The sequence below is a fragment of the Acanthopagrus latus genome, chromosome 14 (genome assembly GCF_904848185.1).
Source record: "Acanthopagrus latus isolate v.2019 chromosome 14, fAcaLat1.1, whole genome shotgun sequence".
Taxonomy (NCBI): domain Eukaryota; kingdom Metazoa; phylum Chordata; class Actinopteri; order Spariformes; family Sparidae; genus Acanthopagrus; species Acanthopagrus latus.
The window spans coordinates 911190-972137 of NC_051052.1; the positions used below are offsets into that span (position 1 = coordinate 911190).

Here is a 60948-nt window from a genome sequence, read left to right on the forward strand (position 1 = left end):
TTAAATCGAGATCCAGAAATGCCAAGATGAAAACTAAAAGATCAGTAGCCTACATTTGAAAATATCAAAAACAAAATATCAACTTAAATATGCAATCAAAAAGAAAATAAATAGCTTAAACAATACAAAAACAAATATAAAAATCAAGAAACTAAACAAACAAACACACCAAAAGTGTCAAACAAATGAGTGATTGTCCTTGCACATTATGCTCTCTCCCAAGGTATTTTGATCAAAAGATCAACTCCAGATCTACTCCAGATTTGCATTTACAAGCTGGCTGACTTTGGATGAGCTGAGCCGATTTCGTCTCTCTGATATTATCTGCCCCATCTTGCTAAAAATCCTCTCCGATGGGACAGATGTGGGCACAATACAGAGTCTCCTCCTCATGATCTCAGAGAGTCTTGGATAGACCACGCCTCTGCTTTGCTAACATGTGAGGGGGTTTGAAGATCTCAGTATAAGCGGCTCCTCCACAAACGCACGGACCTCCAGTACAGAATCTGCCACAGGATTTCCACTGCAGAGACCTGCTGATCAATTTCCTGCCAAATTGCACTGTCCTGACTGGAACTTTGTGGTTGTGGTGCTGCTACAGCTTCTCCTTCAGCCTGCTGGTGGGGGAGGTTCACCCTTGCAGCAGCATTGCTGAGACGCTGATAGGCCCTGTCTGCAGCCTCATCCCTGCCAAAGGCCTTCCTTTTGATCCTGGGGTCCAGTGCAGCTGCTTCGGAGAGCAAAACATGCAATTTTGTGGAACCTATGCAACATCCGTGTAAACATGGTGTCCACCATGAGTCTCACAGGATCCATCAGGTTTTTATCTCCTCGAATGTTTGCGGCTATCTTCTGTAACCCTCTTGCCAGAAGAATCACCTTTGACGCAGTGACATATCTGAGAGAAAGAAAAACAAGGTTAGGGCCTGATAACAACAACAATGATAATAATGTATACTGTCATTGTAAATCTATATTTAATAATATTATTACCAGTTGTAATAATACTTGTGCAATTCATAAGCATTTGTTTGAAAACTAACTAAGCTATAGGCTACAGTTAGTTCTAGTTAAGTTTCTTCTTTTTGATAGAAGTGACACTGATCTCACACCCTCACTGAGTGTGAAAGCCTTAACTGAAGCACCTCTGAAGTCAAGTGCTAGTTAAAAAAAGAGGCCTTCAAAATCACAGTATTATCACAACAATAATAAAATGATTTACATGCCCCTCACTGCTTATCTCTACGGTGACTTCCTCAAAGGGCTCAGTATGTCACAGGCCTGCTTTATTTCCTCCCACTCTTCTGGTGTTAGGGTGGGTAGTTTTGGATTGGTGAGTGCTAGAGTTGTGATGACTGCATCTTTGTTGTGAAGGATACGCCGGACCATGTAAAATGTGGAGTTCCATCTTGTTGGGCAGTATTTTTTCAGCTGAGCTACTGGCAAACCTTATTGCTTTTGGGTGGCTCGCAGTTTGTCTGTGGCAACTGTGCTTTTGTGCAGATATTCCACAATTGCCTTCACTTTATCCACCGTTTTTTTTTTTATTGCATTAATGCCGCTATGTACTATCAAGTTTAAGGTGTGGACAAAGCAGAAAAGGTGAGGCCAACCTGTGTTCTGAATTGCTTTCACCACATTGGAAGCATTGTCAGATACACAGGCAACCACCTTATCCACGATGCCCCACTCTCTTGCAACTCTAACAAGCTGCTCTGACAGGTTGCCTGCTGTGTGTCTCTCACTCATTTCAAAGCAGTCCAGCAGAACAGAGACCATCTTATAGTCATCAATAAAATGGCATGTTACTGACATAAATGAAGTGGTTGTCCTTGATGTCCAGCAGTCCGTGGTCAGACACACAGCCTGGGCTCTTCTCACCTTTTGTTCTATTTTCTCATGTGTTCAGGCATGATTGTATTGTTTTCCTGCTTGGCAAAATGTAGTGTGGGTTCAGTTCCTTTGTGAACTGGCGAAATCCAGGGTCTTCCACTATGGAATACGGTTGTAAATCCCATGCAGTCATCTTGGCCAGCACCTCATCCAAGGTCTTTTGCCTGAGTGGGTCAATTGGCCTTGACACAAAATGGGTGAGTCTGGCTTGTGTTCCTCTAGCTCTAGGCCTAGTTGCCCCTGCTGTGGCAACACTAGCTGGACCTGGACAGGTGCTACTGGCTGGAGTTGTGAAGGTTGCACTGACTGGTGCAGTGGTGGTGTCACTGGCTTGAACAGTGCTGGCTGGAGCAGTGCTGGGGTCTGTAGGAACAGGGTCTTGTCTCACCTCTTGCAGCTGAACAGTTGGATGTTTTGTTCTTAAATGCCAGAGAAGATTTGCTGTGGACCCACCTTTGGTTGACAGCTTTGCTTTGCAAATCTTGCATACTGCAGCTGTATCAGTCATGTAATTAAATTGTGTCCACACAACACTTTTCCTTCTTGACTCACTCATCTTATCATTACCTTACTCACTCTCTTTCTGACAACTGTGGGGGGTTGGGTGTGGGTACAGTGTGATGAGGGGAATATATCAATTAACAGGAGGGGAAGGGTGAAGGGTGACTCTGAAAGGGGATGGTAGGGAAATGGTGTGTGTGTGTGTGTGTGTGTGTGTGTGTGTGTGTGTGTGTGTGTGTGTGTGTGTGTGTGTGTGTGTAAGCATTGTGTTGTCACTCCTTCCTGATAATGGCTGAGTCCTATCCAGGTGACATCTAGTCTTAGAGGAAAACAACACTCAAAACAAACAAGTTTTGATATAAAAGTACAGTTTCATTGTAAAACAACACTATAATAATGATAATAATGATGATGACAATCCATAATAATACTAACAATGATAACATTATTGTTATTATTATTATTATTATTATTATTATGATTATTATTATTGTTATTATATTTGCAGTAGAGGCACAAATGGGGTGATAATAATATGTAAGTGTACATATACATTTGTTATTATTTTTATTTATAATTTATTTTAAATCTTGCATCTTGCCCTGCACTGGTGACTGGTGAGTCTCACTCGCTCTTCTGTCTCCTCAGCAGGTCGTTCGCGAACGTGAATGACAGTGTGAACGTGATTCGTGTCGCTGACTTTTACTGTGCAGTAAAATCACTTAACATGATGCTACACGGATGTTAGCAACACAGTGCTAATTTTAGCAGTACGGTTACTGGACGTGGATCCACTCCTCTGCCCTGAGTGAGTGAGTGACACAGCGCCACTTTCAGCACAGTGTGTGAACGAGAATCACGTCCTCAGTGTCAGTTCTCTGTGTGCAGTAGGTTCGCGAATCATGAACGAATCAGCGCGAACGTGAATCACATACGCACAGATCTCTGTGTGAGTCGCGGCAGTTCCACTCCCGGCCGGCATGCTCACAGCTGAGCTCAACTGAGCTGAGAAAGGAACGAATCAGTTCTTGAAGTGATTTCGTTCACTTCGTTCTCTTAAAAGATTTGTTCATTTGAACGACACATTCGTGAATGACACAACACTATTGCATTAGCAGTAGCATGCGCTAATGTTTATGGTGGATGTATCCACCTGTTTCCTCAGAAGCCTATGGGGGCTGCCATGACAGATAACTACCTCCGCCGGTGGTTTTCTGTTTCCGGTTGCCTTGCAACTGCATGATGGACCGCTGCCGCCAAGCCAGCCCTGAATAACTAGCTTGGGTCATAAGTGCTAAATTGTTTTTAAAATGAGCTCAGGTACAACATGTGCCGTTGTTGGTTGCCACAACAATTCATGAAAATTGAAGGTTTTTTTCAGAGACATCTCGTGTAGTACATTAACAACTTAGACAAACATGTCCGTGCCCTGTGTCCTAAACGCCATGCTGAGGAAGGAGGAACGGAGACTAGCGTTGCTCGCGGCTTTGACACTAAAATAAATATTTGGGTTTATGAATATCTTCCACAGAATGTCTGCTGCATGATTGCATGACTTCCCTAACCTGACAATGTCTGAGCAGCCACCTGTCTCCACGACTCCACTTTCCTTCAGCATTATCCGCGCTGTATGTTAAGCTTGACTGACGCTGCGGCTGGGCGCTAACCTTACTGCTGCCGTCTTTAACAGTACTTTCCCTATTTTGTATGTTGTATGTATGTATAGTTGTATGCCTCGGTGATGTTGTAACTCCATAATTCTCCGCCCTCAACACCTTCAGAAAATATAAGATAATTAACTGTCGATGTAGCTAACGTCAGGCTAATGCTTCATGTCATCTGCCCACTCCGTGAGAACTGACGTGTGAAGTACTGTTAGAACTGTCCTCACAACTTATTAAAACATCTGTACTGTGCATCCACCTCCAGTTTTTATCCATTCTGTCGCTTTCTTTGTCTTAAAAGCCGGTTTTTAGAGCGAGCATGACAGCTACGCTAGTGTAAACACCAAGGTCAGCTAGTTCAACCGGAAGAGCATAACTGAATACCGCTATGGACCATGGGTAAACTCACAAAGTCTGTAATAAGGTGGATATATATGTATCACTATGGCTCGCAGAGATTTGTTTGTTCAACCGAACCAGTTTGACCCAGAGTGGGACCCAGAAGGAGAGGCTCCTGAAGAAGTACAGAGTCTGTGGCTGCAGCAGGACGTTTCAGAATGGTTGGTTGTGTTTGTCTCCAACTCAGTCTACAAACTCTTGGACACTGTTAGCATCGTCTCTGTCTCCAGTCTGCACACGTTTCCAGACTTTTTACTGTTTAAACACCATTGCATAGCGGACCAATAGTTAGTCGATTTCCAGCTGACTTCACCAGACTCGTAGGCAGCTATAAATACTATTAAACCGCAGCGACACTTTTCGGTGGCTCGGGTGCAGTTGCTGGGTCCGGTATGGTTGGGACTGATCCTTTTATGAGGGTCAGTGTCGAGGCAAAGCTTTGTACTGACCCTCATTACTGAAACAGTCTGATGTGAAGTGGTTAGCACACACACACAAGCTAACACGAACCGCAGCCGGCACGTTGACTTAAAATATGACACGCAACCACTGTCTCTTCTGTTGTTCTGTAGCTGGGACAGAATATAGGCACTTATGTTGATTTTTACAACCAACAACAGAGCTTTTTTAGTTAGTTTTAGTCTAACTTTGAGCGACAACATTGTGAAACACTGCTGTCTCACTGCTGGACACACCGAACTTCACCTCAGGGATGAACGCCTCCCTCTCAGATATCTCCTATCACCGTGCAGAGGAGGCGGGCCTATGATAATGACTTTTTGTTACATAACGAAAGGAGCAGATTCTGAACAGCCTGTAGGAGCGCCATGTTACCAGTGGGTGGGCTGCAGAGACCATGCAGGAATCACTTGTTTTCCTCATTCTGGGAGTTGGCAGGCTCAGGGAGGATTAGCTTATATATGTAGAGACCATAGAAAAATGTGTTTTTTATGATATGGGACCTTTAATGCAGATGAGGATCTACCAAAAAAAATGCCCATTAACAGCACTTTCAACTTCCAACAAAAGACAGTTTTTAACTACGCTTATTTTCTGGAGCAATGTGTAAAAACATATAAAAACACCTTCTATATTTAACTTTAACATGAAACATGAATTGTGTTGAATGATCGTTCAGTAAGTTGAGCCACCACTCTAGTCCAGACTGAAATATCTGCACAACTTTTTGATACATTGTTGGTCATTGTCTCCTCAGGATGAACTGTAATAACTTTAGTCTTCAGAAACTCAGTTTATTCAGCTGCACTATCTGTAAGTGCTAATTGGCAAATTTTAGTGCGCAAATACTAAATTTACCTTAGATGATAAACACAAAAAAATCATACCAGCTAGCATTAGCATGCATAGCATTTAGCCTAAAGCAGGACTGTGTCTAGACCTGTTCACACCTGGCATTAACATGTGGACAGCACTTAGCCTACTACACTTTCACTGTCTGCAAAGTACAAACAAACATTCTGATGTTCATGTTGTCCACTGTAATGCAAATTAGGTGTTTGGGCTCTCCTAATCTATCAGTGTTCACCAGATAAGTGTGAGCACACTTTCCATTTTAATTGATACAACCATTGAACTAGTAACCAACATATCACCAGACTCCCTTAACAAGTCATGTGTTTTTAGAGTCACTTATTGAGGATACACTTAACCAGATGTCCAACATGGCTATGGCAAATTCTAAATTATTGGTGCCTTGTGAATTCATCATCAAATTCAACACATTAACTTTTTCTTTCCTTCTTAGAAACTTAGAAACTTCCTTCTGAAAATGCAACTTAGATTCCAACTTTTAGGAGCTGTCTAAAACAGTTTCATTCATATTTAGCCAAGTTAATGCCAAGTCTGGACTGTTGTGGGTGAGTTGCACTGAGAATAGTCACCCTTCCTTCACAGTGTCAGCCTGCTGCCAATCTGATGTGTTTATCATCAACAGCAAGCTCAATACAACAGATGTAGTCAATTATTATTATTCCTTTTTTGACATTGATCAAAGCAGGAATGTCAGTATATCAGTCTGCATGTGTGTATTCATGAGGGACTCTAACCACTCTGTTGTCCATAACTGCTCAGTGCTGAATGACATGTCTGTCCTTCACTTCATTATATCCCTACAGTCATCTAAAGGCAGCAAGAAACACATGTCTATGAACCTTTAGCTGCAGAGCTCAGTGCCATTATACATGTAGAAGTAGATGTTGTATTATCAGAGGTAAGTCATCCTGTGAATCACAGCTGACTTCCAAACTATAAAAACAGTATATACATAGATGTGATTCTTTATTTTATTCTTTATTTGTTTTCCTCAGTTTGTCTCGATTTATAATTAACATAGGTTACTATCAATAAAACGTTCTCAGTGTATTCATCAATGAGTAGACAGACTGCAGAGGGTTATTTGTCTACAATCATAGCCACATTGAGCCATCTAGATTTATTAACACAGCTGTCTCTCTCCCCACTTTGGACGCCAAGCCAGCAGTTTTTACACCCTGATGCAGAGTAACTTCAAAACATGCTCCAGAATGAGTAAATCATTTATATTGAAAATAACTCATCTTGTTGTGTTAAGGTTACCTGCTCAGGGACAGTCTGGGCTATGTAGTAATAAGGGTGGCTATGGCTCATGGGTAAAGTCAGCATCTTCTTATTGGAAAGTCAGAAGTTCTGCAAGATACAGAACCCACACTGCTCCTGATGTGCTGGTCGGCACCTTGCATGACAGCCACTGCCATTAGTGTATGAATGTATGTATGAATTACTGTAAATGGTCTGATAAATGCGAAATGTAGTGAAGTTAGCAGACATGCAGATGCTTTTTTCAATCGCTGTTTCCTTTTTGTGTGTGTGTGTGTGTGTGTGTGTGTGTGTGTGTGTGTGTGTGTGTGTGTGTGTCTGGGCAGAGGAGCTGTCACTTAAACAACCTAAATTTCCTGGCCCTGCTCTCCCAGCAACAGGTCAGAGAGCTAATTTTAGAACTGCATTTGTCAGTGCCACAACACACACACTCTCCATCTCTCTCATACACACACATAAACACACACAGACAGAGTAAGCTGATGATGCTGCAATGATGATGCTGTGTGTGTGTGTGCTTTCACCTCACTTGTGTCACCTCTGAGGTTCAGGTTTGACCCAGTTCCTTCACAGCTCTATGTCTGAGGTCACAGCTGCCTCTGAAGTGAAGGGGCAAGATCATCTAAAGAGAGAGATAACTTGCATCTCAATGTGTCTCTGTAGTGCTGTATGCCTGAGCTCTGAAACACAAAGGGAATATGAAATGGAAGGTTAGGATGGCAACACTGCGCTGGAATCCAGTCTGAATAGTTGTGATTTACTTTTATAAAGAAGTATTATTTTGAGTTATGCAGTCAATAAATAAGAGCACTTCTTTCAAATATACTAACTATATACTAACACTAACCTAGCTCCTCAGGGAATTAAGCTGTTATTTTTCTAGTTCTCTAACCCGTGACAACACATTAGTTAAGGCTGTATGGACTTTGGCTATTGGTAGCTGTTGTTGATTTTGTTCAAATACGCCAAATTGTATTGTTATGGGTTTTTGTTCTTCAGACGATAGGGCTAAACTAGCTATTGTGTGCTAATGGCAGTTGCCACTTGTTGCCATAGTAATGGTAAATATCATGTGGCGTTATGGGCTAATGGAATGTGAATACTGTAGAGTGCAGATTCAGGCTACATTGTAAATACAGATAATATTCCTTGTCCCCTGTCCAGTCTTAATAGTTGTGATTTATTTTTATAAAGAAGTATTATTTTGAGTTATGTACTCTGGTTCAAACTGCCTGAGTCCAAACGTCTACCTGCTTCCTCTGGTTTAGCATCTGTCATGAACTGCCCTTGAGTCAGATACGGCCACCAGCCACGCCTGTGATGGCAGCTCTCCTCTAAATGATCTGTACATTTGGTATGGTGCTAGGTTGGATTTTAGGGGCTTTTGGTAAACCCTAAGGGACTGTTTCAATTTGGTAGACTAGAGTAACCTTTAAAAACCTTTAAGATATTTTGAACACTTAACACCTAACTTTTTACTGGACATTGATTTTATGTCCACAACTTTTACTTGAACTATACTTTTACTTTAACAATATTATGTTAGTTTTATTGCATAGATTTTAGCAAGGGCAAAGCATACACCTCAGAGTTTATTTCATTTCAATGAATTTCATCAAAAGTCGTTATTGATAAAATCACAATACTGTAAATATCAAATTCATCTAAAAGGCCGGGTTAAATATACTTAAATGTAGGTGAGATGGAGAGGGTCAGGTCTTTTCATGGCTTGCCTTTCCCTTCCTGCTGAAAGTCCAAGTCCTTAAGGCAAATCACAACTCTGCCCAAGGTCTCTCAATTTCCCCAAAGTCCAAACCTCATGTCAGCAGAGTGTACTCCAATATCCGCTTCTCGGTTTATATTTTCTCTTGCTTTGGACAGTGGCTAACAATCCCTTGGTGTGACACTTCCTCTTATCCTCTTGTCAACCAAACAGTCTTGCAACACTTTCCTCTTGTTCTCGGCCCATCCCAGCTTCTCTACTGATATAACATTGTATACATTAAGCTTCTAAACTTCAGTACATCCTTTTCAGTCAAATATTACACAATGTTTTCACTCGGTGTCATTATTTTCAGCACAACCTGACATGTGTGACTGTACAGTTATTTTTTTATTTTGACACACTGTATTAACACAATGGACCTAAAATCACAAAAAAAAACAAAATCAGAGTAGAAAAAGTTAATTTTTTTACTGTGAAAACCACAAATATGTTTAACAAACCATTTTTTATTACTTAGAATGCAAATATAAATTGTTGTTTGCTAAATATGTGCATACATTTTACAAATTTACCAAGTTATATGTAACTATTTACATTTAAATGCAGGCAATGCTCAGGTCTGCCTGAGCTCCTGAATGAAGAGCTGCACTGCCTGCTCCACATTCAGCAACTCCTCATTGTTTTTACTCATTAAACAAAAAACTGACTCCACTACACACTAAACACACTACACCAAACACTACATAACACACTCCAAACAGGCTAAATGTCACAAATATCCCAACTCTCAATATCACTGGCTGTCTCTACAACGGAAGTCATTGCCTGTCATTCATCCACCTCCGTCCCTCCCATAACTTCCCATTCCTCATCAACCAAACTTGCTGCTTGGACACTTTCATGACAAAAGCCTGTTTTTGCCTGACTGAAGGGCCGGCAAAATCTTGGTCCAGCTCGCGCCGCTGCAGGTATAAATCTGCTTGTTTCTTAAGGTATGTCATGGGTTTGAGCTCTGCAGTGATTGGCTCTGGTGCGCACGTGACTGTGGTGGCTACGGTTAGCAATACTAGCGGATTTGGTAAAGCATTTATGAAATAAATTATTAACGGTATCATTGTAGTCTGAACAAATGCGACGTTGCACACCCTTGAACCAAGCAGAAGCCATGTCGGGTCAGTCTCGCAGAGATATTACAGGAACAGATGCACACACACAGACAGACAGACAGAGATTCCTTGCTTGAGAGATTTGTGTTTGGCAGGAGGAAATGGATCTCAACTTTTCTAACAATATATTAGAATGAATCATTCTTTGGGACACCATGATTTTGATACAATACTGTAATTGTTGCCATATATTATTGTCAATTTCTTTGTTTGTCAGTACAGTAATTAATTGATGAAACCAAACTTCTACATCTCAAACAGTGTGTCTGGTTCCAGAGGGAGGAGAGAGAAGCTCAAGGTCCTGATGTCTTCACTTTAGTCTGGACTGCATACGTGTCAACTAGTAGTTGTTGTTGTTCACTGCAGCTAATGCAAATGCAAGGCTAATGAAAGTGTCCTCTGAAAGAGGAAACATCTGTATCTGTGCTCTTTTTGATATACTACATTCCAAACCTGAATCGATATTCAAAAGTCTTGTTGAAAAAAACAAAACAACTGTCACTCATTAAAATTCTGTGTCTGGAAGACAATGCCCATCAACTTTGTCTACATCATCGAGTCAGTCTCCCCTCATCTGTCACTCTATCAGCATTGAACATGGTCCCCTTGTCGTCCTGGATGATGTGATGAAGTCTCTGTATAATCCCTGATTTCCTGTTGCTGAGTTAGCCTGAGTCTTTTATCACCCATTTTATGAACGACTTTGTTTTCAAGTTGCCCTCAAAGTTCTGCAAAAACTGCTCAGATATGTGATTAAAAATATGTGATCAGAGCTAGTCTGAGATATATGATGGGACCGGTTAAAATATTCAAAATGTGTTGTATTTAGCACATGATGTTTTTTAAATCATCATATTATATATTTATATTATTATGATAAGAAACGTTTAACAGGAACTATCAAGTTAAATGCCTGCAGCACTGAACAAAAACAATCAAGCTAGTATGATGCCAGGGGGTTGATTAGAGAAAGAAAAAAATATTACAATAACAAATTACAATAAACCTTACCTTCTATGATAGAATATGCATGCATATGCAGTGCCTACTAAAGATTTACAAAAACTCTCTCACTCTCTCTCTCTCGCTCTCTCTCTTTCTCTCTCACTCACTCACTCACACACACACACACACACACACACACGCATGCACGCACGCACACACACACACACTCATCACTATTCTTCAGTTTTAAAGAGGCAATTAAAGAGCCTCCCACTGTGAAGTTTAATTGTAATTGATGTGGAACAGAAAGAGAGTGTTAGCTTTCATGCCAGTCAGAAAAACACTTTGAAGTAATTACTGAATGGTACAACCCTTTTAGTGAATATCTAATTGGAGTAGTTTGTGTCTTTTAGAGGTAATAATGAAGCCTGCTATTTTAAGACATTTTATTATTTCATATGTCAGAGCGAAAGACCTTTCCTCACCACTGAGATATGTGCTACAAATCATCTCACACTTGCTGTACAGACACCAGGCAGTAATCCCAATCCACATTTACTCTATAATCTTAAAAGAACAGTAAGACGTCAAATGAATGAATTAATCATGTACAGTATATAGTGTGTAGTTAGCAGCTGAGTAAATCTTGTACTACGCTGAAAATATAAACTCTTGCTTCCACAAGCAGTACTCAGGGGAATACAAGCAGTGTGGGAATGATGTTTGTACAATTCAGCCTTTGAGTGGCATGAGAAAAAAGTAATGTTATCACCTCAGAGTTAGATTTAGTATTAGTGGCTTGGCTGGCGTGGTGAGACTCAGGCTCCGGCAGGTGGAAGCACTGGTGGCTCCATGGGTAAGGCAGTGGAGACTCACAGCGGTGTGGGTGGAGGTAGAAGTAAGGGCTCAGGTGGATATAACACAGTAGAGTGCAGGCAAGTCACAGAGGTGCTGTAGGGTTAGGGTAGGGCAGCCTGGAAGCTGGTAGCTATTTGATCACTAGAGAGACTGAGGAGAGACAAAGTTAATAAGCTAACAATCAATTTAACTCAAGGGACGAGTCAAACTGAGGAAAGCACCAAAGAGGAGGCTGTGTACCACATCTGAGAGACCGGCAGTGAGTAGAGCCAGGGTATTTAAACTGCCACTGATCAGATGAAAGCCAGGCTCAGCCTCTGAAGAGCACCTCTGAGGACAGAAAAGCACAAAAAACACACAAGACAGCCACACCAAAGTTCCATGACCCTGATCCATGAATTCTCTCTGTTATTAATTTGTGTTCCAGCTATGTCACAGTTCCTTGCTTGAATGATATTCAAACAAGAGGTTATTGCTCTAAAATGCAAAATTGCAGAAAATGGGAAAGTGGAGACTGATGGAGATGTAATATCATCATTTAGAGCGTTGCACTGATAATCATGAATCAAAATACTGAATGTCACATTTGCTATGACCAAAATGTTGGAATGAAAGTATTTCTTTCTTCTGACTAATCCATTATATGAAGATCAGGTAGATTAATGTCATATTACCCTAGTGTATGCAGAGTCTGTATTCCCCTGTGTAGCAGATGAAACCATCAAACTCCCTCTGTGCAGGGGAGGGCCGGGATAAAAGCTGGGTAAAATATCTGGAGCACATATACTGATTTCACTCCCTCCCTCTAATTTATAACATCTCCCTTGTGTGGCCAGCCTGCACCATCAACACACAAATCCATATTCCACACAACTCTTTCTCACGCCGCCTCTGAAAATCTATACTTCTGACCCTGATTGGGTTCTTTGTATTATATGATCCAATAAATCCTCAGGGATAACAAGTACATTGAAAAAACAAATAGTGGTGGTAGGGCTCTCGCCCTTTCGGTAGTTCACCATGCATATACATTTTGTGGTCCTAAAGCTAGTATGTGAAGGAGTTTGCTTTGATCTGTCTCATGTTGTTTCATATCTGATTTGATCTGTCTCTGACAGGGTTTCATCACTTTGAATACGTACTTATTTACACTACCAGTTTTCACCTTTTCATTTAATGTTTTTTTCATGATTAAATGAGAAGGTGATCATGATTATTTACATTGTAGATTCTCACTGAAGGCATCAAAACTATGAATAAACACATGGACTTATTTAGTAAACAAAAAACTGTGAAATAACTCTAAATATGTTTGACATTTTAGATTCTTCACAGTAGCCGTCCTTTGCTTTGTTGACAGCGCTGCAAACCCTCGGCCTTCTCTCAGTGAGCTTCATGATGTCACCTGAAATGGTTTTCACTTCACAGGTGTGCCTTGTCAAGATTTGTGGAATTTCTTGCCTTCTTGATGGGGTTGGGACCATCAGTTGTGTTGTGAAGTCAGGTTGGTACACAGCTGACAGCCCTATTTGACAGCTGTTAAAATTCATATTATGGCAAGAACCAATCAGCTAAGTAAAGAGAAACGACAGTCCATCATTACTTCAAGAAGTTAAAGTCAGTCAGTCCGGAAAATTGCAAAAACTTTGAATGTGTCCCCAAGTGCAGTCGCAAAAACCATTAAGCACTACGACGAAACTGGCTCACATGAGGACCGCCCCAGGAAAGGAAGACTGGGAGTCACCTCTTTGATTTTGAGTATCCTTGATTATTCATTTGATTTGTACTTGGCTTTTGAACTTTATTTTAACATTCGTTGAAATTTTGACCCTTTTGTCAGCATTTGGGTCCTCAACTAGTTTTCCCCTTCATCATAACAGAATGAACTGACCATAAGTATGGACCCAGCAGTTAACATCCTGGAGATGATAGACTGGTCTCAGGACATGTTGGTGAATCCACTAGAGTCCTGTCAGCTACAGGGGCTGTCAGCCCCTAGATGTCTCCTCTCTGAGGAACCATTTATGATCGCACTTTAGAAGCATGCAGACCACGGTAATAACAATTCCCTTACATTCCTTAGATAGAGTTTCTCTTCCAAATCAAACACAGTTACAGTAACTATCAAACCAGAAGCTAATCTCCTAAGAAATAAGTAAGGGATAATGCCCGACGAGACGTCCATAATCAGGAGTTAATGGATGACACGGAGGCCTAAGAACCGTCCGACATGCAGCGGAGTACGGTTGTCTCCACGAAGTCCATTAATTTTTTAAATCAAAATATAACGTTTTTCACAAGCCATAACTTAGTTTCCCTGGTAACGCCTGAGGGTTTGACTAATACCTGGAACAATCATTACCCTCCTGTAAGGTTCTTATGCAACGGAAATGTTGTTCACTCCTCCGGTAAATAGGACGGACCATAGATACGACTTGGCAACAGGAGATATTCTAGTCCACTCAGCGATGAGCCACAAAGCTAACGCCATGCTAGCAAGATTCAAAATCAATAACATTGCATACGGTTGACAAACAGTAAATGTAATTTGACAGTATGCTGGCTAACAAGATCAGCTAGCTAACCAGTCATGTCATTGTCCCCAAATCAATATCAAGATTTCACAAACAAATGATCAACCGTGTGTAACGTTACTGTGGCAGCATGAAGTAGAGAGGCGAACAGGATGTGAGAGGGGAAGTGTACTTTCTGCAGTTTGTGTGTTACAGTCGCCACCCTGTGGTGTTCAGAGGATAAGGCACTGAAGGACTGACGGACTGCACTCAGTTTTGGAAATAAAATATTCAGATTTGATATGCCAGCTAGTGCATTGATTTAGAATGGTGAACAGACAATTTGACTGGAACTACTTAGTAGGTGTCTATATATCAGGAGTTAATGGACACCCTGCAGCCAATCATGATCGAGACCATGGTATAACATATTATTAATCATTAGTAACATTCATAAAATTGATCCTAATCTCACTTCTCTGTGATGAAAAATAATGTATTAAATATGCAAAAATGCCCTGTATTCTAAGGATCCACAGTACTCTCCAGCAGTGAGTCCTGGTAAGATCTGGACCGATGTGAAGTCTTTCTCTAACTCATTTATGCATATTACCAGTCAATGTTTAAAGTGTATTCCCTGTTATAATAGTACTAGGCAAGAACTAAAGGAAAATGTCTACTTTATAATCAAGTGTGTTAAAGTGTTTAACCAAATGCTATTTTTGAACGATAATGATTTAATGATTCATGTGATTTGTGTTTGAAACGGTCCATATTAAGCCATGGAGACATTCTGGGAAAGGTGAAACACGATTTGAAACATTAAAATGTTAGTTTAGTTTTAGTGTGTGACACTGGCAGCCCTGCCCCTGGGGTATAACCTCAGACCATCAGAGCTGACAAAACAGAATGTCATCTCTTTTTGCTGTGTTTCTTCTCCTCTCTTCTCTTCACTGCACTTTAAGCTTTAAGCTCTTTGCTTCAATTCACTTCACCGGTTTTCTTTTCTACTCCACGTGTTACCTTCTTCAAGGCTCGGTTGCATTATTTCTTGTAACTATATTTTTCATCTTGTCAATCAATTCCTTTTGAGTCCTTCAACTATTGTTAAGTTTCTTCCAGAATGAAGTTCTGTTTTAAATTGTCTTACCAATTATCATGACTTGAATTAGGAAAAGTGAACTTTAATTTGAAATTCTCTTGTACGGTAGCACTCTTATACTATTGGCTGAGGAAGCATCCTTCATCCTTTTAGCAAAGAAGTGAAATTAGTTTATCAGTCAGAGCCTAAGAATGATTACCTGGAGAGACTGAAGGAGACCATCATCATCGTCATCCAGACCATCATCACTGACAAAGACGTTACAGGGATCAGCTGTTTAAGAAACTGTGTAAGCAGATTCCAACGAAGAAAAACTCTTTTGCAAGGTTGATCCGGTTCTGCCTTTACCGGGTACCCTCAGCGAACATGAGCAGTGCCACCCTCTGGGTATTGGATTGGAGCTGCCAGCTTGCAGTTGAGTAAGAGCCAAGGCCGCTGAGAATGTAATGGCAGAGGGGTGGGGTGGTCGTGGCCACCTCATGCTGAATCCTGGCCGCCCTATTCGCCCCCCTGGCCTGACCCCAACCACCCATGCAACCACCGTATCACAGCTGTCACTACTTGCCGCCGTGTGGATAATTTCCGCCACTGTGACGGCACTACCAGACATTTTAGATGCGTGCACATCCTGTCTGAACCCCCCCCCCCCCCCGCCTGGAGGAGAGTGCTACCCGTGGGCGCACAGTGCAGCGGGGTCAGACCGGCTACGGTGGGAGTTTACAGTCTCTGAAAGAGTGCAGCTCAGACGGTGTTTCCGCGGCACGTCACCCTCCGACCCGGGACGGGCGAGGTCGTAGGCGAAGCGCTTCCAGCTGCTGGAGTCGAGGACTAAGAGGTGTCCAGCGAGGGACAGCAGGTGGTCGGGGTTTACTGCTTGCCTGAATTGATTCAAAGCGGTGTTTCCCATACATTGACGAGACTGTGGCTGTCCGCCATAGTTGGCATAAATAAATCCAGTGTTCGAGAAAGGAAATATTTTACTGTCGTCTTCCACCGCAGTCCTTGATGTTAACTAGCATGTTGGATATTTAACTTGATAGTTAGCTAAAGGATTAAAATGGTCTCTTGGATAATTCCTCTCTTTAAAGACATAATAAAAATAGTATTTCTGTACAGCAGTAGATGAATCTTTTCATTCCAAGCCCATGTAGGGGAGTTCATGATGGCTGTGTCTGAGCTTTACAACCAGAGAAAAAGCCTATGACATAAGTATGAATATTACAGTATGACGACCCAAACTTTTTGACTGAGGGATAATGTTAGGGCTCTTTTTCAGTGCCAGCTGAAATAGCCTGGCCAGAGTGTTTTGATTGAACAGAGTTCAAATGTTTCTCTATGTAATTTAAGTGGAGAACCAATTATTATTCGTTGTTTTTCTAACAGCATTCCAGACCATCAACAAAATGCAACAACATATACAACTGTTTTGTGCATTTGTACAATAGCCCTTAAGCCTTGCATGCCTTTTACTGCAAACAAAGCTCAGTTTGTTCCTTGTTAGATCCTTATGTTGGCCCATTTTGCTGGCCATTATTCACATGCGTGTTGATGTGCCGGCGCTGCCAGGATGCCGATCTCCATCTCGGAAAAGTTTCTCTTGCCAGTGTTTCTTCTCTCCATGTCTGACCTCAGTGGGCGAGGCCTCCGAACCAGGAATATTTAAGGGCGTAACATGTTAATAACGATTGAATTCAGCCAACCGTTTATCAAGACCCGATCATTCATACGCTGGAATTGGTCAGATATGAATGTTTCTTAAATCATATGTGTGTCCTGTCGTATGACCAATTCTACGCTCAGATCTGCACCCGTTTTCATGTAAGATTGATAAATGAGGCCATAGTGATCACCGGTAGGTGATTTGTTAATTTTTTACGGGTGGGTGGCCCAATGGCAGCACCACCCTGCCCAGACACACCCATGTACACCTCCCAAAGGACATTGTTGCAGGACCCCTGAGCCATAACTATAACTGTGACAATTCTACAATTCCATTTTATCCAGTTATCTTCCTTCTCTCCCTACTACACTTGTCTTTTAATAACTGTAAATACAGAATGGAGAAAGTCGCTCCAGCAGATTGCGTTTCAACGGGGGATAAAACAGCTGGGCAACATGGGCAATACAGGGCAATACAGGGGCAACATGTGTAGTTTGCTCTGTTTTATGTACAAATACATTAAACCCCACATAGTGTCAATCATATCCTGATGGTGCACTGGAATATTGATAACTTTGGCCCACTTTGGTTAAAGAACAAGGCTGATGTTTAATTTCCTGTTCAAATTTTTTACAGGACTGCTGTTTTCCCCTGATTTAAATCGTTTTGCCAAGCTAGCCTAACCTCATGATGTCTCCAGCTCTGGACTTAACAGATAGACGTGAGACTTTACTCAATTTTACTTCACTCTGTTTTGTCTGTGTTACAACTATGCTACAACATGCTAAGGTACATCATCACATATGTGGAATGCATCCACCAATCAGATTCCAGAAATAGTACAACCTAAATACTACAGGACAGTGATGTCCATAGCTGTTCATGTACATGTCCGACTGGGAGTGTATACAACGGAAGGTTTTAAGTAAATTTCTGTTGTTATTTTATTACAATCTATTTTGCTATCTCTATATACTGTCTAGTACTATATAGGGAGGGAGTCGTGCTTTGCGGGGTCGAGGTGAAGTCTGAACAAATGAGTCTTGAGTCTTTTACGGAAGATGGCGAGGGGGCGTGTGGTCTGACCTGTGTTTGGAGGTAGACAGGTGAAAATAAATTCCTACTTCTTTTGCCTCACCTTGTCATTTGAGCACTGTCACTCAGTGCACTCAGTGTGGTTCCTGCCTACAGCTGGAATTATTGTGTGAAGAGGATGAAATTGAATAAGAATGAAGGAGAGAATGATGCTGAGAAAAAAAAGGAAACGGACTGAGATTCAACAGAATGCTAAGAGACAACTTTTGGTTCAGTTGATTGGCCATGGAGTTTGTGAAATGAAAAACAATGTGAATAATGGCATCAGACTGTTATCCAAACAGTTTTTTCTTCTTCCCCTCAAAAAAAGACATTCACTCTTTCCACTGTTTATTCGGCAAAAAAAGAATACTGTTGTGTCTCTGTTATGTCTCTCTCTCACAGACAAGCCTCAAAGAAGTTCCCTTCAGTCTGTGAGGAATAACGGGGCTTCCAACTATCAGACAGAAAGGGCATCTGTGAGAGTAAGATATAGAAATGCAGGCACAATGAAATGTAAGACAATTAAGAATACAGAGGAGGTGCAGATAGATACTGATACAGATACAGAATTACAAGTGGAGGAATAGGCTCCAAGTTTCGGCGACAGAGAAGGCGAGTAATGGACGAAGGCGAGCGATGTTCTTGAGGTGAAATAAAGCAGTTTGGGTGAGGCAGCTGATGTGATGTTCAAAAAAGAGGTTATTGTCGAAGTTGAGACATAGCCAGAGGTGAGGGAGGAGTTGATGATGATAACGATGAGTGGGGAGATTGCTGGGAGACAGAGTTTGATGATGGAGGATGGTATGGGGTCCAGGACGGATGTGGAGCTTTTCATGTTAGTGATGATGGGGAGGAGTTCCAGGGGGGAAACAAGAGCGAACTGTGAAAGGGTTGGAGTGGTTGGGGCGGCAGGAGGTTGAGAGTCGGAGGTGGCGGGGGGATTGCTAAGTTGACTGTAGAGGGTGTCGATTTTGGACTGAAAGAATGACAGGAAGGAGTTGTATTTATCAACTGTGATGGAGGAGAGGGTGTTATCGCAGGGTTTGAGGAGTTAGTTGACGGTGGAAAATAGAGTCTTGGGGTTGCTGGAGCCAGAACGGATGAGCTGTGAGTCGTAGGTGGACCGTGCAGAATTGAGGGCATTTTTGTAGTCTGAAAGCTGGTCTGTGTAGGCATGGAGATGAACTGTGAGAGTGGTTTTCTTGTATTGTCGATCAAGCTGACCGTTTTCATTTGACGGAGTTTGGGAGTATACCAGGGACCTATGTGAGTGATTGAGACAGTTTTAGTTTTTAGAGGAGCCAGTTTATCAAGACAGAGGAACAATGTGTTGTTGTAGTATGAGACCAGGTCAGGGGGGCATATAGCTGGAGGGGGGGTGGATGCGGACAGATTATTCGCCAGCAAGTCAGAGAAAGCTGAGGGGTTGATGGACTTGATGTTATGGAAGGTTATGTTGCGTTTGAGCTTTGTGGGAGGGAAGGGGGTGATAAAGTACATGGTGATGGCCAGATGGTCCGAGATGTGGAAGTTGAGACTGGAGAGTTGGTGGAGAGTGAGACCGGCTGAGCAGACTAGGTCCAGAATGTAGGCAAGTGGTGAAGTGAAGGCAGTGAAGCAGTTACAGGAGGTCTATTGCACTTTTGCAGTTTGGATCATCAATGTGGATGTTAAAGTCGCCGAGCAGGAGAATTGAGGGAGATATGGCGGATAGCTGGGTGAGGAAGACGGCAAGGTCAGAAAGGAAGGAGTGGTTTGGTTTGGGAGGACGGTAGATGATGGTGATGACCAGGGAAATGGGACCAGGCAGTTTGAGGGCAACATGTTCGAAGGACTGAGCAGGATGGAGATTGTGGAAATTTTCAAGTTTATCCTGAAAATGGCAGCAAGTAATGGGCGGGGTTTGGCGATGTAGGTGTAGCCAGTGGGTGTGGTTTGTTTCAGGGAGAAATAGTCCAGAGATCTCCCAGGTTTCAGTGAGGCAGAGGAAGTGCAGTTTATTGTCAGTGATGAGTTCATGTAGAATGGCACGTTTGTTAGTTAGTGAGCGGGTGTTGAATAGGGCAAATTTCAGGTGTTTAGGGTTTGGAGTGGAGTGGGGAGTGGCATGAGTGCAGAAAACGGGGCACAGGTTTTTGATATCTACAGCCTTGGATGTACAGCGTGGGTGAGGTGGTCTGTGTGATGTGATGGACTGTTTGGGGAAAGTCTCAGGTGGGAGGGTTAATAACTGATTGGGTCAGATGGGGGCGCTAATGAGCAGAGGTGTGCTCTGTGGTGCTGTTTGCACGGGATGAAGAAGAGTGGCTGCAGAGGGGGTGTGTGGTGTAAATAGTCACGTGGAGCAGAATGTACAGTGTACTGAATATTGGCTGCGAGCATGGGACTTCCAGTGGTGTTTTGGTGAATGCCATTGGACTTGAAGAAAGAGGGGCGATTCCAAAAGAGATTAAAATTGTCCACGAAGTTAAAACCCAGAGCGCTGCAGGCAGGTTTGAAGCAGGTGTTCAACAGGAACAGCCTGGAGCGCACATCTCCGCGACCATGTGTGGGAATGGGACCAGAAATAAAAACAGACTTTATACAAGTGCGTAGGAAGTCAAAGAGGGTGTTAAAAGCACGTTTGTTCAGTTCGATGGACCCTATACACACCACTATGCGGGGTTATGGACGAGGGGAGTGACTGCAGCAGCCCAGGGAGTTTTCCCAGGTTTACCGGGACTGTGGCTCCGGGGAAACACCAGGTATTGGCTTTGAAAAAAACAGATATTCCTTGTGATGGAGTCCCCAAAAGTGGCCGAGGTTGAGGTGGTGGACCAGGGTCCAGGCCGCGTGCTGACCGCAGGAACGATGACTGGGGCCGGGGCTGGCTGGACAGGTGTTGCAGTGGATTGGCTGTTTTGGCCCCAGGAGGAGGGGAGTCCTTCAACGGCCTAGGATGGTGGATGCCTCCAGAGTATAGGAGAATGGCTTCCTTAAGGAACTTGCGGCGTGAGGCAGAGGTAGTTGATTGGGAAAACAGCCAGCGATCCAGGCCCGAAACAGAGTGGCTCTGGGCGGCGAGCAATGGCGGGAAGGAGGGCTCCACACCATCCCTGGGCACCAGGCAGCTAGGGCAGTGAGCCGTGGGGATCACCACGATGATCCCAGACACAGAGCAGCCTGAGCGGGGAGAGGACGAACCCTAACCGGCCGCAGAGGCACCCGGGACCGCGGGGGCATCTGACCTGGAAGCCGCGGGGTAGTCATCAGCTGCAGGAGTGGGATCAGCTGCCCCAGACGTGGAGCCGCCCGAGCCCATGGCTGGAGCACCAGCAGTCACAGGCGGTGTGGGGCCAGAAGCCTTGCCAGGTGTGGAGGTACCAGAGCCAGGAGCCGCACGATTGCCAGCAGCAGTGTGCAGAGAGCTGGCAGCGGCACCTCCAGTCACCGAGGAAAGAACTGGGTTGTCGGCCTGGGCCTCAAAGCGGTTGGAAAGGCTCAGGCAGGGAGGAGAGGCAGTCGCACTCTGGACTCTCTTTCTGTTACGGATAACAACTTCAGTCCAGGATGACTGGGGGCTGGGTGTTGAGGAGGTGAACGGACGTGGGCAGATGGAGGTGTCCCATGGAGCAGTATCCTGGAGGGCCGCTTTGAGTTAGATTATATGCATGGCTTGTTTGTGGGTGATGTCCAGACAGGAGGTCAGCAGGGCATGTTAATTCTGCAGCTCCTGGGAAAGTCGACTGATGTCTTCTTTGAGGTCAGTGATCTGTTTGTTTGCCTTAGTGAGAAAGGTGTTTTTGCAGGCCATGGTTGTTGTGAGTGTGGGCTCCAGCTAACAGTGGGGAGCTAACAGCTAACAGCATGGTCTAGACCTGCTCCAGTTGGAAAATGTCATGAGATTACTTTTATTGTGAATAGGTGCTGTACAAATAAAGATTGACTGACTGATTGATATGTTCTCCCTGACTTTTAGGATGAGCCAGTTGTACAGGTACACAGGCCTGTTAGGCCCACTCCCAATACGATATGATATGTTGCTTAGAAAGTCACCAACAATTAACATAATTAGTCATTTAGGCAGGAGAATGTTTTGAATATTTGCCATGTAAACACAAGGTAGAGCTAATGTTGTAAGGATTGTTATTATTTTGCCTAATTTGTTGATGAACCAAAGTTCTGAAAAAGATCAAGTTGAGTCAGGGGATCAAAGTCTGCAGGATTCACCCTCTGGGGACCAGAAAGCCTTATTGGCAGTCAACTCATATTTGTTGTGACACCAAAGTGGTGGACTCACCGAGAGCCACACAACTAACATGGTGAACAAGTGATTTGTGATTTGTTGTTGGTAAACAGGCAAAAATTATAATTGGCCACCAAAATGTAACATTTTAGACAAAGGTACCTGCTTGGAGATGACACAGCCAGGAGATCAAGTATGTCTTTTTCTGTTGCAGACAATTCAGTACACACACACACACACACACACACACACACACACACACACACACACACACACACACACACACACACACACACACACACACACACACACACATGTCTTGTTTTAATGAACTGATACCTACAGGCGAGTCATGTTGAAAAAATTATGGGCCTGTGGAAATGAAACGACAACCAAGACACAGATCTGACTAATCTCTTTACCATGAGGAGTCTCAGAAGTGGCAGTTGGCAGTACAAGCGTGTCGCCGTGGAAACCGCAGACAGTGTCTTGATAAAAAGTATGAAGTGGGTGAAAGTGCAGCCACAGTGGTGCAGCTGCAGCCGGCTGGTGATGAGGCATTTTGCAAGATATTTTCAGTTCTTTTGGGATTTTGCAAAATAACAATAAATAGACGCTAGTCTCAGAGAGGCTGGTCATCTTGTAGTATGGATTATCTGCCCTCTCTATTGACTGTTCCGGTCTCAGCTGGAAAGGGTTTACACCTCACTTTGCACCTCTTTACCATTCAGAGCTACAAATGACAAAGTATTTCTATTTTGTTTTTTGGGGGATTCATCCTTTGAGAAGCCAAAAGCTTCAATCTTTCAAGCAGTTTGCTCAAACTTAGCTTCCATCATTTGTCAGACAATCACAGATGTATCAAGACAAATCCTCAAGGTGTTGCAAACAGATGTTAAGGGGCCATACCCTTCTGCACCCAAATGAAGACCTCACCAGGGGGGCAGGAAATCAGTTCTTTTATTGTGAGAATCTCACGAGAAGATGGAGCAGAGAGAAGCAGGTTTGGGGGTTCCAGGATTCTTGATGGATGGTTTGGTCCAAAGCAGTTGTGGAAGGCAGGTGGGTTACGTGCAGGCTTGGGTAGTGACATGAATTGTCAGGGCCCGAGTCAGGAAAGCAGGACTGCTAGCAGATGGAAAATAAATTATTCTGGGCAAAGCACAACAGGCAAAACAGGATTCACTAGTAACGAAGCTGGAGCGTGGCAGCACTAACAGGAGAGCAACAATGAAGGGTGGAGTTGACTTAATTATGAGGATGAGTTGCAGCGGGTGGCTCCTCCCTAAATCTGGCACACCTGCAGACCACCAAAATAACAAGACAGAGCAGCTCCAGGGCAAACAATGACAAACTAAACTGTCACTCATTCGAAAAGAAATCTAGCACATGCTAGCAAAGATCTCTACAACAGCAGGTGCTGGTATCATACTAGCCCTTTTTAGATAGAAAAGGCAGCACATTTGCTCCAACGCAGGGGCGGCAATGTGCCAGCCTGTCTATAACCGAGGCATGTTCCTCCTTTTCCAAAAGCTGCCTCTGAGGTAAACATGTTACGTGACATGAAGTATGAAGTTGGGCTGTGAACAGTGACAACGAATTTGTCTTCAAAATAAGAGCTTCACATTGCACCCCATTGGATTTTAGAACTGAGTTCTTAGCAGGGGGCCTTTAATTTGAAAGTAGCAACCATTCCTAGCTTGCCGACACAACAACAAGCTAACACAACTAAACAGCTACAGAGACCGAGGAGACACTGCATCTCCTGGATCTCTGCAGCTGTCCAGTTGTTCATCTTAATGTTCACGAATGAGGTGATGGACTGACTGCTGTGATCAGCTGTGTTAAAACTCCCCGGCTGTGGGTCGCACAACAGTGCAGGTCGTTGACACCTCTGCCCACCTCACGCAGGGGCCGGCACATTGACGCCTTGCTTTTAGATAGCAGGCGAGGCAGATAAGCTACACCGGATGAGCTGTACCAAGCCATGTTGTGTTTTATTTTGGCTGTGTAATACCTTTAAAACCTCCATCCAACTTTACATTAGCATGGAGGTTAGTAGATGATTACCAAATTTTTGTCCTTTAAACCATGAAGCCATTGCAGATAAAACAAGGGGCACTCGAAGATCAGCCTTTTCCTCTTGCTTTGCCCTGCAGCTGTGTGAGGTCAGTCAGGAGGCTAATGTGCCTTCTCTCAGTAGGCCACCCAGCAGGCCTTAAATGACTTTCACCCCCACTGTCTCCACAGCCTCAGGGGCAAACACATTTTATAATCCATCTCTGTAATGGCTGTGATATGAGAGGTGCATGTGAATATATGATTTTGCATTTTCGTATCTGGATGCTGATGTGCTTGTAAAAGAATGATATGCAAATTTTAAGTTATGAAAGAGCACAAACACATCTGGGTGTGTGGGGGTGTGTGCTTCGTTCCACTTGAATACACCTTAGAAGAGTCCTCCACTGACTTAATATTGCACTCCTACACTGTTAGCCACGATGGACAGTTTTTACAAAGGGCTTATAATTAATGCAGCAGAATGACAGATATTGTTGTTTTAATTCCACACATTCTTGTTCTTGTTGCATCACCTGCAATCAACAGCGAACACTTCAGTTAGTGACTTGGCTTTTTCTTGAAGTAGCGGCTAATGTAGCATGCAGCAGAAGATGGGTTAGGACTGGTAAACTCCACAGATTTTTTGAGGACATTTATTAGACTACACACAGTTCCCACTAAAGCAACAGAAGTCTTTATACAACCCTTTGCATAATTTCTCGTCTAATTTCTCGAAACCACTGCTCATAAAAGTTCATGAAATTACAATGAAATATCTCAAATCAGTCATTTTGCATTAAACGATTAAGTGTGTACAACTCAGTTACTGGGTTAAAATGCTGGCAGTTAATGTTTGGGCAAACCACTGATATGTTCACATTTGTACATGTCCACTTGCCATATAGACATTTGTACAGTACCTGTTATACCATATTTGCATTACATGTTTTCTTGTTTTTTTTATGTTTCTTTTACTTTTTTTCTTTTTTACTTTATCGACTGTGATATGTTGTGGTTTCTTCCTTGTGACAGACGTACTTTTGTAAGTGGCTTCGGACAAAATGACCTAAATGTAAATGTAAATGTCAATGTTTATGACCTTATTTCCATAACAGGAGGTAGAGGGGATTTGGTTGAGTTACAGCTCAGAAGGCTGCCAAGCCAGTGATGGCAGTTCAAGACTACATTTCGACATTTGTAAGCTTGACACAGATGGATATTACCAAGTACTTTTTGTGCCTAAACCAAACCAAAGCATGAGCGAAGCATTGTCACAACATCAAATAGAAAATTGAACCCAAACAAACAGAAAGTTACAACATAAAGAAGTGTCATGGATCAAGTGAATTGAACTTTTAACCTCCTTTACCTCATAGGATTAGTCATATCACTTATTGTGGCATGAAACACTGCTCACACCAACTCTGTCTAGCTTCCCTAGGCACAAAGCATAATTAAACAAATCCAAGAAACTAATGAAAAAATGAGGCAGAAAAACTGTATGCTGTCTCTGTGCATATGATAACTTTTATTTAGCTCTGTAAAACCCACTATACACTTCCTGATCAGCAGACAGACAGGCTGTGTTTTATTTACAGTCTGCATAGAAACTATTCTCTGCTCGCTGTTTAACAAAACACAGACATTGCTACCGCCATGCGTTCTCCTGGACATAAACACCTCCAATACCTGTTGTTTCCTTTGGAGGAGATTTGGATTTTATAGGAAGCAAGGAAAGTCAGGGCAAGAGCAGGCTGTTTCCAAACTCTGTAGAACAGCGTTTAAGTACACGGGTAGCACATATCTTGGCATTCAACTGGTGAGACAGCATGATAAAACCTGTGCAGACGATGAGGATGCTATTAAAGGTACACTAGCACAAACACACAAGACAAAGGCACAAAGATTAAACACTTTTTCAAATTACAATCTATTGGCTTACCTGGCTCCTTTTGAACGTGATGCTATCATTAGCTGTATTCTGTGACTGCCGGTAGTACTGGGACTGTTAACTGTCATTGTCTACTGACATACATTATGCACTGAATTGAACCATACTGCACATTGTTGACAGTCTACTGACAGTTGCTGTGCTGTTCATCTAATTTGTTAGTTGGTCATCAGTAGTAAACTTCTATCTGATTGTTAATCAAAGGTGTGATTTTATACACCGATTATTAGGAAGCAGAGGAAACAGGCAGTCAGGTACATCCAGCTCAGAGAGGTCCAATGCAGACAGATCCAGTTCAGAGAGACCCTGCTCATGGAGATCCAGACAACAGGATAGTTGTTCCTCAGGCCCAAGATGAGACAACAGGCGTGTTTTTATACACTCAGGTATAAGGAGAGTAAGATGAAGATATACATAACAGAGAGAAAAATACATGGGATTCCCTGGTCTTTTATAGAAGACCTCTCTCTCTCTCTCTCTCTCTCTCTCTCTCTCTGTCTCTCTCTCTCTCTCTCTCTCTATATATATATATATATATATATATATATATATATATATATATATATATATATATACACCACACACACACACACACACACACATCTACTGTCACAACTATGTATACCTGGCCAGGTGAGGTAGGCATAGTTGTTTTGGATTTGGATTTTCAGTTTGTAAATTAAAAAAAAAAAGTCAGGCTTAGCCTTCCATGTGGGAAAAGTGAAAAGGTGAGCAGTTCAGATTTAAAATCCCACAAGCACTTCAGTTGAAGCATGCTGACACCTTCAGTGTTCTCCTGTCTCAGGCCAGTGTCCAGTCCCTCCTAAGTAGGAACTCACGCTTTCATACATGATTCATTGACTCACTCTGTCTACTCTTATACGAGAAAGTACCAGTGTTTCGGTGCACTGGAGGTCAGGGCAGAGAGAGGGGAAGCAGGATTGATGAGAGCTTCAGAACAGTATGTGAGTGGAAGAATGAAGAGTGGAAAGTTGCCAAGAGTCCAAGAGTTCCACACTCATTTTATATGGCCTCTCATATAAAAACAGAAAGTCACATCAACATAACCCTAACCCTCATACGAACATCAACTATACTAGTATAGTTCAGTACTATATAGCTATACAAAACATACAAAATTGCCTATCAGGGTTAACAGTAACTTCAACAACAACAATTAAGACTTGTTAAACAACTTTAGTACACTATATAATTTTAAAAGAGTCAAAAGAAAAATATATTGTCCCCACTCCTCCTCATAGGCAGCATTTAGAGGCAAATCACCACACTCTGGTGGGACACCCTAAATAAGTCTTGGCTCATCAGGGGGTCAGTACCGCCGCCTACAACATCTGAAGTCGCCATTACCACTAAGTCCATGGTGTCGTCCATCGGCTCGCAAGCAGCATCATCCAATCAAATCAATTTTATTTATATAGCCCAAATTCACAATCACATTGCCTCAATGGGCTTTACAATCAGTACAGTGAACAACATCCTCTGTCCTTAGACCCTCGATCAGAGTGAGGAAAAACTTCACATGTTGATGGAAAAAAAAATTTTAACAGGGTAAAAGTAAAAAAGAAGATGGAAGAAATCTCTGAAAGAGCCACAGAAGAGGATCCTCTCCCAGGACAGAACAACCTTCAATAGATGTCACATGTACAGAACAGAACAACAAAATCACAGTTTACAAGTTACATTGACAGAATGTCTGATACAAAAGATAATGTATGTAAAGTGTGTGGATCCAGGAGTAGACTGAGCAGGATGAGGCATCACCAATTGGTGCCCGAGCCACATGACCTCCTGTCCACCGCGGGGACTAGGGTGTGGCGATCCAGATCCATCAGTTTGTGAGGCAGCAGGATCCAGGAGCGGTAGATGGTCCCAGGGCCTGTGGCCCATCAGAGGGGAGCCTGTATGAAAAGAGAAGAGGAGGAGGATGAGAAAGAGAAGGAGAATGGACAGGGCAACAGTTACAGAAATGAGAAAAATGGTTTCTCGCTGGCCGTCTAAGAAGGTGGTCCGTCTTCCTGCCTCAGATTATCTGGAGGGGATAGATGAAAGCTTTCCTCATCTGGCTGCTGCAGCTGACAACATGAATAGATAACAGAATAACAACAGGAAAAAAATTAAATACGTTAGGAGGGGGGCATCAACTGTTGCTCCCTTGGACAGATAGAGGATCCAGGCGTGCCAGAGTTTTAACAAGTGTCTTTACTGTTTCTTCACTTTTCAGGTACAGGTGCGCAAAAATAAGGACAGGTTTACCTGGTGACACCCTCCCTACTTGGTCCAACATGTGCGCTATGTCATAGCCTGCAGGTATCCCTTCTACCGTCCTCCATGCCTCTGAGCTTCACTCATTGCTAACATTAACCATTCCAGTAAAACATTAAAGCTGCATATGAGCATATATATCAAAGTACAAGTAAACAAAATAGCAATAATATAACAAAATTATATGAAATGATGGGTCCCACGCTGTCTCTCCCATATTCTCTTGGGATACTTTCTGTACAGCAACAGTCTTTTATATTAGACAAATCTCCCTTTTCATGTCATGTGTCAGCAACAGATCTCACTGGCCATGTGATAAATTAAGGTCGAGCTTTGGTTTCACAAGGAACACAAACACCTGTCTCCTGGGTGAAAGTCAGATGTGATGCAGACTTTCTCACTCTTTATACATCACCTGATATTTTTCATGCATGGTATTTGCATGAATCTGTTCTCCACAGAAGTTAATGTGAAGAACTGCTGTATCCCCTGCACACAAATTTGGAATTGATGTATGCACCTATAGAATTTTTAAAGGGTAATGCTTGTAATGCATTGTTTTTGCTGTACAACGCATATCACTGCACTGTTAATCAGAATTCAGGGGATTCCGGATAAGGCTGACTGTGGGACAGTGATGTAGAAATCCCAATAGGCTTCACTGTGCTACCCATGAACAGATCCTTCTCCCATTTACTATAACTGGTGTATCAATCTAATCTAGACATGTTCCAGAAATGCCCTGTTGCTTAGTTCCCTTACTACTAATGTAGTTGTATAGTTTCCACCGTGAAAGTTAATAGACATAGACATAATACCCAACCAAATAAAGGAGGATTTAAAGTTTTCCTCAGCCTGATGAAACTGAAAGTGATGGGTTACTTCTGAGCAGTCAACAGCTCAAAACATCTGTTCAAACGTTTCACTTAGCATGAGCAAAGAAAGATGTGGAGATATTGTGCAGAGTAATGCTATCAGATCACCCTCCAACCTTTCAACACTGTTTTCTTATTTTCTTCAGTAGAAGTGCCAGAGGTGGATGGATTTTTACCTTCTCTCCTATTGTAAATGTTGAACATTTCTCTCTGATGTGAGCTTCGTGTCATGTCTTGAGGATGTTCATTTAATTTCAGTGTGATGCATGCTGATAGTGGCTGGGTAAAATGATAGCCTGTTGAAATTTTAATAATGCTTGATGGTAATAAAAATGACCCAATGTAAAAAGAGTGTTTCGAAAAAAGAAAAAAAAAAAAGAAAAGAAGAAATATGTTTATATGCAAGTCTGGCCTGACTATGCTACTTGTCACAATTTGGAGATACCGGTCTACAACGCAATACAACTGGAATGAATGCAATTGCATGTCTGGTGGTCAAAGAATTAAAACATTTGATTTAAAGAGATATTCTGTCACTCATATAGTCACATATTCTCTTTTTTCTATCAGTGAGATGAAAAGATTGATACCACCATATATCTTTACTCAAAGTACAGAGATGGAATCAAAAGGACCCAGTTCCACATCTTCTTCACTTTCAAAAGATTTATACTGAGTCTAAGAATCACACATATGCAAGTGAACGCATCTCAAGAGAAATTAGTTTTCATGGATTGTTTGAACAGAGGAACATTTTGCTATCTTACAAAAGATGGTGTAGCTGGTTATGTATACTGATCCATATGAGTTGCATCAGTCTTCCTCTGTGCTTACATGAAACAAGTCATCTTAACAGTCATGTTGAACTTACACAACATCTATATCCTCCAATTAGCATCTGACTACATCTGGGGGGATCCAGCATCCAGTAGAGACAACAGTGGGTTTCTTGCTGTGACCAAGAAATACATACATAACCCTGCCTAAAACAGTGGTTTGTGTTTGGACCTCAGCTACATTATTAAACAAACAAGATAAAGCTTAATCAGTTGTAGAGGTGCTGGTAGGTGTCATGCTGGATCTTTCCCCAGCTGCAGCTGTAAGAGTAGTATTATTCTTAAGATCTAACTCTGAGCAAAAGTAATTAAGTTTGTATTGCCGACCTGTGTTACTATGGTCAAAAATAAATTGTCAAGCTTAACTTTTAAGCCACCAGGGACGGGTAGGTTTTCGGTTTTGCCAGTCCAGACTATGAGCTTAAACAGGTTTGATTTTGCCATCTTTTCTCAAGTTTCTTTACCATTTATCATGTTAAACTTTAGAGAAAGACTAGCTATGTTGAGGGGTTGTTATGGGAAATGAAAACATGATGTGTTGCAGTTGCCCTGATGGACTGTAGTGCTGCCACACTCTCATTCATAGGCTGTCATTATGTTCCTTTTGGGAGTGGCTGATTCTCATACAAAAAATATGGTGAAATTTGGTATTACTGGTCTGATCAGAGGCCCCATGTGAAACCTGTTCGAAAATGTTTAAGCATGTCCAACCCCAAAATGGAAACTCATTCCTCCATAAAAATAAGAAAAGAAAAGAATGTGGAATTTAACTTCCGATTGTGTTTTTAATTTCTGTTTCTTATGTGAAGAATGAACTGGGTCAGGCTCTGTTTCCAATGGCCCACACAACTTGTAGGTGCAAATGTATGTCTGTGAAAACACTCATGCTCACCAGGTGGACATTATGGGGAAAATCTAGAATCTATCATTCTTATTAGCAGTAGTAGTACTGTAATTCAGACATTTTTGTGCTGAACAAGTGGACAGCACAATGCTGCTTTTAAATATAAAGCAAATGCATCAAGGAACAATTTGTGATACCACAATATATAGTATATCCACCTGCTGGTGTCTAGTGTAGTAGTGTAAACAGTCTTTGTCCTTATGTCTTTCATTCTGAGTTTAACTTGGTTCCTTGTACCTTGGTAACTGCTAACAATTTTACATATTTTATTGTTAAGTGTTGTCATGATGTCAGCTTTTTCTAATGACTTCCAACAAACAAATCTTGCAGTCATGAACTAGTGAGCTAAAATTTGACATTTTTAATGATATTTTTTATGATATATTTTCTCCTTTTATTTATCACTAGTGCAGTGCCTGTAGGAAATATGTATTCCTATAGAAAAGTGGGAGGTTAAGTAGCTTCTTCATGGATGGCCAAATGAGGCTGTGTTTGAAGGTGGGACTTCAGGGATATTTAGGTTTGTTGTGAAATCTGACATTCCAGGGTATAATTGGCCGTTTTTGACTATTTTTGATTTTGCAATTATATTTCACCTTAAAAACTATTTACTTGGTGTCATTATTTTCAGCACAGCCTCACGAGTCAGTGTACAGTTATTTTCTTTATTTTGACATACTGAATTAAAACAGTGGACCTAAAATCACAAAAAAAAAAAACCTTTGTACTTTTTTTAACCATGAAAACAAATATGTTTAACAAACCATTTTTTATTACTCATGATGCAAATATAAATTGTTGTTTGCTAAATATGTGCATACATTTGAAAAATTTACCAAGTTATATGTAACTATTTACATTTAAATGCAGGCAATGCTCAGGTCTGCCTGAGCTCCTTCCAGCTGAATGAAGAGCTGCACTGCCTGCTCCACATTCAGCATCTCCTCATTGTTTTGACTCATTAAACAAAAAACCGACTCCACAACATACTAAACACACTACACCAAACACTACATAACACACTAACTCTATACTCTAAACACACTAAATGTCACAAATATCTTAACTCTCAATTTCGCTGGCTGTCTCTACACCGACCGTCGTTGCCTGTCATTCATCTGCCTACGTCCCTCCCACAACTTCCTGTTCCTCAGCAACCAAACTTGCTGCTTGGACACTTTCGTGACAAAAGCCTGTTTTTACCGCTTCTTCCTGCACCAGACACAAAGCAAACGTGACGGCAGTATTCGCGAAAAAGCGTGGTGGACATTATTTACCCAAAGTCCTGTTTTGGACCTGCCGGTGCATCCGTCGACTACACACCAACATCCACAGATTCCTATTCCACTTTATTGTTCTCGTGTCTCTGAATCTCCTCAGACCCGAACAGACTCAGTCCAGACTCGTTTAGTCTCATTAATCCACAACAGTCAGTTTAGATGCACAGAACGGGACCAAACCGCCGGCAAAATCCCAGTTCAACTCACGCCGCTGCAGGTATAAATCCACTTGTTTCTTAAGGTATGTCGTGGAAGTGAGCTCTGCAGTGATTGGCTCTGGTGTGCACATGACTGATGGTAGACGACTCTTGTGGAATTTGTGAAGCATTTATGAAATAATTCATTAACTGTATCATTGCAGTCCAAACAAATCTGACGTTGCACACCCTTGAACCAAACAGCAGCCACGTTGAAACTCTCAGGTCAGTCTGATCCTGATCTGCAGAGATATTTGAGGAACACACACACACACACACACACACACACACACACAGATAGACAGAGATTGCTTGCTTTTACAGAGAGCTATCTTTGGCTGAAAAGCACTACCACTGAATTATCCCTACCATGTTATCCTTGGTCACAACCAGCTGCTCTGAAGCCTCTTCTCATAATGGGTCACTGGGGAACAACTTCTATTGTTCATTGATCGAAGTATTTGATTTGCATGCCTTTCATGTACACTGTCACACAGTTAAGGAATCAGTCCATCTAATCAGTATGTCGTCCCATTCATAAAAATCCAGAGAGCTTTTTGTCTGTTCCATATCCTCTGCAAAGTTCAAACCCCAAATGATTTTTTGAATAACTTGAATGATTTCCCCTAGAATGGCCTGCCAGCAGTCAGCTGATTCATATTAGCCTCCTTAAAACCCTACTCCCTTATTGCCCCATCGAGAAAAATGTGTTTAATTATCTTATAACAGTGAGCATGTGAAAGTAGCACCTTAGAGTCTAGTTGACCCATCTCACCACTAATTCTTTCTGATAAGTAAGCTAAAGTGAGCCATCATCCTCACAAAGTGCCATTTCACTGCAGAGGCCATTTAAGGCCAGTTACTCTCTCAAACTCAACTCAAACGAAATGACATTTTTGTTAATTTGTCAGGGAATCATGCATCATGAATCTTGATGAAAAAAAATGTATAGGTGTATTTATATGGTTTATATGTATTAGTGATACAGTTTGATGTGGATCCTAGAGCTGGTGAGCTTAAAATAGGGTGAAGCAGTTTAAATTAAAAATGATACAGGGCTATCAGGTTTGATATGAAATTGTGCTTGATTAAATAAAAGGACACTGTTGGGCAATGACAAAGTTATTCATTCTGAGTGCCATTCAACTTTTTTATGTCATGATCACAATGCGCAAAACAACAGTTAATGTTGTGTTGGTGGATAGCTGTGTAAGTGTATCTACTGCAGCTGAGTGAAACAGGGAGAAGCTAAAAGCAACACAATATATTCTTTGTTTCTTAAAATTGTCTACTACTGTCAGTTACCTGTGAATCCCATTGTTTCATTTGCTCCAGATACTTTTCTATGTTCTCTTTTTTAAACCTATTTACTTCAAGAATACTTAGAGACTAGATGGAGACACATTCAGGAGGAAGCTTGTGTGTTGAATTAGAGTGTATTCCAGGGCTGGAATGGCACCAGACATTTCACCTTGGAGGGCCAAAACTGTAAGTTACTAGTGGGTGAAAGGGTAAAAACAAGCACTTATTGTATTGTTATGCAGGGAAAAAGTATTAGAATGTACCTTAAATTGTGAAATAATTGTCTTTCTTCACCTCCACCTATTTCTTAAACACTTGTCCCTGAGGCAAATTCTAATGATGGATGGCATTGCCTGATTTGTCTCTGGCCCTTCTCGTTGGTTGACCTTTCTGTCACACCCAATGCCAGCCTCCATTAGCTTTATATGTTAGCCAAAAGTATCTTTTTCTAAAAACTATAAAAGGTGTGGTTAGTATATGATTAAAATCTTGGCCCCCCAAAAAGAGACTGTTGGAACTTGTGGCTTGTGTGATCAACCACAGAGAACTATTTGAAAAAGGGAGGTTAATCAAACATTGTAACTGACAGTTACAAACTGTGACTGATTACATTTTAATTATACTTTGTTAAGTAACAGAAGCAATGATAAAGTCCAGTTAAGAACTGATTTGCTTTTCCACAGGCATGAGAGCCAGCATAGTATTCCATCATTCAGTCACTGTATAGGTGTCCAATTTCCCAGCACTGTAAGGGACAACTGTGGAACCATGGAATTTGGAACAAACATGACTTAACTGACTCTTTACAAATAGCATGCCTACACTGGCATCCAAGCACGACTAGCACACAACTGCTGCTTTGATTAGTGAAAACTGTGAAAATCTGTTTCATGCCGAAGGCATAACAGTTAACAGAGGTTATCATACTGCTAGTGTATTATGAATGACATGAACATAAGTATACTAATGACTCATACTAATGCATTCACTTTAGGATATTGAAATGTGTATTTTTAAGATATGCTTTTAGTGTATTGTTAAAATGACCCTTTAAAGCACTCATTTTAAAATGTTCAACAAATATGTTGAAAACAAAGTTCAAGTGTACACTGTAGAAGTTGCACATAATTTTAACTTCTCTAAAAAGTGCAATAAAGTACCATCATTTTAAAGTGCTATTATGAAAATCAGTTTAGAGTACAACATTGGTATATACTTAAATATGCTAGATAGTTACTATGCAGCCTAACTATGTTACCTGCTCTACATACAGTAGGTCATGTAACTTCATTATGTAGGTAAGCCAAAAGAACTCACTTAACTTCTCTGGATATTGGACATCAACAGTGATCTGGATGAAAGTTCTGTGCTCATTTAACCCCACCATCTATCACTTTTTCCCCTTTCTGTACACATTTTTCACTCTTTACACTACTTTCTCCTCAAGCTGTAATGATGACTACAGCCAGTAGAAGAAGCCATCCAACAACATACATAAATATTGGTCATAATCAGTTGCTTGCATTTTCCACCTGTACGGTAGTTTTCCTGGTGAGGACAGGCTTTAAACTTGATAGCCCTGCATTAAGGTTAGGGTTGGTTGGGTTCTAAACCATCCATAGCTACATGAAATTGTAGTCCTGCTGACAAACCAAACCACCAACAAACAGACAGGGCTGAGAACAAAACTGTCTAGGTGGAGGTAATGATAATCAAGGTTGTTGACTTAAGGTTGTTGTGGCCAGTGGGGCGCCGCACATGCCTTCTCTTGACAGGCTGTCACTGGATACAGATGGTCTGATGATGGATGAATCAGGTTTGGTCACCAGTCTCTCTTGTTCTCAAACACTCTATCCTGCCTGAGACACCCATATCCATGCATATAAATGTGTGACTGTGCATCTGACTGTGCGTATTAGGTCAAGCTATTTCCTCTGAGGATGTCAACTTTCCTCCCTCGTAGGAAACCTCCTCAGTTTCACTTCTCAGAGCAGTTTGCCTAAATCCTGTGGTGAAGAAGAGAAGTGACACATTCAGCTGCAGTTCAAAGATTTAAATTGACAGCACGTAATCTCCTCAGAGCCATGAACTCGTAATGGCATGGGCATCTTCCCCACTATTTTTCAACCACATGATGTGCGAGATATGCAGAAAGTGTGTGTGTGTGTGTGTGTGTGTGATGAGCAGGGAGGGTCACAGACGCTGTGTTTTCATGCCCCTGGTCTTACCTAAATGACCGTCTTGCCACAGACTGTCAACTAAGCAGACACAATTTCCAGTGCTCTGATTGAGGTGATATTTTCCATCTGTGCTGCTCTCTTAGAGGCCATCATACATTTGCTGTGTGTAGAATCTCAGTCAGTGTCCAAGTGGAACGACTTTGCAAGGTGAGCTGGAAAAAAAGGCAAGCGACCGGTGAGTTTCTCTTCAAGAAGACATTTACAAGATTACTGGACACAATTACTGGCCTGGTAAAGTAACTCTTTATAATGCATTATAGGAAGCAGATCTGCCTCCAAACAAACACTGAACATAGCAATATATGATAAGATGGAAGTATTTTATGTTTTACTCAAGGGGTAACACCATGTTACATCAGGTCAGTAAGATTTTAAGCCTGTGAAATAATATGCAGAAACAAATTCATAGTCTGTAGTTGTGTATCATCCTATCAACCTGTGAAACACTCGGCTCTAAAGTGTAGAAAAGATTTAAAGTTGTGGAAACTCTCTACACTGTAATGACAGTGTCCCTCAGACATGCACAAAGATGGTAGACTGCCTATTGCTGTTTTCACCAGATTCAGAAGCCCCAGTTATCCTTCTGATAGGCTAGTATTCATTGTCACCCACAGATTCACACATAGACTTTTGGCTCTGCTCAGACAGCTGACTGCAAAAATGTTTCAGGAATATATTTTATCCATTCACAAAGTAAGAGCTGTGCAGAGAAACAGCAAAGATTTGTCTCTACAATCATATCACTGACAGAAAACCACCAAACTATCTCAAAATAGTTTGATAAAATAGATAATTCTAATACATTGTGAAACAAACCTCCTATGAGTATTCAACTGAAAAATGCCAGCCACATACAGCATAAACAAAAAAAAAAAAAAAAAAGTGTTCAGTGTTCATATTTGCAAACAAAATACATCTGCATGTTTTGTACATGTTACATGAGGTAAGTAAGTAAGTCACTACATTTAAATAATATAAAAAGCAAACAATATAAAGTATTTCACACTTTGTTTGCTCTCATCGAGGGACATTTTCACATTATGAGTTTCTTTCTTCTTTTCAATAAATTGTCTTTATTCTTAATTAATAATATTAGCCATGATTTGGACCACCTGTGTAGGGTTTTTCTGTACATTTTGCCTTCATGTGTTTTCTGCTCTCCTGCTGACCTAACCCCGTTTCTCCTCATCCTCTCTCTAGTTTTGATTGCCTCTGAGCCTTATCTCCACAAGCCACCCTGCCACCTATTCTGCCGCACCTCTGTGACCAGCCTCTACTACACCAAGGACCTTCACTGTCTAACTCCACCAGTGTTTTCCACTACTACAACAGCAGATGCCACAGTGAGGCCGGCTGCCACACCAGCTGAGCCCTGGCCTACGTCTTGTCAGGTTGGGGTTTAAAGGGGAAAACTAAGGAAAGGGAAGGTGGACCCAAACGCAGTTACACATGGGAGGCAATGATCAAGAAGAACAAAAGGTGAGCTTTAATTTAGCAAAAGCCGAATGCAAAAAAACCAAGGCAAACAAAACGGGGACAAGAAACAAAGTAACAACCAAAACAGCATGGCAAAGTAACAACTTAAAGGCAAGACAAAGTACAAAGAAAAAAAAATCAAAGTTCAAATCAAACATCAGAAACCAGAAATCAAGATCCAAAGAACACATACCATTCGGGAAGAGCATGGACAAGAGCATACAGAAACAGAAAACAATGACCGGACAAGGAGTGAGTGGAACACAGAGACTAAATACACAGACACTAATGACATGACGAGGAACAGGTGAGGAGAGAGGAGGAAGGAAGCCAGGTGTGATAATGAGGGGGAGGAGCCAGACCAGGAGGGAACAAGACAACAGACAGAGGGAGCCAGAGGGGAGAACTTACAGTTTTTTTCAATTGCTTAAGCACGATTTCGAATAGAGGGCCCAGTTTTTCAAAACACTACACACAATTAGCCCAACCGTACACAATTAGCAGAACACCTCACATCCTTTGCAAAATGAAACACTCTTGTAAAAACTATACAGTACTTTATAAAAATGATATTTTGTTACCATATGAAAACACACACGTTTCATATGACTTAATTCTGTCTGAACCAGTTACACACTGCTGCGCTTAACCTAAAACACTATTAGCAATTCTACTCCTCAGTTATTTGAGTAATGTAAGTGAAGTACACAGAGAAAAGTGCAAATATACAATACTAAAAATTACCAAATACAACACAAGACCAATGCTGAAGAGTGATGAAAATATAATTTATCTAAATCAGTCAAAATTTCAACAAAAGATGTCCATGCTACAACGGTACTGTGCGTAACACCAAAATAAAAATAGAAATAAAAAATACACACCCAATCAAAAAAAAAAAAAAAAAAAACTATAAAAAAATATGGGGGGGGGACTGACAAAAAAGAAAAGAAACTACAGCAGGGAAAATATTAGGGATTATCTCTTCGCCGAGCTGGATCAGGCCAGAGAATTTCATCGACATCACAGGCGATATCTTCATTAGCAAGGCAATGAGGGAAGAACCGCCGTGCATGTCGAATCCATCCTTGAATGGCTATGGCGTCAATTTGGTCACAGGCCTCCTCTATGGCCTCAATGAGGGGCACTTGAGCCTGGGGCTGCAGATCATACACCTTCCACCAGCATGTTGAGAAGAACTCCTCGATTGGATTTAGAAATGGAGAGTAAGGTGGAAGGTATAGCACAGAAAACTGAGGATTTTGCTGAAACCAGTTATGGACCTGAGCAGAGCGGTGGAATGATACATTGTCCCAGATGACAATGTATTGCATCTGTTGTATTTGGTTCACTGTGAGGATGTTGTGCAGTTGGTCCAGAAATGTTAGAATGTGAGCTGTGTTATAAGGGTCCATCCTGGCATGACGGAGGTGGACCCCATTCTGTGTAATGGCAGCGCAGAGGGTGATGTTACCCCCACGCTGTCCTGGGACGTTGATTATAGCCCTGTGGCCAATGTTTCTGCCTCTCCTTCTTGATTTTGAGAGGTTGAACCCTGCCTCATCGATGTAGATAAACTCATGTGGGATTTCTTCAGCATCCATCTGTAAAACTCTCTGTAATACAGTGAAAGACAAGATTGTGTAGTTTAGCATGGATCTAATACACAGTAAATTTAGCTTGCAGTGTGTAACATCACAGTGCTAAAGTGAACAATACATACCTCAGTTGTTTGACCCTCTCCGAATTCCGCTCAAAAGGCACTCGATACAGTTGTTTCATTTGAAGTTGATTTTTTTTCAGGATGCGTGCCAGTGTTGAGAGAGAGACCTGATGAACATTACTGAAAATGCCATCGTCGCCAATGATGTTGACTTGAATTTCTCTGAGAGTTATTGCATTATTGGCCAGAACCATGTTTATTATTGCTCTTTCTTGTTCTTGTGTGAAAATAGGCCCCCTCCCTCCTTGTCGCTCTCGAACCTGAATCCTATGTGGAAAGAAATACATAGGATCTCACAGGAGCCAGTATGAACAGTGCTGATATGGTACATACTAAGCAGTTGATAACTTTTGTAGAAAGATTTGTTTTTACCTGTTTTCTTGTCAAAATGTCCTGATCACAGATGCCACTGTATATCTGCTAAGATTTGGCTGAACTCTCAGTCCAGCCTCCCTCAGCATCAGTCCGTGGTTCACCACATGGTCAACTAATGTTGCCCGAATTTCATTTGATAAATTTGGTCCTCTCCTTCTTAGGGCATGTATTCCTGCTTCCAGTCTTCCTCTTCCTCTTCCTCGTCCTCGTCCTCTACCTCCACCTCGGCCTTGACCTCTGGCATGGCCTCTGCCTTCACCTTCTTCTGCTTCTCTTTGAATTCCTCCTCTCATTCTGACTCTTTCTCGTCTTACTCATTCCATTGTGGTAGAAGACAGGTGAACTCACCTGCTGTCTTTTTGTAGTGCTTGAACCTGATTGGTGTGCCTACAATTAAGCAATCATGTGTTGGTGCACCTGAGTGTTGTGTTTAACCAATTAGATAATGAGTGTGGTCATTTGAAAGTCAGTGCTTTGGAATTTGCAAGGAAGTGACATCATGATATGCATCTGTGTCTAATGTATACAAGTGTGTTTAGTGTTTTGCAAATGACTGTGTGCAGTCATTTGCAAAAAGTGTGAAGCTGACATTGTGCTTATAGTTGTGCTAATCTGGTCCGGAGTTTTGCTCCTTGAATGTAAGGTTTTTATAATTGTGTACAACTTTTGATTTTAGTGTTAATGCAATCCAAAAAAACTGTAAAGGACACATGAGGGCATGGAAAAATCAAAACATGAGACACAAGACATGGAAAAACAAAACACAACACAAGACATGATACAATGATGTAAATCAAATACAAGAAACCAAAAACCAGACACAACAAACAAAAACAGGAGTCATGACACGTCTACCCTTTTGTCTCCCCCTCAAGTGTTCCGTCCAAGCTGCTACCGTCTCCACTGTGAGCCCCTCCTCTCCAGCAGTGATCCGATGCCCGAGCTGATGACTACTACCTCTACTCTGCTCTACAGCTCTTCAATAAATTCCTTTAAACCTACTCCATTCTGGCTGTCTGCTGTGCCTGGCCGGGCCCCGTGGCAGACCCGGCCACCAGGCGCTCGCTCAAGGGCCCTCCGTCCAGGCCTGGCTCTGGACATGGGCCCCGGGCTTCCTCCGGGCAGGGTCTCTCGCCTCACACCTCTATTTTCCATGGGGTATTTTGAACCTACTTAGTCTGGCCCCTTACCTGAGACCAATTTGCCTTGGGAGACCCTACCAGGAGCACATGGCTCCTGACAACCTAGCTCCCAGATTCAGTGGAACACACAAACCTCTCCACCGTGATAAGGTGATTGTTCCCAGAGAGGGATGTCCAATTTATATGTAGAAATGCACATTTGCTAAGGTGACTCAGTATGTTGGCATAAAAGTAGCTCTACCCTTGATTTTGCTCTGCCAATGTGGCTCTTGTGAAAAAAATAGTGAGGATCACTGCCCTATGTTGCTATGCCGGTGAGGCCCAAAAACACTGAAGCCATCACCCCCTGGACCCACTGCTGTATTAGCTCACTGGAACTGTATTTTGTAGCTCCTCTGCTCTTCTGAGCTGTGCTGGAGCGGTGATTTGATATCACGGGCTCGTCACAGAGCTGGCATTGGGGCTTTGCTGCTGTCCCGGGAATTCTGTTGGTTTATTGATTATCTTGTTACTGTGAATGGGACTTCTTTTGCATTAATTTAGTTAATTTTGTTTAAACAAACATTTACTTTATTTGTTTTTTGTTTATTTCTATTCAATCATTCAATTAATGTATGTTGCTTGTTTTTCCTTGGACAGGTGCTGTGGGCCAAGACGGTGACCCAATCCTTGGTGGAGGTATTTTTCCTCACAAATGTGTGTATGTGGAGCCGCGGGTGCTTTTGTTAGTTACTCCCTTGATTTGAGTTCAGGCTGCCGTGATAGCCGCAGCCCTATTCACCCCTCCATTCTGGCTCCAGTTTAAGCAGCGTGAGTCAGCCAATGTTGATTTGATGTATTTCACTGATTAATTGTAAAATCAAATTGTCTTCATATTTGTCTAAATTGTCTCTTGACCATGGTAATTTCGGACTGTGGGACCTGTAACAATAGTGAAGGTTCTGTTTCTTTTTTAGCTAGGGGTTAGGGTTTGAATTGTTTGAATCAGGGGGCTATGAATAGTGGTTACTGTGTATTGCACAGACTGACAAGCTCCCTAAGGCATGTTGTGGTTGGTGATATCTGGCCCTATAAGTAATATTGACTTCATTTCACCATTTTAAATACTGTGTGACTGGGCCTTACTACTCTTATGGCTGAATAGAAGGAAGTCCCTGCAGCCAGGTTCCAAGATCTTCCCAGTTATTCCAGATTATATAGCAGCCACAAATATGTCACTATGAGTGCATATGTACTGTATTGCACAACACATAACAGCATTAAATATTATATTTTACAAGTCATCACCTCCTAATATGTTTTAACATTTATCCATCAGTGATGAACAGCTGCTTTAGCACCCTCCCATGACATGTGCCTCTCTGCTTTAATTTCAAAAAGTCAAAGTCAGCTTATTTTGGGGCTTTTTTTCCTTCAAATGTACAATACAGCAGATTATTATTGATGGAATTAACTTCCTGAATTGAGCTTGAGTAAACCAGATGCGGTCTGTGATCTCATTGCATGGCAATTCCAGCACTCAGGCTGAGGTTCCATTTCATAATGTTAATGTGTTTCTCTTGCAGAGGAAAAAATGATAATTGCTCTCCACTTATGGCTCTCAGGGGAGGAAAATTATTTTTCATTTCTGGAGTAAATGTGTTTTACACATCACTAAGTGACAGTCATTGTCAATGATGTTAAGAAATTTTGCCTAAGTGTGTGTGTGTGTGTGTGTGTGTGTCTGTGTGTGCATGTGTATTTGTGTGCGTTCACATGTGTATGTGTGTGCATGCGTGTGCCTGTGTCTGCGTATCTTTGTGTGTGTGTGCGTGTGTGTGTGTGTGTGTGTGTGTGTGTGTGTGTGTATTTATGAGCTTTTGGGACAGACAGTTAGGTAAGATGGAGAGTTCATGGCTCATACAACATCTCAACAACACCACACATAGAGTCCCAAAGATTATTTCATGAGATGTCAGTTTCAAAAATACACTTAATTTCCTCTGTGGAATTTTATGGAAGTTTTAGATTACAAAACTGCTTAGGAAGTGCAAACTTCAAGCTGTAACTGATTTTTGATTCACGATTTGTGAATCATGCATGGCCAGAATCAGAAGTGAAAAAGAGCTGAGCAAACTGAACTGAACTTGTGTCTGACACCATTTTGGAAAAGACTCCTATAGAGAGAGACCCTTTTCTCAAAGTTATCTCAAGGTGTTGCTCATCTAGATTCTCAAACTCCACAGTGGGGTGGCTGTAGCTCAGTGAGTAGAGCGGGTCGAAAGGTTGGGGTGTATCCTTGAGCTCCTGATGTGTCTTTGGCACCTTGTGTGGCTGCCTCTGCCATCAGTAAGGGCCCTGCAATGAACCTCGCCCATAAAGACAACTGGAATAGGTTCCAGTAATCCTGCGACCCCTTGAAATAGGGGGGATAAAAACATCCCTGTGACTGTCATGGACAAGAAGAAAATGAGATGAGGACATTCAAGACAAGATTGAGTCTATTTATATTTTAAATATTACGTAATGATATTTCAAGAGTAGCGACAGTTCACTCAAAAAATTGATAATTTTTTTTCCTGATATCACATTACAGATCAAATGAACACAGCATAAACCAGTCAGTCCTCAGATGCCTGCAGGTGTCTGTCTGCAGAGGTCCTCCTGCTGGAGAGAGGAGAGGCAGCTTTGTCTCAGACAGATATAATTTACCCAATTAAACTCCATACACAGCTTTAGTTCTGGCGTCTTTGTAACAATTCTCCACACTGGCGAGCTGTGCAGAGGGAGCAGATTGAGTCATCATCATGTCATGTCTATGCTTGTGAACAGGTGTATTGATAATGTATTGGCTTAATGTATTGCTTTACTTGTGAATGTTTAATTGCACTAACAGTACCAGACAATAGGCAAGGCAAGTTTGTTTGTATAGCACAAATCAGACACAAGGCAACTCAAAGTGCTTCACAGGAGCATACATATAACATTAAAGGAAGCTAAAAATTGCATTTAAAAACAGTTAAGAAGACATCAAGAAACGAACATTAAAACAAGTAGGCTGAAATAGGAAAGGTTTAAAAGAGACAAGACTAAAAAATAAAAGTCACAGTGCAGTTCAAAGACTTAAAATTGCTTCAGTGAAAAGCAGTGGCAAACAGAAAGGTCTTTGGTCTTGATTTAAAAGAGGTCTGCAGTTTTCTGGTTGTTTGTTCCAGATATGTGGTGCATAATAACTGAACGCTTCTTTTCCATGTTTAGTTCTGACTCTAGGTACTGAGAGCAGACCTGTACCTGACAGCCTCAGGGGTCTGGATGGTTCGAGATGTAGCAGCAGATCTGAAATGTATTTTGATCTGAACCAACAGCAGGACAGGATTTTGAAATCTATTCTCTATTCACACAGAAAGCCAATGTGAAGCTCTGAGAACTGGAGTGATGTGACCTACATTTTTGTTCTTGTTAGGACTCGAGCTGCAGCATTCTGGATCAGCTGCAGCTGTCTGATGGAGTTTGTAGAGAGTCCTGTAAAGACACTGTTACAGTAGTCGAGTCTGCTGGTGATAAATGCATGGTCAAGTTTCTACAAATCCTCCTATCCTGGATATATTCTTAAGATGATAGTGGGCTGACTTTGTAATTGTCTTAGTGTGGCTGCTGAAATTCAGGTCTGAGTCCATGATTACACCAAGGTTGCTGGCTTGGTCTGTAGTTTTCAACTTTACAGATTGAAGCTGAGCAGAGACTGTTAGTCGTTCGTGCTTGGCTCCAAAAATGATTTCAGTCTTATTTTTGTTTAACTGAGGAAAACTCTAACACATCAAATCATTGATTCGTTCAATGTAATGCAATGTAATTACAAATAGACACAAAGAATTCTCTATCATTTGAATAGGATTTAAACCAATTTAGTGCTGTACCAGAGAGTGCAACTCCAGTAATACTACGACTGAATTTTTTCCACTGTCTGTATTTAAATGAATGTCATTGAGGACCTTGACAAGAGCCGTCTCAGTGCTGCGATGTGGTCTAAATCCTGATCGGATGACATCAAAACAGCCATTTATTATTAAGTAACAGTTCAGCTATTTAAAAACAGTAGTAGGAGGGACTCTGCTGAGAAAGCAGAGAAGTCTGTGAAAGCCCAAAGAAAACATCAAAAAGTGCTGATAAGCCACTATTACCATGTTTTCAGTGTCCATTGTTCACTTACAGCTGTGGTTGGTAATTCTCTTCAGAAAAATGTTTTATTGTATTCGTATAAAACCTCTTAACATCCAGACAGTGATCAAAATATAAAATGCTTTAGAAGTGACAGGGCTATAATAACTTCATCCAGTCGTTGAGATCAATTCCCCACAAAGAGCGCCAGGCCAGTTTTTGTCGTGGCCAAGCCGTGTAATTACATCATCATCATCATCATCGTCAGTAAAACTGTAATAAAAGCCTCACAATCCCCGTGAAATGACTAATTTTACTGTCAGAATTTGGACAATTCGGTCCAACAAGCCACCCGGTTACATTTTATCCCCATCCAGGTTAGCTTGGCGTAAACCAGAAATTAGCCTACTTGGTCGGCAGAAATTTGCGGCGCACCCTAGCTGGACATCCACCGCCACAAGTAAAGTCTGATTCAGTGGGAAACACTGATTAGCCCAACACTGATATTGTTAGCATCATCAGCTTGTTGCTAATGTTAGCTAGCTAGCTATGATAGACTACTGCCATGCGAAACACATTTACATGTAACATCATCGTTTACACCCAGGCCACCATTGATGCAAACTGTGGATCTAATCCATATAGCATGTTGTTCACACATGCACTGCTACTCTGGGCTGTTTGGACACAAGCCAGACGAGCTGTTTGTGAGAAGCAGACTGATTTTTGAGTTCTACACGTGTTAAAGGCCAAATCCACTGTTCAGAGGTCATGGGAAGATTACATATATCTGCGAACATGGTTTGTATTGTAGTTGTAAGCAGATGTCGTTAGATGGTATTCCTGTGACGTTCATGTTACAACGCATTGTGTTTGGTAGGACCCAAAAGCAGACAATGAGGTATAAAGTAGATTACCAGGTGGTTTATTTGGCACCTTCCCAGGGTAAAGGCAGGTGAAGGTGGCGAGACACTCTGGCTGAAGACTCAGTCTGAGAGGTGGAAGGAGGAGGAGAGGCTGCACAAGGTGGTGTGGTGGTACTGTGGCGTGTGGTGGCTCAGGTCAGTGCAGGGCAAGGCTGCTGGCTGCAGAGGTGCTGAGAGTTGGCTTGCTGGAGCCGCTGGTAGCTGGGAATGCAGCTCGATTACTGGAGGCAGAAGGAAGAAATATTAGATCTCTGAGAGACAGCACAAAAAGTGTTATAGTTATGAGAGGATCACATCAACTGCCAGCCTTCTAAGTGTCACTTCACAGCAGAATCATGTCCTGATGTTTCCACTGTTTCTGCTGAGTCTATCTGACAGGTGAATATAACTTGATACTGGTAGCAACTGTCACTGCATTATATAGAACCAAAGTTGCGGTGTTACAATACATGTGTGTGTGAAGTGTGTGAAGGAGAGGTATCACAGGTCCTTCCTTCCTGCTGCTGTCAGACTTTACAGCCAGCACTGCTCCCAATAGCCTATAGACCTCACCCTGTGCCCTGCACTGTGCAGTATGTCTGCACAAGGTCACTTCTGTTTTTGCACTGGTCAATTTCCTTAACACCCATATTTTTTCCATATTTATTTATATTGTATTTAAAATCTATGTATAAAAACAAAACAAAACAAAAAATGGCTGTTAATTTTGCACTATATCATGTAAATATGTAGATATGTCTATTTCTTCCCTTTTTAATTTTATTGCTTAATTTTACCATTGTTCCTGTTCTTGTAATATCTTTCTGTTTTTGTAATATTCTGTCGCTGCTGTGACAAACAAATTTCCCCGTCTGCGGGACATTAAAGGATTTCTGATTCTGATTGAAAAGCTGTATTTACTGTCAGAGAAGTAATTGTACTATTCTTTCTACAGGACACTCACTGCTGAAACAGTAGAGGATGGAAACTGCACCGACATCAGCAGCCTGACCTGTCATGAAACCTCTGGATGTCTTTCCTGTATATAGTTGTTTAAGCTAATTGTACTTTATATTGTCTAAATAATAAAATGCATCCTATTTTTGACTGTTATTTCTTACATGTTTTCCAGAGAAAGAGCATTACCTAATTCAGTTGGTTTTATTAGCGTATCATGTAAAGTGTAAGGTGGTGTAAAGTGGTCTCAACACGGTTAATACCTCAGTGAGTCAAATGATTTTTGGCTCAGTGCTGTTCAGGTTCCTGAAAAACGCAAGTGAAAGTGCAGGAAAATGAAGACCCAAACTGATGCCTTCCCAATTTTCCTCTTTATTTCAAGATCTAAAAAACATGAAACATATATATGAAACAATTCCCTGTGAATGAGTGTCCTGTGTTTTTGCATAAATGTCCATCATTTAACTCACTTCATGCCTTGTTTCTTTAAAGTTCATTAGTATGGTTCATCCCATCTTGGTCATTGTTAGTTTCACCATGCTCTTAGATGGACTTTACCATTTTGTCTAAGAGCTTTTTAGGCATTTATCCATTTAAAGACCTTATTGAAACAAGTTAGAGATAATGTAGAACAAGGAGTAAATACAGAACAACAAATTGGTGTCAGGCAGAGTGCAGCACCTAATGTGACTGCTTGAAAAATAGTCCTTGAATTCTGGCCTGTAAAGCAACAGACAGGCAACATGATTAGATATTTTAATGTGACAGAACTGTCTGCAGCATACTATGAACATATACACTTTCAATGGTCAATACTTTAGACATTCCTAGACTGAACTGTAAAGATGCCCCAGTTTAAATGACATATTTTCAATTGATCTATTCACGCTTTTGACTTGACGTACCAGCCCTTTATCTGTATTTATATCATGGAAGCTCCAATGCAATATTCATGTAAGTCTGTGAATCACTGAGGGTAACAACAGAAAACATGTAGCAGGACCACCACTAATCTTCATATATCTAACATTAGCATAGCCAGCAGTTGCTACAATAAGCTACAACATCAAAATACAAAATATACTTTCAAAACGGTGTCTGAATGCTAACAAAGCTAGCTTGACAGCTATCAGTACTAGCCATGCTGTGTTTGTTGTTTACCTTCAATATGATGATATAAGGAGTTTACTTTCAGGTGAATGAGACATGAGGTAGCTACTTGTAGTTAGAAGTTGGGATGAAAACGATGTACAGATACACTCTCTTTCCTACTTGGACTTGGACTCTGTTGGCAGTATTCGTCTGCCCAGAAGGATTGGACTAGTTTAGATGCCCAAACCACCTCAACTGGCTCCTTTCAACTCAAAGCAGCAGCAGCTTTCCTCCGAGCTCCCTCCAGATTTCCAAGTTCCTCACCTTATCTCTAAGCCAGCATACCAAGGGAACTCATTTCAGGCACTTGTACCATGTTCTTGTTCACAGATCTCGGACACTACCCACAGCTTGTGACCAGAAGTGAGGTGCGGTGAAGCTCGGGCTCATGTCAATTAATTAAACTGCCGCTGTTTTCAAAATGTTGAGATTATAATTCAAAGACTGTTTTGTGTTTGTATAATAGTTTTGTTAGAATTTGTCAAGACAACATTTTGTGTATCAAAATGGGGACTCGTCACCTTTTCATCCTCCCATGAGCCCTGGACAACTGTAACTTTTCACTATCTATTGAGCTTAAAGTGCTACAGAGTTTGGCATCCAGAGTTCATGCAGAATGGCCCATCGCCATCGGTGCCCATCTATCAGTCCAATTACATTACTCTGTGCATTTCCTCTTAATAGCACTAGGCTCTATTAGAATGCCTGTGACCAAAGTACCTTGGAATCCCTGGACTCAGCGGAGCCACAAAAAAAATACAATGACAATGTGATGAATAAATTACCTGGATTGGTGGAACACACACCAAGATAATCAGGCCTGGTTGGTGGGTGTAGGATTTGCTTTGAGAAGGAAATTAGCTTCCTAACAAGCAGATTGAAGAAGATAACTAATGACAACCACACATCCAAAAAGCACACAAACACACGGCTTTAACTTGGATGTCAAAAGGCTGTAATTCTTTCATTTACATTGCAGGTCATGATAGGAGCACAACTCCATTAATCTTCTGACCAATATAATGCAACTGTGTGATGACAGCAGGGCTCCTGGAAGATGTTGCGTTATTGCTGGGAGTAATGATGATTCAGACAGAGTGCAGGAGTGTTTAATAAGCACACAGCGGGCCTGTGACAGCAGGCCTGGTCTGAATTGAGCAGTTAATTAATGTTACAGAATGTACAGATGTTCAAAGTTCAGAGCACAAATGGTAGCTGTGTCATTTCTGAAGTATTTAAACTTTAGCTGTAAATCATAAAAGCATGTAGGCATAACACTCACTTTGTAAGCATTCAGCTAATTCTTCGAACCATTTACATTAACATCTATCATGACTAGAGTGATGTCTTATGTTCTGTTGAAATTCATAGTGGAAAAATCAATTCATTAAATAGAATGTTTTGTTAATAATTAAAATACCGATGTTCACTTAAAAAGAAGAACAGAACCGTGATTAAAAAAAGTTATGTGGAGTTTTAGTTGAAAGAGCTGATCGGAAGACGGACTTCTCATCCAATCGGAGGAGAAGCTCCCACCCACTGACCCGATCGGAGCAGGTTCACTTCCTCTTGAAGCTGCTAGAAGGAAGAGAGGAAGCCACATTGAGCTCAAGTCGCAGGAAAAACACACTTTGGATGATAAAACACTGATAAAACACTGAAAAACACGGACAAAACACGGAGAAAACTGCTGGAGAAGATCCCCCGGACGACAAGGACCTGCGTGAGTGCAGCTGGAGGAGCCGCTCGGGAGGAGAAAGCATCGGTCAGGTTTTTTTTCGTTGGATTCCATTGAGATACGGACCTGGAGGTTGGAGCCAATTGAAGTTGATGGCGAGCTAGACCCCGGTAGACGCTTAGATACCGACGTCGTGGAACCTAGATCCTTTTTTTGCACCAATACACACACCACCCATACCCCAGTGAGGTGGAACTGATATTTCACCTATGCGGTGCTAACTGAACTGAACACTAGAAATTAAAGCAGCTGCAGTATTTTATTTTATTTTTTATTTTTCATGCTTACCCGGGTAGGAGTTGTCATAAATGTGTTATTAATGTGTTTTCTTACCATCTGCAATAAAAAGGGAAGCATCTTTTGAGAACACTGTGTTTGTGTCGTTCCTGAGCAGTCGGTTGGTCGATCCTGGGCTCCGTAGTCGACCTTAGAGCTTCTGATCCATCTAGCCTATTCAATCTAAATCCTATTCTCTTATTAAAGGGTAATACATGTTACATTATGGATCCATATCTTTGTATCATGTCTTGTTGTGTCTCATGTTTTGTTTTTTTCCATGTCTCATGTGTCCTTTAAGTTTCTCCTGTTCTCCCCTCTGGCTTTTTTTTTTTTTTTTTATTTGAACTTTGCTTTTTGGTTGTACTTTGTCTTACTGGTTTTGTTGCTACTTTGTCTTGCTTCTTTCCTTTCTGCTTTGTTTTTTGGGTCTTTGGACCTATTTGGTTTGATGCTCCTTGATTTTTGCATTCAGCTTTGAGTTAATAAAGCTCACCTTTTGTTTTCCCCTGATCTTGCCTCCTGTCTAAGTGCGTTTGTGTCCACCCATCCTTTCCATAGTCTTCTCTTTAAACCCCCTTGTGACAACATCCTACATATCCTTACATATGAGTGCTGCTGATCTGCTGCAGTTTACTTGAGTGTCCACAGAGGTTACTGCTGCGGTGCAGCTACTGCCTTCCCTGTCTTCTTACATGGAGTTTGCCTTTGACAGTTATCAATAAAAATTCCATTCCCGGGGTGCAGTTTAGCTCAGCTGGTAGAGCAGGCATCCCTTGTACAGAGGCTTTGTCCTTGCTGCAGCAGCCCTAGGTTCACTCCCTCTCTTTCACCCTGATTCCTGTCATCTCTTGACTGTTCTATGAATAAAGCCATATGAAGGCCAAAAAAGAATTAAAAATTCCTTCTCCCGGGAAAGAGACAGACATTAATGAATGTCTACAGGTTGGTTTCAGATATTTTTTGCCGAGAACCATTTGTGTTTTGTGGGAAAAATAGGCAAGACTCAGAATCTCTTGGTGACGCACTGCTGCAGCCTCACTTGACACGCACAGAAGATGCACTATTCACGCCACCAGTGTGGATGGCCAAATAAAAGATTTCTCCTCATTCATTTTAATGAGGGCAGTCCATTTTGGCTGCAGGGGGCTCCTAGGCAACAAAGTTGAAGCCAACTCGGAGGCAGAGCAGTACGAGTCAGTAGCTGACGGACCATCGAGTGACACTCCCACTCAAACCTGCTCAAGCATGAATCTGCTCCTTTCATTACGTAATGAAAGGAGTCATTATCATAGGCCGGCCTCCTCTGCACGGTGATAGGAGATATCTGAGAGGGAGGCGTTCATCCCTAAGGTGAAGTTCTGTGTGTCCAGCAGTGAGACAGCAGTGTTTCACAATGTTGTCGCTCAGAGCTAGACACGCAAATAGCTCTGTTGTTGGTTATAAAAATCAACATCAGTGCCTATATTCTGTCCCAGCTACACAACAACAGAAGAGACAGTGGTTGCGTTTCATATTTGAAGACAACGTGCCGGCTGTGGTTCGTGTAATGAGGGTCAGTACAAAGCTGGCTTTGATTTGACACTGACCCTCGTAAAAGGATCAGTCCCAACCATACCGGACCCAGGAACTGCACCCGAGCCACTGAAAATTGTTGCGGCGGTTTAATAGTATTTATAGTTGCCTACAAGTCTGGTGAAGTTAGCTGGAAATTGGCTAACTAGTTAGCCCCACTTCAGTCCACTATGCAATGGAGTTTGAAGCGAATTTAATGTTACTGATATTATAATGGAGCTTGATTGTCACAGTAAAAAGTGTGGAAACATGTGCAGACTGGAGACAGAGACGATGCTAACGGTGTCCACAAGTTTGGAGACTGAGTTGGAGACAAACACAGCTTTCGCTAGCTGTTAGCCATTAAAGGTGCAGGCACAGAAACAGACCGCTCTGAATAAAGCTTAGCAGAGCAGTCTGGTTTTCTTCACAGGTGCTTTAAACCATTCTAGCCTTAATACTGGTGCAGAAGTTAAAGGAGAACTTTGGTCGATTTTAACATGCAGCTTCATTACTCAAGCTACCCTTGACTTGCCAGTACCGAAGACGCGAACACATTTGGTCCAACCATTACAGGGCTCCATGAACAGAGCGTTAGCATTTACAGCTAACAGCATAGGGTCAGATTTAGTTAGTTGACATCCGTGTCTTCCGGTAGCTGGACCAAACTAGTCAATCCATCGAGCGTGCGCTTACTCCCTCACTGGCGGAGACAGAAACATATTCCAGTATTTTCGTTTTTCTGTTCATAATGTACATGTCCATGTTACAGCCTGTCATGAGCCATGAGCCTTACAATAGCCTGTGAAGCCTGTTGAGCACACGCTCAATGGATTGATTAGTTTGGTCCAGCTACCAGAAGACATGGATGTCAACAAACTGGTATGTGGCTACTTGCACAAACACACTGTTTTAACTACTTTTTCATTCATTTTGAGTCATACACGCTACAGTGCTGTGTTGTAAGGTGTCTGCTGATGTTGCATAACTTTTGGGGTGAGATGTGGAGCATGTTAAGAAGCTTAAAACACAGTGTAAAGTTCTGACCCTATGCTGTTAGCTGTCAATGCTAACTCTTCGTTCACGGAGTCCTGTAATGGTTGGACCAAATGTGTTCACGTCTTCGGTACTGGCAAGTCAAGGGTAGCTTGAGCAATGAAGCTGTGTGATTAAATCGACCAAAGTTCTCCTTTAAGTCAGTGAGATGAGGAGCATTTGCATTGGTTACAATCTGAAACTCTGAATCTTCAACACATCACCTTCAATTAGCTTGCTTAACAACTACTACATCTTTCATCTTCACTGTAAATTACATTTGTGTGATGGATTTATAACATACTACTGATTGCATGGGCAAAAAGAACATTTCTTCTCCCAAGAAATCATCTAACATGTAAACAAGTGGAAAAAACTTTTCATTATCAAGCTACAAGACCAACCATTTATTATGTGTGTTTGATTATGAGGTCATTGTTCATCTCACTTGCTGTACAGTAGGTCAATTTGAATAGTGTGTAATGCTGCCTCAGAGCTACACAATGACCTGTTACTTCAAAATGCATTCATTCAAACTTTTTTTTTTTCACTCGGGGTTTAAGTATTCAGGGTTCAGTTTCAGATCAATCAGTAACACAATGCGCAGAATTTTTAAAACCAAGTTTGGTGGCTGAAGGATACTTCACCAAGCAGTATCTAGCAGTGAGCTAAGATTAAATGATTGTTTTATTAAAAGGACACACAGGAAGGTCAGTAGCAAGTTCAATGGGTGCATTACAATTGCACTGCGTGATAAAATAGGTCATGAATGATTGCATGAATATTCTGTTTCTGTTTACAAATGTCCCACTTGACTTTAATTATGCACTGGATGAGTACACAGGGTGTAGTAAATATTAATGTGATAATGGTAATGTGGTAAAAATGATGGTCTTGGTAAGGGTTCCCAAAGATTCATATGTAGTAAGTAGTTTTGGCGTTTAACACAGCTTGCGAGGGAAAAGGAAGTAACATAAAACCGGATGTTATGGTTGAAATATAAGTCATTTGTTTGCCAAAGTTTAAACCAAATGAGAATAATACAAAATGGAGGATGCTGAAAGGGGGAAAAGGCCAGTGGATGCTGTTCAAATCAACAAATAAATATAACAAAAAAGGACTCCGGAGCTTAGTCTGCTTAACAAAGGACACAATGCAAATAAACCTAGCTAGACCTCGGTGGTAAAACAGAAATACAAAATGAACAATACCCCTAATACTGTTGAAACTAACACAGAAAACCATCTGGAGCCAGAGAGCAACTGAGCAGGAGAGGGAGACCAAAAGGGGACAAAACACATACACACTGTACACACACACACATGCAGGGCCGCAACACCCCTCCCCTTAGGACGAAAGCAAAGAGCTTTTGATAAAACTGGATAACCAGCATGGCTTCATTTTTACCCTGGACAATCCATCAGCCAACATATTTCCAGACCCAGTTTCCTCTGGGTTGTAGCCCTGTACGATCAATGCCCACTATGAGAGTGACTGGTTGTGGTTATACATGCGGGACAAGAAGACAAGAGGGTTATGATCAGTGTAGACTATGACCAGCAAGAGACTGGATCCAACATAAACTGCTATACAGCACGTTCATTGTAGAAAAGTGCTACCTTAAATTACAAATTCCTACCACAGCATGTCTTCTGGGGTCCCAGTAAGATCCATCAGCACAGAGGCAGTGTAATGTGCATATTGTACCTTGTACAGGTACCTAGGGGTACCTTGGACTGTAGCTATTTTGCTGCACAGTCCTGGATGGCTGTGAAGCAGTAAAGTACAGATATTATCTGCTCGTGATCAACTCGAGTACCATGTTTATTTTGCCTGTGGTGTGGCAACAATCCCTCGCAGGAATTCTAAACGACAATTACTGGTCTACAAAACTGCTACAGATTGACTGAATGTGGAAGATAATTCATGACCACAAAACGTAATCCTTCAAACAGCCATAAAACTGAATATCTGAATATCTATCTAACATCTAGAATGTTAACCAATTTTAAGTTGCTTTAACCACATTCAGAATCAGAATCAGAATTATGTTATCAGTCCCGCAAATGGGGAAATTTCTGTGTCACAGCATCTGAAGGAAAAATAAACAGGTCAATTTAGCAATAAACAATAATAGTAAAAGCTAAACAATATAATAAAAAGGTAAAAAAAAAACCTAACCCTTACATACATACCATGTACAATATAATCAGTGTGGCAGTGTATTGTTATTAATAAATGATAAATATGGGTAGGAAAATTAGTGTAGTTAGTGTAAACCAAAATGAGAAATGGGTTATGTGTAGAGTCTTTATTGCACAATGCACAGCGAGGTCTACTGGGAGCAGTGCTGGTAGGAGAGTCTGACAGCAGCAGGTGAAGCTGTAAGGAACAGAGACAAGTTATCTGCTTGCGATCAGCTGGAGTGCCCTGTCTATTTTGCCTGTGGCAGGGCAGGCATGCTGCTGTCAGGGTATGCCACGTACCCCGCGCCACTGCCTGATTATTGTGTACGCATTTCTTCACTGTCCATGTTTCGGACAGTGCAGGAAGGGGTTACATGTCATTTCCTGTGTCCAACATGTGGCGTTGTGACTATGACTCTGTAGTGGCTTATGTGTTCAGGGCTGGACTCTTAACATGTGAAGTTTGGTCCAGATAGGAATGAGGAAGCTGTTCCTTTATGATTTGGTGGCCTGCTCATGCGGGTATTAAATAATGTGCGCCCAAGTCAGAAGAACTTCCTGCAATCTACATAAACATCAAATGGACTACAGGTGAAAAATCCCTCAAACGAATTTGTGGTCAGTTGTGTTTTGATTGTTGGTGTGCTCACCTTTTAGTTACTAGTTATTTTTGAAGCACATTTACTTAAAAGTCAACTTACAAGTGAGGAATAAGGAATTTTGTGTTTGTGGATAATAGAATTCATTTGTAAAACGTGTAAGATTTGTGGATCATAGTTTCTGCATTTACAAATAGTTTTGAGACTTACACAGGGTGCTGCATTGAAATATAATAAAACAAAACTTGGTGAATACTAATTTGTGTAGCCTGTCACGCAGGTCTTCAAGGGTAAAGCAAACACTAACAGGGATAGAGGGAGGGAGAAGATGATCAGTGATTGGTTATTTTATAGCAGCTGCTCAGACATTTTGTGTCACGGCCCCACCAGCTGCCACCCAGCCCTCTGATTGATTAGAGATTGTGTGCTACTGTGTGTTCATGTTACAGCTGCATCTGTGTTTCCTTCATGCAACTTTTTGTTTGTCTTTTTTTCCTTTGTTTGCCCTTGAGACAGGATGTGTGCGGCCATGATGCGTGTCGGACGCTGCAGACTCTTCAAACGAATTCCCAAACTCACAGGATTAGCAGGGATTGTTTAGGCCTTCTTGCATTCACCGCCATCTTCCCTCCGGGTTTGTCGATCTCTAACCTTCAAGGAGACGGCTTCGTGATTGGTATTCAGATGCTGTCCTCTGCTGCCAAATTGCACATAATCTCTTTTCTGCTTATCTTATACTCATCTTTTTTGTCCTTTCTGTGTTTCACTTTCCTTTTTTTAACCCTCACTGTTTTTTTCCATTTACCAAATAAAGCTTTTTTAACATATCTTGAAAACTTTTGTTCTTAACATTAAAAAAACTGACCCAACATTATCAAAAGAATGTTGATAACAGAATGTTGATAACAGCATCAGAGATGTCAAAAACATATTTGCACAATCCAGATATCTTATATTAGATATATTATTGAGTTTTGTTGTGCCTGTGTGTGTTTCAGAGGTACAGTGGAGTTGCTGGGCTTGGTTTCTTATTTGGCCAGAGCTGATACCTGTCACACACCTGCAGCACATTGAGACAATCAGCACCAGTTAAAAGCCACAGTCTCCTCTCCACTCACTGCCAGAGAGTTTCATCAATCAGTAGCAGTGCAAAGACAGCAGGGAGGAGAGTCAGAGATGACAGATCATGTACTACATATGTAAGGTTAACACTTGACAGGCTTCGGTTTTGTTATGGGCCTACACAAATGCAGTGCATTGGCTGTTTGGGATGATCAAACAAGAAGTGATTGATAGAATGTATCCTGCACTTTTTTTGCGGTCCGTCTTCCAGCGGGGTGAGAGGTCAGGGAAACTGTAGAAACATATACTGCCTCCACGAACACTTGAATTCACCTACAGAGTTGTTTTTAAACCTACTCTAATCTGTAACTCAGCTCTGTCTCAGACATAAACACTATAATGTATTAAAACTTTTAAACCAAAGGTAAAGCCTCGGTTGTTCACTCAGGTGATCTGATATAGCTCAATTACAGCAACAGCTCACAATCACAAGTGATTTTTCAGATCGTTTCCTACATACACCGAGGGGGAAATCAAGCCTTGCAAATATGCTTTGGAGTGTATACCCATGAGACGAACACGGAGCCGCGTTGACGTATTCTATTTTAAAAGCCTTCCTTCTGCCTGTGCCTGCTCTCCCCCCGCAATATAATGGATGTCAGGCTAACACGGTACGTTCATATGCATGAGCTCAGCTAATTTGCCATGGCTAGCGCAGTTTCTTATTTGATGTTCTCATGCAAAGTGATGTATCCAAATACAAGTGTTTCACATGAAATAATTGGGGCACATACTGTATATACTGAGGCTAAATGAAAGCACATTCTGTCAGTAGTTGATCATTGGATGTTTGTATTGTGTAATGACAGCAGAAGCTTCCAACAGATGCAATCACAAAATCATCACGTTGGTTGGTGGGGTGTTCCGGGTCAAAAGCTGCCACTTAAAACTGGCCAGGCTTGGGTGGGAACTTATTGTAGTTAGCCATCCGACTCTGTATACAATGTCTTGATTTCGCTTCCGTCCAACTTGTCCTGATGGCTCACCTGGTAGGTCAGGCAGCCTGCAGAGTGTATTCATTTACTCATTTTGTTTCTGTTACACAAAATTAAAGCATCTGTCAGAAACAACACAACATCTTCCTCCAACAAATGCCAATAAACTCTCCCCTGTATTCTCACTCACACAATAGGCCTTCCATCTGCATTCATATCTCTTGTCATGCTCTGCTTGTCTTATCATATGACATTTCTATTTTACTTTTACTGCAGCTTCACCAGTAAAAGAGTACATGATTAAAAGTAGCCATACTTTTTTTATGAACTTTAGTCAGTCTCTATCTATCAGTCTCTGCAGTCAGTAGAACCACGTTCTTTATTCTTCTCAATCATACACTTTCCTCTTAGTTACATATCCTTACTTTTGTTTTACCAGGTCCTCCTCTGATTTTACTCATATGTAGCCTCCACATCTCTAGCATACCTGCTGTATCTATCCCCTCATTCTGTCGCTCCATCACTCCTTACCTTAATTTGTCTCCCCATCCTCTCTCCTCCTCTCACCCCTCTCCTTGTGTCTCCCTCAGGTCTTCAGAGAGGACTGACTCACAGCCAGATCATTAATATATGCCAGCAGCGGAGCCTCTGCAGTAAAAACAGGTGGCAGAGGAAGCAGGAAGATTTATTACATCTCTCTCTGTAAATACCATTAGTTGGTCTGAGCATCTGTGTTATTACATTTCTCTATCTGTGTGTGCTCTGTGCTCGCTCATGTGGACACAGATCATGTTTGGTTTCTGTGTGTGCGTGCACGCATGTGTGTGCGTTGTGCCTTGTTCTGAGTGTTGTCGCCCAGTTGGTTTGCATGTTGCATCATTAAATCTGCCTAAATAGGAACACACAGTATGACTGCCACCAGTGATCAGACAGAGAGCACACTACTACTGTGTTTTGCTCTCACAAAACTATTTTTGTAGTAAACTGCTTTGAAAGACTAGTTCTGCCAGGATCACTGCCTGTACATCAGAGTAAATACATCATCTGTGTCTAACTTCGGTCTTTAGAACAGAACATAAGCTTGTAAAGATCCTCCTGCTGGCTGAGGCTGCTGCAGTTGCATCTCTAAAGAGGTTCACTACCTGCATAGAGATTCCAAAATGTAAATGGTAAATGGACTTGCATTTCTGTGGCACATTTCCAGTCTACTGACCACTCAAAGTGTCTTACAACACTTGCCACATTTACCCATTCACACACACACATTCATACACTGACAACAACATTTTTTGGTTCACATTTTTAGCCATTGCTGGCCAGCTGTCCTGAGTATAATTTTGTAAGGCTGATCATGGTCCCCAGAGGATGGATTCTGATTACTCTGGTGGGATCCTGACCTTTGTTCTCTCACAACCAGCAGGTCAGAGTTGTAACACACCCGGTGAAGTATCAAACATCTTCTGGTTTGGCACAGATGTAGGTTCAGGCAGCTATGGTGCCCAGCTGATCAATTCCATTCACTTTGGTGATCCCCTGATCTTACCTGGCAATATATTGTTTCAACATTGATGTCATGATGTGCACATTCAAAGATGTCAAATCACAGGAAGTGCAAGGTCAATGAAGGCGAATTAACGCAAACTCGTTCTGCTACAGTTTGCTGCATGAAACATAAAGAAAACTCACAGTCTTGATTTCTGAGCCAAAATGTCCCAATTCTTGAAAAATATCACTTCAGTAAAATAACTCAAACCAAACTGTAAATTAGTCCACTGCTAAAGTCCTGCATTGAAAACCTTACACATGTTTGAAATGGGACTGTCCTGTAAGAGAAACATCTTGCAAAAGTCAGCTTTTTACGTTTTGTGACAATGTATTTCAGTGTGTTTTCTAATGTATTACAGTAGATCCAAGAGGACTTTTAAAAAGTTTATTCAGGACCAGCTTTGGTTTTTGTTCCTGTTCTTTTACATGTAAGAGTCAGATGAGGTAGCAATGGTTAGCAATGACAGCAGTGTGCTGCGTTCACTGAGCCTGCTGTCCAGCCGCCACCTTACTTAGTAGCACAAAGCACACAGCCCCGAGAGGTCCATAGAAGAGGCATGTTTGCAGCCACATCAGCCTGTTAGCATCAGCTGCTAACAGGCAGGGCACACTGGATGCCTGTGTGCTGCATTGTTGAGCCGCTGCCAATTATTTCTCTTTAGCTGTCATTCCAAAGCTGTAGGAGAACAGAAGGCGCAGGTTTAAACAGAGCTGTCACAAGTGGAATATTATGCCAATAATTTTTCCCAGAGGATCATAAGTGAGGACATCACAATGGGGTTAAGCTGCAGTACTTTGACCACAGACTGCATCTTGCCGTTGGTAAGTTAATGCTAATGTTGTGTTCAATTTTAATCTGTTTAACTTAACCTATTCTGAAATATGATATTTTTTTAAAGCTTGTTCAAATCCCAGCTCCGGGCTTTACTGAGCTGCATGTCAAAGTGTCCTTGAGCAAGATTCTGAACCCCAAATTGCTCCTGATGTGCGATTGGCACCCAGCATGGCAGCCTCTGCCATCAGTGAGGGCCCTGCGATGAGCTGGAGACTTGTCCAGGGAGCACCCTGCCCTCACCCAGAGACAGCTGGGACTGGCGTCCCATAAAGGGGATAAAGCAATTACAGACAATGGTGGGATGTTTTGTTAAATACACTGTCATTTCAAAATGAAGGGCAGACCATTGTTGTGAGGGATGGAGCTGATGAAGGATGAAGGCTACAGACAGGTTGATAACTTAAGCTCTAGAAGCTAATATTTTTTTTCTGAAAGCAATTATAAGCACTTCAGTGAAATACCTTTATATTTGGGTCCTTATGAAGCAAAGGATTTGGTTATTGCTAAACTCATGACACTTAAGTGAAATTCTTAAAGAATGGCTAGGTGGGCTTTTATTGGTTTCTAACACATGTAAGCAGGGTACACATTTAAATAGCCTAGCCAATCAGCTGCAAGAACATAGTTTCAATGGTCTTGCTTTGTTCATGATATAAATGTGTAGTATTTCATGTATATAGTTTGCTTTTTTACCTTGCAAAATGCAGCAAAAAGGATGGACTAATTGATCGTGTTGCAGGTGTGTGTATAAGTTGGCGGGTCACTTCTCTCACGTGTTCAAGTCTACCATCACATACAAGATGGGGTTCCAGACAGATAGTGATCAGCAGAATACAATAGCAGCAGGAGGCTTTCACTCAGGTCCTGGTTGATAGTCTCCAACCTGGCAATATGCTGATGTCCTGGAATCTGTCAACAAGCCGTTGCTGAACTTCACAGACACTCCTTCAAGGGACGACACACAGTCTCCTGTGTAAAGGAATTTTGTCATGTTTACCACATT

The 60948-nt window shown here is 41.7% G+C and overlaps 2 long non-coding RNA genes across 4 annotated transcripts; one reads left to right on the forward strand and one right to left on the reverse strand.

Annotated features, from left to right (window-relative positions):
• Window positions 1-33847: 33847 nt before the first annotated feature.
• LOC119032110 lies at window positions 33848-37967 on the reverse strand. Of its 2 annotated transcripts, XR_005078780.1 has the most exons (4): window positions 37923-37967; window positions 36242-36405; window positions 34400-36019; window positions 33848-34327 (listed from the first exon to the last, which is right to left on the reverse strand). It is a non-coding gene; the product is annotated as an uncharacterized LOC119032110 (long non-coding RNA). The 2 variants fall into 2 exon arrangements; XR_005078779.1 differs by having other exon boundaries at window positions 33848-36019.
• An 18662-nt stretch (window positions 37968-56629) lies between these two features.
• LOC119032698 lies at window positions 56630-59054 on the forward strand. 2 transcript variants are annotated; one of them, XR_005079011.1, is made up of 3 exons: window positions 56630-56707; window positions 57075-57241; window positions 58156-59054. It is a non-coding gene; the product is annotated as an uncharacterized LOC119032698 (long non-coding RNA). The 2 variants fall into 2 exon arrangements; XR_005079012.1 differs by having other exon boundaries at window positions 56646-56852.
• The last annotated feature ends 1894 nt before the right edge of the window (window positions 59055-60948 follow it).